Source organism: Pelodiscus sinensis, unplaced genomic scaffold (assembly GCF_049634645.1).
Source record: "Pelodiscus sinensis isolate JC-2024 unplaced genomic scaffold, ASM4963464v1 ctg36, whole genome shotgun sequence".
Lineage (NCBI taxonomy): Eukaryota > Metazoa > Chordata > Testudines > Trionychidae > Pelodiscus > Pelodiscus sinensis.
In genome coordinates, this window is record NW_027465931.1 from 2,432,310 (window position 1) to 2,502,882 (window position 70,573).

At 51.2% G+C, this 70,573-nt stretch overlaps 2 protein-coding genes across 2 annotated transcripts; both read left to right on the forward strand.

Annotated features, from left to right (window-relative positions):
- Window positions 1-12,186: 12,186 nt before the first annotated feature.
- Window positions 12,187-34,574, forward strand: LOC142825148 (LIM/homeobox protein Lhx5-like). Its single transcript, XM_075916873.1, has 5 exons — window positions 12,187-12,359; window positions 14,946-15,169; window positions 19,093-19,370; window positions 22,398-22,563; window positions 34,207-34,574. Exons 1-5 carry the CDS (start codon window positions 12,187-12,189, stop codon window positions 34,572-34,574), a joined length of 1,209 nt encoding a protein of 402 aa, XP_075772988.1.
- Window positions 34,575-55,655: 21,081 nt separating this feature from the next.
- Window positions 55,656-57,870, forward strand: LOC142825130 (uncharacterized protein F54H12.2-like). The gene is made up of 2 exons (XM_075916855.1): window positions 55,656-55,997; window positions 56,857-57,870. The coding sequence occupies exons 1-2, from the start codon at window positions 55,656-55,658 to the stop codon at window positions 57,868-57,870; spliced, it is 1,356 nt and encodes a 451-aa protein (XP_075772970.1).
- Window positions 57,871-70,573: the final 12,703 nt, after the last annotated feature.

Sequence of the window (70,573 nt, forward strand, 5' to 3'; positions counted from 1 at the left end):
GAATATTCAGCCCTTGCTACAAAAAGTTACAAATTTTCTGAAACAAATATCTTAGTTATACTGTAAAGCTATTGTCAATGATGCTCAAAACATTTGAGTTCTATATATTTGTGCCCATCACTGTAATTTACAAATAGGTTTTTTAATCTAACTTTTTAATACAATAACATTTGGACTCATGATTCCTTCCTTTTTCATAATCTCTTATCTAAGAGGATGGTTTAAACATTTGTCTGGGAGTAGATAATTCTTTAATCCAGCAGGGGAAAAAACCCCAAATGGTTGAAAGTAAAAGCTAGCCAAATGTAAGCTAGAAATAAGGTACAATGTTTTTAAAACATTGTAAAACATTTAAAACATTCGCCCAATAATGACGGTGGTGCATCTCCTCCTTGGGTCTCAGAAAGGAGCCCTGATTTGAAAGGGGGCGAAGGTTTCTTGTGTCCAGTAGAAACCCTTGGAAGTAGATACTGCTGCGGGTAGTGGATCTAGCCACTTCCTGGAGAGCTTGTTTATGATAATTAATCACAGCTGGTGAGAATAATAGCATACCGATAACCCCATTTCTACCTTCCACCAAGAAATAGAACCGGTGCCTGCAACTGACAATTTACAGTAGAAAAGCAGCGAGTTCGCTCATTGTAATTAATTGAAACAACCAATGGTCTGGTAGCACTTTATAGACTAACAAAACATGTAGATGGGATCCTGAGCTTTCGTGGGTACAACCCACTTCTTCAGATGAATGGAGTCATCTTCAAACTCCGGTCATCTGAAGAAGTGGGCTGTGCCCACGAAAGCTCATGATACCATCGACATGTTTTGTTAGTCTATAAAGTGCTACCAGACCATTGGTTGTTTTTTAAATTTATCCTGTACAGACTAACTCGGCTACCCCCTGAAGCTTATGTAATTAATTAGTTAATGTGTGTACAGCGCGCCGAAGATAATTATATGATCCTATTTTGGAATTGCTTTTCACTGTTATTGCAAATATAGCACTTTGAGAGGAGAGAGAGAGACAGCGGGGAAGATCTGTGCGGGCTCCTGTTTGATTCTGCAGAAGGAAGGGAGAAGTTTGCAAGGACGAATTGCCATTTCCAGGCACCAGGAAGTGTTGCGCGGGGCCAGCTTTCAGCACCCTGGCCAGCTCTCTGGCTCTCAGGCGCTTTGGTGCCCCGCGAATTCGCCATTGTCTTCTAGCTCCAGGATTGCAGGGAGTACAAAGCGGTGTGGGGAGACCCCACTGAGCGCGCTGCTCTCTGGGGACGATGTAGGACTCTCCACCCCTTCGCCAGCCTCTGTTGGGTGGAGTGGGGGGGAGAGAAAAGACCTATAGAAATCGGATTATCTGTTTCTTTAAGGCGCACACTCTGTGGGCCGCTGGGCATAAGACGCACAGGTATTCTACAATATGCCTCTTCCCCTGGTTAGCCTCCATGGAAGGAATAATTAAATCGGTTTCGTATTGGTATTTCAAGACAAACAAGAGATTTAAATTATGGACCAGAAGGACCTTTCTATATATTATTTTCTGTGTCTGTTTTTTTTTCTTCTTCTTGCCTGTTCCTTCACCGCCCGGAACATCTAAATAAGCTAACCAAAAAAAAAAAAATCCAAACATTATTACATATCATTTTAAATTTTATTTTCTTTTTTAAAAAATCTAAAATATATTCTAAAAGCCTAAATTAAATATTGTTAACAGCATTTCAAAATTAAAGCCATTCGCTGGGGGGGGGGTTACCTCTTTATTTAACATCCCACAGAGGAGGTTCAAACGTTTTTTCGTTGTAAAGTGAATTACATTTTTAGGGAAAAAAAGTAGAAGTTCATTCCCTCCCCCCCCACCCCCCGCCATGCAAATCGGATTGACAAGTGAGGTGTAGAGATCAATAAGGCAAGAAAAATTTACCTCTTATTTATTTAAAATGAAACCCAGCACTACTGTCTGCTCCTGAATCCTATCCAAAGAAGAAAAGTGGGACATTTCGCATAGGAGGTCAAAGATTATTTGAAAACAACAGCGATCCAAGCAATAAAGTTTAGGGACTAGAGAGATGTTCGCATTTTCTTCATGGACACCCATCTAATTGACGTACTGGAGAGAACCCTTCGAGCCATATAATTTCGCCCCTGTAGAAATTAACAACAGACGCGGCCTCGGGAGTGCGCATGTTACTGTCACAACTCGCACGCACCCCAGTCTTTGTCCCCCACCGCAGATTCCAGACCGCAACCCCAGCAGCGGGCCGTAGCGGAGAGCAAAGTCTCTTTTCCTTCAGTGGACATTTGTACAGGGCCGCGTTGGAAACGGGCGCGTGTACGGTCCGCTGAAGGAATCGGGACCAGACAACCAGGACGTTCTGTCGTACGCATCTTTCCAGCGAAGAAAAAGCCTCCCGCGCTTTCATTGTCCTTACACATTGAATAACTGGATCGGAATGTTGCCCTCTCCAGCCCCGGGGGTAGAGGCGGGAGGTAGGGAATTAAGTAAAGTTTCACAAGAGACCGCCCATAGACTCAGTTCACTTCCAAAGACATTGGAAATTACTTTGTAAAAGCCGACTACCCGGGCCTCTGCCTTTCCTTCTCTTCCCCCTGCAGGTCCAGCGCCCTTTGCTAGCTGCCAGGTATGGGGCATCCCCTCCTTGTTTTGAGCGGTAGATGCTGCGAGCTTTCTCATGCAGATTTCCCTGTTAACACCTTCCAAACAAAGGCAAATGAGGGCATTGCATAGCTATATCAACACGCAATCATTAGCGGCAGAGGGGGGGAGAGAGAGAATTTCTCTAGCAAAGTACGAGTCATTCAAAAGGGTAATTAAACTAACAAGGGGGTATAATAGAAAAGGGTTGCAACCAAAATGTGAATCAACAACACTACACAAACCCTCCCCCGTGTTAACAAAGACAGAATAATTATGCCTCGGGATATTTTGCTCCTGCTGCTGAAGTTTTCAAGGGCTAACACTTCTGTTTTTCTTCTCAGCCAGACTTTTTATACTAAGATTACCATCTTTTATTTCACTCTAATACAAATGCTTAAAAAATCCGGAATGGTAAGTGTTCATCCGCCTTTATTGGGTTTCTTTCAAGAACGCTCACACGCGAACGCACGTGCACACACATACGAAAGGAAAAACAGAAAAACTCAAGCCCAAATCTTCCTTCAAGATCAGATTCAATCATCGAAACAAGATCAAATCAGTGGTCGGCTATATTTCAAATAAAAAGAAACCCATGCTTGGCCACCATGTAACAGGGAGCAGTATTGCTCTCCTCTGGGCTAGGCGCACTTGACAAGAGGAGGGGAAGTAAAAGAATTTGGGCATCGGGAGCTGAACTAGAAGCGAATATTTAATCGAGCTGCTTTGGAAATGAACCTGGAAACTCCTCCCAGGAAGTGCTGGATGAGGGGAAAGTGCAGTTTAGTGCCACGTAAAAAACCTAAGATTGAAAAGAAACTGTTCAGCATGCTGTCCCTTCAAGAAAGCGAGCCGTGCACTGGCTGGAGAATGGGGATCCCAGACAGTTTCTCAGTCCACGGCCTCCTTTGGATTTTCTTCTTGCCTCTCCTTTCCGCTCCAACCTCAGAAGCACTGAAGTTAATGGAAAGATTCCCCTTTGACTAGGCTTCGGATCAGGCCATTTTCACTGCCAGGCTTGGGAAAGGCTCTGTCCCCAAGCCTGCAACCCGCAACCTGGGGGAGCAAGGCGGCAGGGCGCGCTAAGTAAATGTGCCGTTTCCAACGCACGGCGATGGGAGAGAATTATACAAGGGAGCTCTCTCTCTCTCCTTGGGGCTGGAGGGGCAAGGAAGCGCGGGGTGAAACGAAGCCATTGTTCCACGAGCCCTGCCTATTCCTATCCAGGAATGCCAACCCAGGCAGCCTCCCTCCGCGTTTGTACACATCCCAGGGGTGTCCTGTTAGGAGAAGCGGGCGCGTTCCGGCCCTCTTGCTGTCTGACTGCAGCAATCAGAGACCGACTCCGGGTATAAAGAACTCCAGCTCCGTGTACGCGCGCACCCCTTCCCCCCTGCTACCTTGCACAAGCACGGGGAACACGCGTGGGCACATAGCTGCATAATGACCCGAGTCTCAGCATTGCGTGTAATAGACATTTGTCCTCTCGGGGAAAGGCCCCTGGGCAACGGCCGTGCGTTTCTGTCAGTCAGACAGTGTGGCTTGCCTTTGGGGGTGGACAGCGAGAGAACTAGGCGGGAAAGGTCTGGCTCTCGGAGTACAGGCATTGCTCCTGGGCGCGCAAGTGAGTAGCTGAAAATCACCTTGCAGCGTCTTATGTATTCCTGCCCACCCAGCTTCTCCCCAGCCGCCCGCTTAAATCCGGAGCCAGCTACACGAAGCAAGCCGGGGAGCAGAGGTGTCTCTGTGAGATTCTCCTATTTATTCTAAATGGAACCTCGCATTAACATGCGCCCGATTTTTACACCAGCGATAAAACACCAGAACGCAACGGAGCGCTGAGGTTCCGGGCCTCGCCCTTCTCCCTTTCTTCTCTAACCGCCTTGATTTAATTGGTTTTGTTTAAGTCTTTCTCTCCCCCTCGCTAGTAATTCCACCCCGCGCCTTTCAGACTCCGGCTTGGGGCTTAGCTGGTTACCTTAATTTTCCAAATCGTCCCCCGAAACAAACTCCTCGGGGGAGACCGCTGCCACTCGGAGAGAGAGGAAGCTAAAGGGAAGGAAAAATGAACTCCCATCCTTTTTGTCTCGGTAGCACATTCATTCCGTAGGTGAAAGAAGTGCCCACTTAATGAGACAATTAATTATCAGGATTTTACGTACTTGATTCTCCCTCCCCTCCCCTCCTTTTCTTGGCACTAGCTAAATTTTAAAAAATACTGAACAATGCCAAGAAAGAAAAGCGGATTGGAATTCATAGGTAGGAGAATAAAGTCTCCCTAACACAGCAGAGATGCCCAGCTCCAAATGGCTAATAGGCTTCGAGATTCTTATCAAATATTAGCCCTGGATGTGTTTGCATTTAGCCTGTAGAGAGAAGCCATTGGAAACTCGCACAGAAACACATGCCAGAGGCTTGACAGAGATCTTACGGAAGTGTGTGTGCGCGTACACACACACAGATGTTTAATTGTAAATCTCTGTTACAATATTTTGCTGTAAATTACTAACCTTAACGCGAGCTTTAGAACTACACATTTCAAAAGACAAAAGCATCACCTTGTGCAAAAACGTGTGTGTCGCATGCACTATAATGATAAATGATATTGTTTTGTGTTTGCACATGTGTACTTTGCAATTATTGGGGTGGGTAGTGCAGTCATTTTGTTTTGTGTATGCATGCATGTAAGGGTGAGTTATTTTCCTGTGTCTGTGTGGTGTCGTTTTGCTGTATTTGTGCATGAATGGTATGTATGTACAGTTTTTCCTTGTGTATGTGAAAACGTGTTATCTTGCTTTGTTTGTGAGTGTGGCGTAATTCATTTTTTTCTGGGTGCATTCATGTGGTTGTATATTTGTTTTGTGTAAGTTATGTGTAATGTAGTAATACTATGTTTACTTGGTCGTGTGTATGTGGAATTATTTTGTGTATGTACATACAGTATTTGTATGTTTTGTGCATGCATGTGTGAGAGATTCTGCGTGCAATGTTGATATTTTGTGTGTGTGTAGTGGAGGAAGGTATGCAGTGCTATTACTTTGGGGGGTGCATGGAGATGAGCGCGTTCTGTTATTTTGGTATTGTGCAGTGGTGTGTGTGTGCGTGCGCGTGTGTAGATGGGGGAGGGATGCAATGAAGTTCCAAATTCCCCAGCTGCCTTCCCTTTAACCTTGGTATTAATTTAGGACAGATCTCTTTAAATGCTCCTTTAGTGCATTCAGATGCTGCTGGGGGTTTATCTTTTTTTGTACCGGGGGTTATATTTACACCCCAAACAAAATAATTACACTTTTGTTGGAGAGAGAGAACTGGTGATTAGACTCTGGCTCTTTGCTGCAAAACCCTTTCTCAGTGGTACACCAGTACAATTTTTCACGGCTGGCTGAAATCAAACGCAGGAGGTAATGAATCCTGTGAGCAATTTAAATTTACAATTTGTAACGCAGCCACTCAGAAAGCGCCTATAGCCCAACCAGGAGATTCTTGCTGGGTTTGTTTAATGTTAAAAACTGCACCGTCCCTTTACCAGGGGAAAGGAGGAGGTTTTAATGATGAAAATCATGCAAAAATGTGTTGCATCTCTAGTGACGAAAGTAGGGAGGGGGAGTGCAAAATATCACCAGCGAACTCAAATGGACCTCACATCACCTTCTTCCACGCTATTATTCCAATGCCTGAGCCAACGCCACTTTTGCAAGAAGGGGCAACTTAAATTTCAACGCAAAAACGGGGGAATCCATCCTTCATTCTTTTAAAAGAATATTTTATATCTTCCAGTTGTGCCAGGGGAGCTGTCTTCAGTATAACACTTCCCTGTACACAATCAACCCATATTTGTTTAAAGTAACACGGTTAAGATAGGCTATTGATGATGATGAAATACAACCAAAATGCTATGAAATATCAACCCATTCGTCTGTGGAGCATCCTAACAGATAGATCATTAATTACAAAACACAAGGGGGAATATGCAAACTGCATATTATAAATTCTACAGGGCTTAACTGATTGGAAACAGATTATTATCTTGTTTGTCTTTTGTCTGTTTTACTTATCCCTCTGCCGTCTGTTGTGGTGTAATGTTGATACACTTTACTCTTGAAGGGGGATTTTTATATAGTAAATTCCATCAACATCTTGTATAAGTGACACTGCTTCTCCATGCATTACCCTGTTAAGACACAATAGGTTTATTAGTTACTTATAGGAGGATATTATGGTGCCTGAACAACCATCTGTCACCACTGTTACCACAGGGTAATGTGCCTAATAGTTCTTGCTGGTGTTTTGGTTTGGTTTTAATATAATATAACTTGGGGGATTTAAGAGAAAGCAACCCCCTTCTCCCCGAGCTAATGGGGAAAAAGGGTTTGCTGAGGGAAGCAGTTGCGGTAGGGGGGCTGATGGAAAGCCACAGAACCAAATGATGTTGTTATCTGCTAGTTGCAGACGCTGATTGCCCAGTCTAGAGCATTAGACCATTACCAGTCAAACTAAATACCAGGTGACATACAGGCAATGGGCCCGGGACCTGTCGAGGATATGTTTGCTGGGGGAGGGGAAGAGAGAGAGAGAGAGAGAGAGAGAGAGAGAGTGCTATGTGAGGGTGTCACACTAGCACTAGGCCCGTATTTCTGTTTGATTCTTTCTCTGTATTGGTGAATAACCACTTACACAGGCAAAGATCCAAAGGGAATCAACTTAGAGCTAAAATGCTGCGCAGCTAAGGATGTGCGCGTGTTTGTGCACGGAAGGTGCAATAACACAGAACGTGTAGCACAGTGGTTCTCAACCAGTGGTACGGGTACCCTTAGGGGTACTCGAGAGAAGTGTGTGTGGGGGGGTACGTCAACGCAACTGAAATTTGGAGAAAACTGAATTTTTGTTTTAAGTTTTACAGCACTTTATTATTTTTGTACTTTTTACACCCAAAAATTTCATCACCCGCCCATCTGCGATTAAGTTGTTTAAAAAAATGTGTTGAAACGGTAGAAAAACATTGTGTGTGTCTGAAAACTGTAGGTACTGGGGGTACTTATTTTTTTAAAGGGGCACTTTATAAAAAAAAAGGTTGAGAAACACTGGTGTAGCATATGAAACGCAAGTATACCTCCACAGAGGTCTGTGCCCACTCCTCGGTGTGTTTCACCGGAGGAAAGGAAAGGCACACTTTAACATGAGAGAGAATTCTGAGATGAGCATCCTGACAAACAGAGGCTGAAATGCACCTCAGATACGCGGGGAGGTGGTTACCTATGCGCTTTATACGGCTCTATCCGATCCCTATGCACCTTAAGACCCCGTGGTATTTATGGAGCTAGCGAGCTTCTCCTTTTATACATTAGCAATTTAGACACGGGTCGGTTGTTCTTCCACACACCGCCTCCCTGGTCCAGCCCTGTAGCAGTTTCGGTACCAGCGGTTCCCCTTTCGCAGCAAAGCCTGGTAAGGGACGTGCCAGGCACACACAACGTCCGCTCTGCTCCAGGGGACATTTTCAGCCCTGCCCATTTGTGAATGAGAAACAGAAATCAAACAGCTCCCGCCAATTTGTGTTTTCCTGTCCCTGGATTTGTCCCTAGAAGTTAAAATTCACTGTGTCAGGTGGGCGGAGAGGGTCACCTGGCGCGTACCAAAAACCACCATTATGGTTCTTCCCTGATTCTGTTCCCGTGAGGGGCTGGTGCGGGAAGGGGCCCGATCGGAGCAAAATTCGCGTGAATTATTTCTTGCTAAACGAACGCACTCGTAGACCTGAGCGTATCGTGTACCTCGCGCAGTGTCCACCGCTTAGCTTTAGCTGCCAGTGCTGCTGGCAGTTGTGTGCACACGGTGGCAAAATAAATGATTGCCATACATATCTGGCTAGAGAGCTGAGAAGCTTTCCAGGAGCTGGCTGATGTGGGAAAAGCAGCGGCTGTGTTTTGTTTGATCACAACTGGAGCGGGACTGAGGGACGCGCAGAGATACGCATTCGAATATTCGACGTGTGAAGCTAAATATTAACTGTGATGTTCGCGATCAGTGTGTATGCACGTGTGTATAAATAGGCAACAGCATTGTTTATAGACTATATATGTCTGTAAATTAATAAATGTCTTATGTGTACATAGAAAATGAAGCAAACAGGCCCAGGCATATATATTATATGCAATACATACAGTCCACACATGTGTGTATGTATATATGTGTGTGTGTTACAATATTTTGTGCCACACATTTGACTTGTGTCTCTGGAAGGAACTATTCTATTGGAGAGCCAGCCTTCCCTTTCTTCCTGCTGTTCCAAGATATACTATGATCTAGATTCTAACCATTGTAAAACTATTTTTTCCAATTTTTCTCCCCTCCTCCCTCAAGACAATATCATCCCTTTCATGAATTTCAGTCTCTGCTGTTCGCTTTAGTGCAATGGTCAGTGTGTTTAGGTATTGAACGGAGATTATTAATGGAGATTGACTTTTATTTACCTTACCAGGGGTGCCTCGCTGCTACAACGGGGAATTTTCCTATTGAGATAATAACTAGTGCAAAAGATTCATGAAGTCCCAAGGAGGTGTCAACAACATTTTTGATCTTCCGACTTTTAAAAAATGCATAAAAAAAACCTACAAGGAATCCCTGTGCGCACCGCTCGCTCTCAGGCTGCTGACTTGAGAGAAGGTTGGAAAGATTCTAGTGGGTTTTAGTTTACTTTTCCTTTTTGTGACAGCGGGAGGCTCTGGCCAGACTCCAAGGCAGTTACTTTCCCCTCGAAGAGAGCTGTGTAGTAAGTGTGAAAGGGAATTTGTGTCGCTCAGACCAGTGGTGCAACTGGCCGAATAGCTTCTCTCCGCACTGCTACTTGGGCTCCCGATGGGAATCGCTTGCTGGCAGTGTTAGGCGCTTGGCAAGATCGTGTTTTATTTATAGCAGGCTTGCTCAAAGCCGCTTTTAAGAGCTGCCCCTCACCCTCGGCTTGGCCCACCACGGCTCCCGGGAAAATGCTGCTCTACACATTGGGGTCTAAGTGTTCTCTTCATTGCCGGAGGTAATGAAACGACTGACTAAACGTTTGTGTACTTTCCAATAACAATCGCTTCCCGAAACACTTACCCGGCCCTCCTCCCCTTCTCGGGTGCTGAGAACAGGGATGGAGGACGGCGCAAAATAACCTTATAACTTAAGCTATTGTGTCAGCATTGACATTGTCCCTCACATGACAAAAGGAGGAGGAAGACGGGGGAATCTGCCCCCCCCCAAAAAAAGCGACCTAATCAACAACAACAAGCAAATCCCGCAAATAAACCGCCCCCAGTGTTTAGCACGGCCAGCTGCAGACAGCCTCTCCCACTAAAGCATTGTGGATGGATCCTTTGAAATATCTGTCTCCAAAGCTCGGATTCACATGTTTTAAATGCGCAAAGATTAGATTTATTAGGTTCAACAAGTACATAAATGCACAAATGCTAATTGAAATGTATCTAAAGCTATATATATTTACCTACTTCTGTATCTATCTATCTATCTTTCTATCTACCCACCCACCTCTTGAGTTGATAGATTCATAGATTCCAAGACTGGAAGGGATAATTGTGTTCATGTAGTCTGACCTCCTGCATAACAGCCTAGAGAACTTTCCGAAAAATAATTCCTAGGGGGATCTTTTAGAAAAAAATCTAGCTTGATGTTCTTCACTATTGTTATGCATTTGTATCTATTTAACTGTATTCTTGTCTATCCATCTAATCTATCATCTATTGCCACACCCATCTGTCTATTACTGTTTATTCTTATCTACTAGATATCGATTGATGTACCTTCTCATATGTCTTCCGCATACATTCCCTTCTACCTAACCATCTACATACATTCCTCACTATTGTTATACATTCTTATCTATTTAATTATCTATCTGCCTACCGAGTTAACCTATAGCTACACCTTCTAATCTAACTGTTGCTAGCTGGATCATCTATAAATAACATTGTATCATCTAATCTGTTATCTATTGCTATACTTTCTAATTTGTCTAATTGCTAGATAGATCTATTAACATTTTATCGTCTATCGCTGTACTTTCTCATCTATCTGTCTATCTATCTAATCTAATGTAATCTCCCAGAGAAGCCGTTTCAGGCCACAACTTTTATTTCAACTCAAACGTATTTTCAGCTCTAGAACATTTGTTTACAAAGGTTAATTCATTCGAGTCATCACCTTGCGCACAAAGTGACTGGGTAATTTAAAAGTCCGCAGGACCTGAAATTAAAGAGAAAAATCATGTACAATAGCACAAGAACAACACGTCTCTCTCTCTCTCTTTCCAAAGGGGTTTTGCTTTCCTGATTCTCCTCCCATCCTTCTCATATTGACTCTAGTTTTAAAGATGCATTCTGTAAACCCTCCTCCCCCCCCGTCTGTATAACAAAGGCCAGCTAGCTCGCTAGGGGATCAATTGCCTTCATATCTGAGAAGTACAAAACAGATAACTTTTTATCCCAAGACATTGTCCGAACTTGCCTTCTCCTGGGGGCACTCCTCTCAGCATGCTACTGGCCTAACTACCCCCAGATCGGGGGTCCTTCAGCTTTTCTCTTTTTTCATTTGGATGCATGGAGACCGCTTGACAAAAGAGCAAGAATTTCCACCTTTTCTACTTATGCAAAGAGGCCATTCGCTGCTTTCTGTTGACAGTGAGGCAAACCAGAGCTTGTTTTGCAGGTGCAGTGACCTCCCCGAGGTCTCATTCCCTCCCGCCCCCCCCCATTGCCCCAAGAAGAGAAAGATAAAACATTACCCCCAAACTGCAAAAATAATTTAAATCTGCACCCACCCGCCCCTGCAAACAAAATAAAGGTAAATACTTACTTAGCCCCCGCACCAGGTAAAACCTACTACTCAACAATAGTGGTGCCTTGTTTTTTCCCCCCTCTGTGCCAAGCGCAAGGCTGGAGCCAATTTAGATGTGCTATAAATTAAGAGGTTGCCATGGCCACCGCCTTCTCATTGGCCCTCGGCCTCCCTATGTTCTGCGGGACGTCACCAAATCTGAATAAGGATGCGCGAATTACTAAACTGGGAGACAAAGCTGAAGATGGGAACAGCGTGAAAGTGGAGAAAAGTCCCAACCAGCCATCTGCACGGAGGAACTGGGGGCTCCCGGCTTTGTTGAGGTGGTTATTCTTGTGTTTGATTATTAAGCCTTTTCGTGGACTGGCTGCTTCCACACAGGCGCTGGCTGGGGCTACTGCAGGCCGAGATGCGCCTACACTGAAAGGTGCCGAGAAAGTCATCCCTCCAGGATATCTTTGCTTCGCTTCCCCCGACTGAACCTGCTGGAAGAGGTGGGGAGCAGGAGAAAGAGAAGCATCTGCCTCGGTGGCGGCAGTCTGGAAAGTCCACACAACACTTTTTGCCTGCCCCCAGGACTCCCAGGAGAAGAAGGAAGGAAGCTGAAAGTGTTCTCCGTTTTTCCACCCTTGCAATCGCTTTCGGCCGCCGGGTGGGGGGCTGCACCCTGTGTCATTCGGGTTGTCTCGCCTTCCTCGGCCGAGGTCATGATGGTGCATTGTGCAGGCTGCGAGAGGCCCATTTTGGACAGGTTTCTGCTGAACGTGTTGGACAGGGCCTGGCACATTAAGTGTGTCCAGTGCTGCGAATGCAAGTGCAACCTGACGGAGAAATGCTTCTCAAGGGAAGGCAAGCTTTACTGCAAAAACGACTTTTTCTGGTAAGTTCCCTAAGAAGGAGGCGAACCCCTTCCCCAGCTGCTTGGCTAGCACAGCGATACCCTACTTCTGTGCTTGTCCTAGCGTCCTAGTAGCTTTCCGTAATTGGCGCATTTCTGTAGTCCTCTCCATCTCTCGCTGTCAGATATTCCATTCACACTCCCAAAAGGAGCCCTATATGTTCCTGGGGGGGGGGGGGGGGGGAAGAGGCGGGAATCTCTTTATTAACCGCACACCAGTTCGGTTTAAAGTGACTTTTACAATCCGCAGGCATCGGTTGTACCTATTGTCAATGTCCCCCTTTTTTGCGAGATTCCTCGGCGTTTACTGCGCGAGAGTTAAGATCCTAGAACTAGGAAAACGTCAGGCGCCTTGTTCGCTGTGTAACCCGATTTCTATGTTTTTATATGTGGATTTATGCACAAAGTTGAGCCAGATCCGAGCTGATCCTATGCCAGGAGAGAAGGCAACGGTTTGTGGGTTACTTTTTAAAATGCATTCTGGGGTTGAGAGGAACACGACATCTCAGAAATAAAAGCCTAATGTTCTAAGGCCCCTGGCTTTAAAAGTAACAAGACTTGTCTTGAGGAGAGGCAGAGCCTCAGTTAGAATCAATTCGAACTAATGTGCGGTGGGAAGAGGTTGGCAGAGAGCGGAATATCGGGGGGATGCTCCCAAACTCCTTTGCCCCAATGTTCCAGCCTGGGCTGGGAATTCTAAAAAGCACCAGTAAAGTTCCTTGCTGGGCTTAGGAGCAAAGCTTTGTGATCTAATTGGCTGTGTGAGCACAGAACAGACTTGTTCCCCCTCCTCCCCTTCTTCTTTTAAACCAACAAATGAACTCATTGAAAATGTAAAATCGCCCTAAATATCGCTTGGCCTTTTGTTTCTGGCTGCAATTGAGGTAAATGTGGTCATTTGTTTAGCTAAAGGGTGAAAAGCTCGGGGGATGATTAATATAGAGTGGGGGGAGAAGGCAGCTTTCCTAGTCGTATAGGCCCTAATAAAGGTGAATTTGAATAGGTTAAGTGTCACACTCGCCTTTACACATGTAAACTACTTTTAATAGCCCCTATGCATTCAGCACCCCTCATGCTGCAACTCCTTAAATGCCTTTAATGATTTTTGATAAGGTGCAGATGAGCCAATTATGCTCCAGGATAAGACCAAAAAATGACTTATGACTTCTAATGCTTTCACTAAATCAACGTCATGGAAAGTGAAGCTCTTAGAAGTTGTGTTGAAACAAGGAAGAAAAACCCCAGTTTTATTTCTCCCTTATCCCCGCTCCGCACATTCCGCTTCCACAAGCGCCCTCAAATCTCTCTGGAGGCAGAATCAACACCTCAAAGTGGAAACTAAATTACCTGCTTTAAAGAACAGGTACGATTCTGCTGCTTGGTAGTGATCATTCCCTAGGGGAAAAAAAACCCTGTTTTTGCAATACAAAAAAAAGGGGGGGGGTCTGGAATACAGAACAAAGGGAGATCAAAACTAGACCCATTCTCAGCATCGGTTCATGGCTTGTTTTCACAGGAAAAGGGGACACAATTTTTAGGAGCCTCAAATGTTAGCTAGATCCCCTGTCCCATTTTGAATTCAATAAGCAGCCATCTGTGTTTCTCTTTTGTAACTAACCACCCCTCTAACAACAGAAGTGTCCCCAGTGGATATTTACTAACCGAAATGTGATATTGTTTAAGAGAAGAGGAATATTCATCAGAATTATGACTGTATAGGAAGATCCATTGGTTACCTCCTGTGTCCTCCCGAAATGCAGCCTGAAAAAAGGATGCAAATGTGCTGCAGATTTCTGGTGGACGCAGTGTGGTATCCAAAACCAAAGCGGATGCTTATACTGATGCCAAATAATGGCTGCTTCTTAAAGCAGCCCATCTGAAACCCACGCATTCCGACGCATACAGAGAAACCCGACCCACTCCCCACACCTTATTCTGAGCTGCAATCAATCTGCCCCCAAAACACAGCTCAGCAAATTGCCCCTTCCCCATTGGGGTTTGCCCCTGTGTGCCCCAGAGAGAAGAATTGCTCCCTGCCTCTGCGCTGGCAAGGATTGAATGAAAGCGGTGGGTCGGGAAAGCCAGCTACCTGCCAGAGCTGGGGGAGGGATTTCACTCGCCAACCAAACAAAACAGACACCCCAGAATATTTCCCATGGAGACAGACCTGTTAAAGTGGGGGTGGGGTGTCCATGTCTAGGGAGTCAAACAAGGGCACTCAGGGCTAGGAGATAATTCTCATGTAAATTGAGCCCTCTCTTCGCCTGCTCGAGGCGTGTGTTGCTGGAGACCAAATCCGCCACAAGAGGAATAGTTTTATGCACGCGTTTTGCTGGCATCCAAATCTGCTTTCCTTGGGATATCGGAACCCAGGGCAATTGCTTTAATCGCCTCATCTCCACCATCCACCCTCTCTGCCAAGATGCCTGCGGTTGGGTGTGATGCAGTTATAGGTGGCCGGTGGCAGGGGGGAGGGGGGATGACACTCAGGCCAGGCCACTAAGTGCCCGGGTAGTCCCTTCTGTGTTATCACCCTCCCTTCTCTCTCTCTCTCTCGCTACTGTTCAGGAGGTTCGGTACCAAATGCGCAGGCTGTTCCCAAGGCATCTCTCCGAGTGACCTCGTCCGCAAAGCCCGAAGCAAAGTCTTTCACCTGAACTGTTTCACCTGCATGGTTTGCAACAAGCAGCTCTCCACGGGAGAGGAACTTTATATTATAAATGAAAGCAAATTTGTTTGCAAAGAGGACTATTTGAACTCGCCCAGCTTAAAGGAAGGCAGCCTCAACTCAGGTATGGAGCATCAGCCCCAGGCCAGCAGGCTCTGACCCTGTGTGGCCTGCAGAGGCCTAGGGCTGGTGCACCTTATAAGCATACGGGGACGGTGATTTGAAAACAGTCTCTAAGGTGCTCCATGACTTTGTTGTTTTTAAAGTTTTTGCTAGACTGAGGTTAACGAAACATGTATTGTAGATGGTATCATGAGCTTTTGTGAGTACAACCCACTTCTTCAGATGAAACCTTCTTTCATCTGAAGTGGAGAAGTGGACTAAAGGCTGTGCTGGGAAGGGGAAAAGAGGAGCTGGTGGAGAGGATGCAGGGTCAGAGACAGGATTGGAAGTGGGAAAAGAACAGATTTTTCCATTTTTTAATAATCCAGGCCCCACATTCAGCAGGTGAACATAAGAACAGCCATACTGGGTCAGACCAAAGGTCCATCCAGCCCAGTGTCCTGTCTGCCGACAGTGGCCAATGCCAGGTGCCCCAGAGGGAGGGAACACAACAGGTAACCCTCATGTGATCCCTCTCCTGTCATCCATTTTCAGACCAACACAGGCTAGGGACACCATTCCTACCCATCCTGGCTAATAGCCATTGATGGACCTAACCTCCATGAATCTGTCTAGCTCTTTTTTGAACCCTGTTATAGTCCTAGCCTTCACCACATCCTCTGGCAAGGAGTTCCTCAGGTTGACTGTGCTGAGTGAAGAAAAACTTCCTTTTCTTTGTTTTAAACCTGCTGCCTATTAATTTCATTTAATAGAATCAGAGTACTAGGACTGGAAGGGACTTCGAGAGGTCATTGAGTCCAGTCCCCTGCCCTCATGGCAGGACCCAGTACTGTAGACCATGCCTGATAGACATTTATCCAATCTACCCTTAAATATCTCCAGAGATGGAGATTCCACAACCTCCCTGGGTAATTTATTCCAGTGTTTAACCACCCTGACAGTTAGGAAGTTTTTCCTAATGTCCAAACTAAACCTCCCTTGCTGCAGTTTAAGCCCCTTGCTTCTTGTTCTATCCTCAGAGGCCAAAAAGAACATTTTTTCTCCCTCCTCCTTATGACACCCTTTTAGAAACCTGAAAACTGCTATCATGTTCCCCCTCAATCTTCTCTTTTCCAAACTAAACAAGCCCAATTCTTTCAGTCTTCCTTCATAGATCATGTTCTCTAGACCTTTAATCATTCTTGTTGCTCTTCTCTGGACCCTCTCCAATTTCTCCACATCTTTCTTGAAATGTGGTGCTCAGAACTGGACACAATACTCCAACTGAGGCCTAGTCAGCGCAGAGTAGAGCGGAAGAATGACTTCTCGTGTCTTGCTCACAACACACCTGTTAATGCATCCCAGAATCATGTTTTCTTTTTTTGCAACAGCATCACACTGCTGACTCATATTCAGCTTGTGGTCCACTATAACCCCTAGATCCCTTTCTGCCGTACTCCTTCCCAGACAGTCACTTCCCATTCTGTATGTGTGAAACTGATTGTTCCTTCCTAAGTGGAGCACTTTGCATTTGTCCTTATTAAACTTCATCCTATTTACCTCAGACCATTTCTCCAGTTCGTCCAGATCATTTTGAATTATGACCCTATCCTTCAGATTAGTCGCAACCCCTCCCAGCTTGGTATCATCTGCAAACTTAATAAGTGTACTTTCTATGCCAATATCTAAATCGTTGATGAAGATATTGAACAGAGCCGGTCCCAAAACAGACCCCTGCGGAACCCCACTTGTTATACCTTTCCAGCAGGATTGTGGACCATTAATAACTACTCTCTGAGTACGGTTATCCAGCCAGTTACGCACCCACCTTATAGTAGCCCCATCTAAGTTGTATTTCCCTAGTTTATTGATAAGAAGATCATGCAAGACCTTCTCAAATGCCTTAGTAAAGTCTAGGTATCTGACATCCACCGCTTCTCCATTATCCGCAAGACTCGTTATCCTATCAAAGAAAGCTATCAGATTGGTTTGACATGATTTGTTCTTTACAAATCCATGCTGGCTGTTCCCTATCACCTTGCCACCTTCCAAGTGTTTACAGATGATTTCCTTAATTACTTGCTCCATTATCTTCCCTGGCACAGAAGTAAAACTGACTGGTCTGTAGTTTCCTGGGTTGTTCTTATTTCCCTTTGGTGATCCCTAGTTCTTATATTGTGGGAACAAGTAAATAACTTTTCCTTATTCACTTTCTCCACACAGTCATGATTTTATAGACCTCAATCATATCCCCCCTTAGTCTCCTCTTTGCTAAGCTGAAAAGTCCAAGTTTTTTTTTCTCTCTCTTCATATGGGACCCGTTCCAAACCCCTAATCATTTTTGTTGACCTTTTCTGAACCTTTTCCAGTGCCAAGATATCTTTTTTGAGATAAGGTGACTACATCTGTTCATAGTATTCAAGATGTGGTGTACTGTGGTTTTATATAGAGGCATTATGGTATTTTCTGTTTTATTCTCTATCCCGTTTTTAATGATTCCTAACATTCTATTTGCTTTTCTGACTGCCGCTGCGCATTGAGTGGATGTTTTCAGAGAACTATCCACAATGACTCCAAGATCTCTCTCTTGAGTAGTTGTAGCCAAATTAGTCCCCATCATAGTGTATGTATAGTTGGGATTATTTTTCCAATGCACATTACTTTACATTTATCAGGTGCTGGGGGAAAGTGAACGTTGCCATGTATAGGCCCAGCTGTAAACATGTGACCAGACTGGGAAGGGGGAGGTGGGAGGGGGACAGATGTTTCTCCGGTTCCTGGTTGATTTGGGCTAACACCACCACCTTCCCCTGAGATCTCTGAGATCTAATTACTCCCCTGCCCAACAAGGCCTGGATATTTCTCCCAGATTTCTTATGTGCGAAGAGAATCCAGACAAGGCCCCAAGCTTCCAAGTCAGGGGAACGATCCCTTCTCACCCCTGGGGCTAACAGCATGAGTAAAGGCTGCAGCCTCTGAGACCTTTCACCTTCTTCCTCCACAGATCATCTTCGTGCCTTTCATCACACACAAACACTCAGAATTCCTTCCTCCCTCCCCCCCATCCCTGTGGCATCAGAGCCCTTCATAAACCCTAATGGAGACAATACCCCAGACCCCAATATTTGTCTGTTTGTGCTATGTCTGCACGTGGCATGTACAAGCAGCGGACCCGATCCTTGCCTCTTTAGGCAGAGGTAAAATTCCCATTGAACTTCCTTGGCCGCTGTCTCTGCATCAGAATGGCAGGGTTGGGCTCTTTCAGCACCCGCAAATAGATCTTGCCAGGAGGCTCCCTTGGGTTGCTGCTCTGGGCCAAGTGAGCGGAGGTTACCCCGTGAGTTTCACATTAGGGGCCTGCTGCGGGGAGAAAAGGGGTCAGGCAGCCGACGGATTTCCGATCCCAAGGCCAGGGATTCGCTGGATCTGGGGGCGGGGTGAGGCAGGGCCAAGGCGGTCCCTAGCTTTGTGGCGGTCAGTGGTTCCGGTTCCCACCTTTGTGTCTGATAGGAAAACTCTCAAGCTGACCCAAATGAAAGCGCTTCCTTCCCCAGAGTGGGAGCCTGGGACAGCTCCCTCTCTGCCAGTGCGGTGCAAAACTGCCATCCGGAGCCAGTCACCCTGGTGTAAATCCCATGCGACTCCACCAAAGCCAGAGGTTTTACACCGGAGTCGCACCCTCTTCCTGCTCCAGCGACACAAAAGGCCAGAGGTGTTTTGCGCCCCTGCTGCCACACAGACCGATAAGCCCATTTTGCTGCTAATTCTGACCCCCTCATTAACTCTTCGTTGTGTTCTTTGGGAGTGATTGATTCGTGTTCCCCTAGCGCAGAAAGCTGGGGGCGGGGGCAGATCTGGCCTCCAGAAAGCAGCGCGTGGGACAGTGGGGTGGGGATCCCAGCTCAGCTCAGAGCCATCCCTCTCCTGTCTGCCTCTCCCTTGCAGTGTCCTCCTGTACAGACAGAAGTTTGTCCCCGGATCTCCAGGATCCCATGCAGGATGATACAAAGGAAACGGACAACTCCACCTCCTCGGACAAAGAGACCACCAACAACGAAAACGAGGAACAGAACTCGGGCACCAAGAGAAGAGGACCTCGGACTACAATTAAAGCCAAGCAGCTGGAGACTCTCAAGGCTGCTTTTGCTGCTACCCCCAAACCTACCAGGCATATCCGGGAACAGCTGGCACAGGAGACAGGGCTCAACATGCGAGTGATCCAGGTACAGGAAAGCTCAGTGGCAATGGGTGCCATAGCAGAGAACAGAAGAAAGGATCAGGGACTAGTGACCTCCCACAATATCACCATCTGCTTAAGCAGGCGGGGAGAGCACTAGTCACCCCTGCTTCCCTCTCTTCTCCATTTTGGATCCATTGGGTTGCAACTCCCAGCCGCCTAATTCTGCTACATGGCAGCCTGTCGCTATGGAGATGACTGTGACGTCCCAAACTCAGCAGTATGACGTCAGGGGAACCGTGGGCTGTGAGAAGCTAGGGAGGGAGAGGAGAGAAAATTCTGCCATTTAGAGAAATCTGGCAGCAGCTAAAAGTGCCGGAGGAAATTGGCATAAAATCCAAGGAGAGACCAAGTAGGTCGTTGCTAGGAAGATTTCCCCTTTGTAAGAATGAGAATTACCCCCTTTGTAAGTCTTTACAAAGGAAATGCGCGTGTTTAGCTCCATTTTACAGATGGGGAAACCGAGGCTGAAAGCCGTGAAGCGAATTGCTCAAGTTCACCCATATGGCTCGTGGTAGAGCTGAGTCTCCAACCTGGACTCCTCAGTCCTCGCCACTGCTCAGTCCATTGGTCCCTTCTGTCCTTCTTTATGTTGTGATGTGGAGACTGCAAGGTTCCTCTCTCCTAAGCAAGAGGACTATTTCCTATTGTCAGAATTATTTTAGCAGTGATCCTAATTGGCCTCCGTTGCTAATAAAGAGGAGGAGGAGGCTCAGGGTGTTTGTGCTGAAAGCTCTCTAGTGATAGAATTGTTTTCTTCATCTGGAGAGTCCTCAGGCGATAGCTAGCACTCAGTCTCAAGTACTGATGTGCCTGCCTAGTGCCTCATCCAAAGCCCACTGAACTTGATGGAAAAGCTCCAGCCCTTTGGCTCTGGCCCTCACACAAGCGGGAATTGATGTGAAGAAGCGCTGACCAGCCCAGCCCTGGAGTGGTGACCCTCAACTTTCTTCAGGGCCCTTTGATTCTCCCCCTCCCCCCCCCCCACGCAGTTTGCGCGGTGCTGTGAGTTACCCAAAGTGGAAAGATCCCATTGATTTCAGCTAGCTTTGTATCAGATTCCAGTTCCCTAAAGAACTTGTCTCAGCTCCTATTGAGGTCAATGAAAAGGCTCCGGTTGACTTCAGTAGGAGCTGAATCCAATGGCAACAGAGCCCACGCTAACCAAGAACAAAAACATCACCAAGACACCTCCACTAGACACCTGGCCTATGTGCTGTATATGATGCTGGCTGCCAAACCCACCACAATGGCTTATTACATCTCCAACCTGCACCTGATGAGCAAGAAGTTCTTAAAAACATGGCATCAGCCTAATGCAGTACCCTCATCTTTCCTTCAGTTTCCTGCTTTCTTGTTCTAAGCCAGTGTTTCTTAAACTTTTTAAGACTGAGGAACACCAAACAATAATTTTTTTTATGAGGAACACCAGAGATTTTTTGTTGAGCAAAAAAAAGAAAAGGTCGCCTGCCCCTTTAAGGGTGTAAGGGTGGCCATTTTGGTTCTCCACGGCACACCTCCAACTGCCTCACGACACACCGGTGTGCCACGGAACACAGTTTAAGAAACACTGTTCTAAGCCTTCTCAGTGCTCTTCTGCAATCTCTTTATCCTGTACTTGCCTGGTGGGACTTTCAGACTGAGCCAGTGAGTGGAAGAAAGTTTAGAGTGTGGCCTCAAAAATGTTTTTTCATGAATCATAAATTTAAAGTTAAAAAAAAAAAACTTTTAAAGCAAAGGGCGTCAAGAGAAGAAATTAACCTCAGTTCTTTAAACCGGTGAAACTGAGAGTTGCTTCTATCTTGACATTTTGCAACGAGACATATGCACGCTGTTGGTTAAGAGAATCTGCACTTGCATGTTAACGAGGAAATTGGGGAGGGGGATAGAAATAATTCCCAATCCAGAAAAATAGATTGGGATGAAACAGAGAAGTATGTTCAGGTCTTTTGTTACTACTGACGTCATATATTCAAACATGTTTTTGCTGTGCTAGGCGAGTGTGTGAAAAAAATTGTTCTAGACCAAACAAAAGGGAGGAATGAAATGTTCTGTAGTTCATCTATGTAATCTGCAAGATGGGAGAACACCCAAGATTTCCTTTCTTTTTCACACCCCCCCGTAGCATCAGACGCTATACATATTCACATATCTGTGTTATTTATTGCTATGTATTTCTATCTGTCTCTATGAATTCTGTATTGCTCTAGGTTTCTGTCAATGGATGGATGGCTAGATTAGGAAAACAGGCACTCCCACAATAGTTTGTAGTTTGAAAAGTCTCTCTAGTTCCCTTTATGAACATGTCTTCTAGGATTTAGAGGAGGGGGGAGTAGGAAACATACTTTGTTATAAAGCTCTCCAAGGGTGAGCAAAAACCCTTCACCCCTGGATGGTTCTGGGAGTTCATTCCCATCTTTCCTTTTCTTTTTAATTCAAAGCCAGCCAATTTGCTTCATTGGCTAAACTGCAGAGTTTAATCCCCCAGTTGAAAGTTTCTCCTCATTTTTCTTCAGAAACTCTTCGCCAGCCTCTTGTAAAGTGTCCAGTCAGAAGCTGGTCCAAAGAACAGAAAAGTGGATCTTCGGGGAGCTTGCCAACCGGGAGTTGGCAGGGGGAGGATGTGCTATGTTGCGGCCTTCATCTGGAAAATCCTGATGGAAAAATGTGGAACATCTTGGTGCGATCAGTGAAGGGAAACAGTCTCTTAGCTGGCACCCTATTAACAACACCAGCTTCCTGATCTGCCTGTTCACCACAGTAGCTCTGTACCCCTTTGTTACGGAGATCGATCAATATAATAGTAGATTAATCTAGAAACCGAGACCAGTGGCAAACACGTATTGCAAGAGGCAGGCCAAAGGCAGGCAAATCAAAACAAATGAATCAACTTGGTTATTGTTGTCTTGCAAAGTGCCCATGTGGCTTGATGGGGCCTTGGGAGACAGCTGGTGGGAGCTGTGGGTTGGTGTGGATGTTGTCACCACGTTCTTGTTGTTTAATTTGCCTGCAGGTTTGGTTCCAAAATAGAAGGTCCAAGGAGAGGAGAATGAAACAGCTGAGCGCGCTGGGGGCCAGGAGGCATGCCTTCTTCAGGAGTCCTCGGCGCATGCGCCCTCTGGGAGGCAGGCTGGATGAATCTGAAATGTTGGGTTCTACCCCTTACACTTATTATGGAGGTAATGAGCATTTTATGGATCACTTCCTGGATGACCCTCTAACACGCTTTGTATTCAAACATTGTAAAAAACACAACAAATACAGATCCCAGAGCAAACAAATTAAGACTAGAGGAATCAGCCTTTCTTTCTTTTTCTTTCTCACTCATTTGTTCATTTTTATTTGAACATTGTTCATTCTTTCATTCATTCTTCCATTTTTCTTTTTTGTTCTTCTTTTTTCTGGATTTTTTCTTTTGCTTTCCCTTTGTTCATTTGTTCTTTCTTTCTCATTTCCTTGCTTTATTCTTTCTTTGACCATGTCAAATATCTAAAAGGGTGTCACAAGGAGGAAGGAGAAAATTTGTTCCTCTTGGTTTCTGAGGACAGGACAAGGAGTAATGGGCTTAAAGTGCAGCAGGGGAGGTTTAGATTGGACATTAGGAAAAAATTCCTAACTGTCAGGGTGGTCAAATATTGGAATAAATTGCCAAGGGAGGTGGTGGAATCTCCCTCTCTGGAGATATTTAAGAACAGGTTAGATAGACATCTGTCAGGGATGGTGTAGACGGAGCTTGGTCCTGCCTTGAGGGCGGGGGGCTGGACTCGATGACCTCTCGAGGTCCCTTCCAGTCCTATCATTCTATGATTCTATGTTTAGAAATTAAGCCGCGAAAGTTTTAACTCTTGCATTTTGTAGTATTTCATTGTGTCTTTTCAAAAGAGCAAGCTCGCGGCTTGCCTTCTGTGTGAGCTGGCGTCTGCCTGCAAGGAAGGGTCTCAACGACCTTTCACGCCATTTCTTCCCCCCAAAGGATTCAGTTCATTGTTACTGTTTTTCCTAGCTGGGCTGGGGAGAGGGGAGGAATTTTGGGGTCAGGTAAAATTGCAGGTCTCTGAGCCCTGACAAAGTAGTACAGCACAGCTTGCTTTGGCCCACTTCCGCAGCTTCGCAGCCAAGGCAAGTCAGGGGCTGGTATTTCTCTAGGGGTATGTCTACACTAGCTCGTTAATTTGAGCTAGGTAGGAAAATCAGGCAACCGGAGTTGCAAATGTAGCCCGGGATTTAAATATCCCGGGCTTTATTTGCATGTTCCCGTTCGGCCACCATTTTTAAATCCCCCTTAGTTTGAACTAACTGCCCGCAGCTACACGCAGCAGTTTAAAGTTAATCTGAACTAAATCCTTAGTTCGGATTAACTGTTACTCCTTGTGGAATGAGGTCTGCTGAGGGCTGGCTCGGCGGAAGGCCGAATCTCTGCCTCCTACAGTGACCCGCTTCAGGGTTAGATCGCACCCCTGCGCTTCTTGCCAGCCGCCGATGCAATCCGAGAGAACGGAAAGGTTCTGACTCCCGCTACAATTTTACCTGACTCTGGATTGCACGAGGAGCCATTCACAGCAAGTGGGGCACCGTGGGGAATCTCCACTGGGACATACTGTAGGGCACGGCCCCACAAGCTTTGCTCCTGGGAGTGAATTTGCTACTCGGTTGCATGGTCCTGTCTAGGTTACCTTACTCCTGTTCACAGCCATGGGCCAGATTCTGAACTTAGTTACGCCCTGGTGTGAATCCAGACTCACACCAGACTCTGGTGTAACCAACACCAGATTCTGGCTCAATAGGACTTGTCGCCTGGGTATAAGTTTATTCCCAGGAATCAACTCCCCGGATTTAGGCCCATAGTTGGGCCTGTGAACCCGCAGCACAGACAAGAGGAGAAACCCACCGGGGCTGCCTCCTGGCCAGCGGCTAGAAGGAGAGAGCTCGTTGCAGCTCTTTTTGTGACGGTTTGGTTTTGGAGGCAGCAGGGGAGTCCCTTGTCTTCCTGTCCCTCCCCTAGCAATGAAGTGCGTGGCTGCCCCGACAGAGACTGGGGATGTTGTTTAAGAAGAAGTGTCGTTTTTACACAAAGCATGTGACACGCCGAGAGCTGCCCTGGCTCTGCGGCTGCTGCCCAGCACCCAAGCCAGGGATGTTGGTATTTCATTGCAGTGGCTGCTGCGACTCGCGCAGGGAGCTGGGGGCAGGGCAGCCGCAACCCGTAGGTTATAATGGATTCTTGCTGGACGGCAGGTGTTGGAATGCGACATAGAATCATAGAATCCTAGGGCTGTAAGAGACCTTAGAAGTCCATCAAGTCCAGCCCCCTGCCCAAGGCAGGACCAATTCCAATTAAATCAACCCGGCCAGGGCTTTGTCAAGCCGAGACTTAAACACCTCTAGGGATGGAGACTCCACTACTTCCCTAGGTAACCCATTCCAGTGCTTCACCACCCTCCTAGGGAAATAGTTTTTCCTAATATCCAACCTGGACCTCTCCCACCACAACTTGAGACCATTGCTCCTTGTTCTGCCATCTGTCACTACTGAGAACAGCCTCTCTCCATCCTCTTTGGAACCTCCCTTCAGGAAGTTGAAGGCTGCTATCAAATGCCCCCTCACTCTTCGCTTCTGCAGACTAAACAGACCCAAGTCCCTCAGCCTCTCCTCATAAGTCATATGCTCCAGCCCCCTAATCATTTTGGTCACCCTCCGCTGGACCCTCTCCAATGTGTCCACATCCTTTCTATAGTGGGGGGCCCTGAACTGGACACAATACTCCAGATGTGGCCTCATGAGAGCCAAATAAAGGGGAATAATGAAATCTCTGGATCTGCTGGCAATGCTCCTCTTAATGCAACCTAATATGCCATTAGCCTTCTTGGCTACAAGGACACACTGTTGACTCATATCCAGCTTCTCATCCACTGTAACCCCCAGGTCCTTTTCTGCAGAACTGCTACTTAGCCATTCGGTCCCCAGCCTGTAACAATACTTGGGATTCTTCTGTCCCAAGTGCAGGACTCTACACTTTTGTTGAACAAAACAGATCCTGGGGCACTCCACTAGACACCGACCTCCAACCTGACATCGAGCCATTGATCACTACCCGCTGGGCCTGACAGTCTAGCCAGCTTTCTATTCATCTTACAGTCCATTTATCCAATCCATACTCCGTGTGGGGGTTCCAGTCCTACCCCCTCTTTCTTGTGCTACCGTGCCCCTTTTCCAAGTGCGTAATTGTCACCAGTCCACACTTCTATTCAGCCGAGATATGTGGGGTGGGGGGTCTGGGCCCACCCTCACTCCCAGACCCCAGCCCAGGGCCCTAAGGACAGTGCCGCAGGGCTCTGTCCCACCGGGGGGGGGGTCTGCCCCCGAAACCCGCTGGTGCGCCGGCTCCTTGCCCTGCGCTGGGCTACTTCCACCCCACCTGCGCCTCCCTATGCTTCCCGTGCTCTTTCGCCTCCTCGCTCTTTCCCCCTCCTCCCCACGTTTCCCCTGGTTCTCCCCTCTTATACCCTCCCGCCCCCGTCGACTCCACCCCCTCCCATGACGTCATTTCCGGCTCCCATTTTCTGACGCACTACGTCTGACGTTGCCTCGCAACGTCTCCTGTTCTGCCGCTCACCAGACGCGCGGCCGCGCTACACAGCCAGCATGCGCGTAGTTCGCGTCGGGCGGCCCCCAGCAGCGAGAGGGCAACCACCGGGTCAGTGCGGGGTGGGCCCGTTTCGGGGGGGGTAGGCGGGCCCCACCCCGTCACACACCTCCCCCCTTACGTCCTGTCCTTGTCCCCTCTGGCTCCCGTGCTCTGCCATCATATTTCTTGAAAAGAAATCTGCATTGCTGTTGGATTTTCCCGCTCGGTGGCTTATCTCGAATCGATAAGGCTGTAACGCCAGATACCAGCGCATAATCCGTGCATTGGAATCCTTCATGGCCTGGAGCCACCGCAGCGGGGCATGGTCAGTCACTACCGTGAACGGGTTACCTAGGAGATAATAGCGCAATAAGTTAACGGCCCATTTTACCGCCAAGGCTTCCTTTTCTATGGTGGAATAATTCTGCTCCCTGGGCAGGAGTTTGCGGCTGATATACACAATGGGGTGTTCCTCCCCACCTTCCCCTTGTGAGAGCACTGCCCCGAGGCCCACCTCCGAGGCGTCCGTTTGCAGAATAAAAGGCCTCGAGAAGTCGGGCTGAGCCAACACCGGGGCCTGGGTGAGGTGACGCTTCAGCTCCCTAAAGGCTTTCTCACATCGGGGGTCCCATCTTACCCGCTTGGGTGCCGCGTCGCGTGTCAGGTCTGTCAATGGGGCGGCCACCGTAGCGAAGTCCGGCACGAACCGGCGGTAGTAGCCAGCCAGCCCTAAAAATTGCCGCACCTGCCGCTTGGTATTCGGTGCCGGATAGTCTCGCAGGGCCTCGACCTTCGCCACCTGGGGGCGGATCTTACCCTTGCCCACCGTATACCCCAAATAGGAGACCTCCTGCTGCCCAAAATGGCACTTCGCCGGGTTTGCTGTTAGCCCCGCCTCCTGTAATGAGGTCAGAACTGCCCTTACCCGCTTTACATGCTCAGGCCAGGTCTGGCTATAGATCACTATGTCGTCTATATAAGCGGCCGCATAGTTTTCATGAGGTCGTAACACCCGGTCCATCAGACGTTGAAAAGTGGCTGCGGCGCCTTGAAGCCCGAACGGCATCTTTACAAACTGGTAAAGACCGAAGGGTGTTGAAAAGGCCGTCTTCTCCCGTGATTCCGGCGACAGTGGTATCTGCCAATACCCTTTAGCTAGATCGAGGGTAGACAAATACCTGGCTGTCCCGAGCCGCTCCAACAACTCGTCCACGCGGGGCATGGGATACGCATCAAATTGCGATACCGCGTTGACCTTGCGGAAATCGATACAGAACCGGACGGACCCATCCGACTTGGGAACCAGCACTATGGGGCTCCTCCAGGCGCTATGGGATTCTTCCACTACGCCCCACTGCAACATCTTCTCTACCTCCTCCCGCACTGTCGGCCACAGCTTCCTTGGCAGGGGCCGCACCGGGTGGCGGATTGTACAGCCGGCTTCGGTCAGGATGTGATGACACGCTGCTTTCGTGTATCCGGGTACATCCGTCAGCACCTGTGGGAACTCATTCAAAAGACTACGGATCTCCTCCTGCTGAGCCTCTGTCAACTCCCCTCCTACCTGAAACTTCGCCACCCTCTCACCCTCGAGCCCCACTAAGCCCTCCTGCACCCGCCATTCCTTTAGGAGGTTCACGTGATAAATATTGGTTGTTTTCCTCCTACCGGGCATTCGTACTTCATAGTTCACTTCCCCGACCCTGCAAACGATTTCGAAGGGCCCCTGACACCGGGCCAGTAGTTTAGATGACTGCTCGGGCAACAGCAGGAGCACCCTATCCCCTGGCTGAAAAACTCGTAGCCTCGCCCTGCGGTTGTAATACTGGGCCTGTCGCTCCTGTGCGTCAAGGAGGTTCTGTTTGGCAAACTCCCCCACCCGCTGTAACCTCTCTCTCAACTTGAGGATATAGGGCACCGACCCGGTTGTCTGTGTCACCTGATCCTCCCAGGCCTCCCGAACCACGTCCAAAATCCCCCTGGGTTGGCGCCCATATAAAAGTTCGAACGGGGAGAACCCAGTAGAGGCCTGTGGCACTTCTCTGACAGCAAACATCAGGGCCGGGAGGGCTCGGTCCCACCCGCTGGGATCCTCCTGGGCAAACTTCTTGAGCATACCTTTGAGGGTGCGATTGAATCTTTCCGCTAATCCATCCGTCTGGGGATGGTACACTGACGTCCTCAGCGCCCTGACTCGGAACAGTCGGCATAGCTCCTTCATAAGGTTGGACGTAAAATTCGTCCCTTGGTCGGTCAGGATTTCTTCTGGCAACCCCACGCGTGCAAATATCTTCACCAGTTCCTCCGCCACCGTCGAGGCAGTGATGTTCCGCAGTGGCACGGCTTCTGGGTAGCGGGTTGCATAGTCTATCACTACTAAGATGTATGAACACCGGTTCTTTGTGGGTTCCAAAGGCCCCACTAGGTCCATTGCTATCCTTCGAAAGGGGACCTCTACTACGGGGAGAGGCACCAAGGGTGCTTGCGGGACCCGCCCGGGCCTGACCTTCTGACATTCCGGGCAAGATTCACAGAAGTCCCGTGTGGCTCGGTAGATACCGGGCCAGTAGAACCTCTGCAGGAGGCGGCTAATCGTCTTTTCATATCCCAGGTGCCCGGCCCAAGGATTACTATGGGCCAACCTTAGTAGCTGCCGATGGTGCTGTGCCGGCACTAATAGCTGGGTGATAACCTCCCCCGGTTCCTTCTCCTCTGTGACTCTATACAGCCGGTCGCCCTGGATCTCAAATCGGGGAAACATTTGCGCTATCCGCTGTTTCTCTGCCTCCCCTGCATTTCTAGCGGCTTGGTCCCAGGCCTGCTGCAGTAAGGGATCCTCCCTCTGTTCTCTCATAAAGTCTGGTGAACCCACCTCTCCATCCCCAGCGACCCCGGCGGACGTCTCGGGGTCGGCGGCTAATACCACCTTACCTCCTTCCCGCCCCAGCCATTCCCGTAGGGCCTGCTCAAATCCCTTCCAGTCGCGCCCCAGCAGGACGGGGTATATTAACCCTGGAACGAGGGCTACGTAGATCCATCCGGCCTGGGCCCCATCTTTGAGGTGCACCCAGGCTGTGGGGTATGCCTCCACGCGCCCGTGTACACACTGTACGTGGACCGGGGGTCCCCGCGGGCCCCCTTCTTCCACCAGGTCTGCCCTCACTAAGGTCTGCCCACACCCGGAATCTACCAGGGCCGTGACTTGCCGGCCCTCCACCTCAACCTCCCGTAAAATCTTCCCCTGACCTCCTACCTCCCCCGTAGCCGCTTGACTCATTACCTTCCCGTATGAGCAGTCCATAAAGGGGCAGTCTCTTTTGAAGTGCCCCTCTTGTCCACACTGATAGCATGCTCCGGCTGGTCCTCGGGCCGGGGTGGGGTTGTCTGTGCGTCCCTCTCGGGGTGGCAGTCGAGGAGCGGGTTCGATTGCCACTGGCCGATTCCACACGGGGGCTAGTCATCTTCCGTGGTTCCTAATGGGACTGGGGGGGGGTCCGCCTCCCGCTCTCTCTCCGAGCCGGGGGGTCACCGGTACGGCGCCTCTCCCGCCCCTACCATGGGGGTCCTTCCGTCCCCTACTGCCCCCCTCACTCCCCTCGGCGGCCATATAATCTTCTACTAGGGTCACCGCCTCTCCTAACGAGGTGGGGTGATGCCGGCGAACCCAATGCTGACTTTCTCCTGGTAAAATGTTTACAAATTGCTCCAACACCACCTTCTCAGCCACCTGGGGACCCGTATGCTGTTCCGGTTCCAGCCAACGCCACCCGGCCTCCCTTAGCCTCTGAGCGACCGCTCGGGGCCGAGCCCCGTGGGGGTACTTCTCCTGCCTGAACCGCTGCCAGTAGGACTCGGGGTTCACTCCCAGCTGGTCCAATATCGCTTCTTTGACCTTAAAGTAATGTAGGGCATCCCTGGGATCTAGACTCCGGTAGGCCAACTGGGCCGGGCCTGTCAGATACGGAGCTAGGATCGTTGCCCAGTGTTGTTCTGGCCACCTGGCGGCTGTGGCCACCCTCTCAAAAGTCACTAGGAAGGCCTCTGGGTCATCGAGGGGCCCCATCTTGGCTAAGCGGACCGGTAGCTGTGCAAGGGCACCCCCTTCCGCCATATCACCCCCCGGCCCTAGGGGTTGCCCTCTTCCCAACCCTCCCCATTGTCTTACCCAGTGTTCCTAGTTAGCTTTATACTGCTCCGCAACCTCCGTGAGGAGCTGCCTCTGTTGGTCCTGGTGCTGGGCCGCGAGTTGCTGGAGGAGGGCTGTCTGCTGCTGATGTTGCTGCCTCTGGTTCTCGGTTAACCACTTGAACATCTCCGCTGCCTCCATATTCCGCTCGACCGAGGGGGCTGATGCCACCCCTCTGTCCTCTCGTTCCCCCGCGTCCTCTGTCAGTCTTTTCCTTTTCCTCTCTTCCAGGTTGGGGTGTGGCTGGATACTCCTCCCGACGCGGCGACCCGCCCCTCCAAATCTCACATAACAAAACAATGAACCCACACACAAAAAAAGAGAACGCCCCTGCCCTCCCCCTTTTTTTTTTGTAGCCGCCCCCCGCGGGGCTTCCCGTACCCACATTCTCCACCACGTGTGGGGGTTCCAGTCCTACCCCCTCTTTCTTGTGCTACCGTGCCCCTTTTCCAAGTGCGTAATTGTCACCAGTCCACACTTCTATTCAGCCGAGATATGTGGGGTGGGGGGTCTGGGCCCACCCTCACTCCCAGACCCCAGCCCAGGGCCCTAAGGACAGTGCCGCAGGGCTCTGTCCCACCGGGGGGGGGTCTGCCCCCGAAACCCGCCGGTGCGCCGGCTCCTTGCCCTGCGCTGGGCTACTTCCACCCCACCTGCGCCTCCCTATGCTTCCCGTGCTCTTTCGCCTCCTCGCTCTTTCCCCCTCCTCCCCACGTTTCCCCTGGTTCTCCCCTCTTATACCCTCCCGCCCCCTCCCATGACGTCATTTCCAGCTCCCATTTTCTGACGCACTACGTCTGATGTTGCCTCGCAACGTCTCCTGTTCTGCCGCTCACCAGACGCGCGGCCGCGCTACACAGCCAGCATGCGCGTAGTTCGCGTCGGGCGGCCCCCAGCAGCGAGAGGGCAACCACCGGGTCAGTGCGGGGTGGGCCCGTTTCGGGGGGGGTAGGCGGGCCCCACCCCGTCACACTCCCTTAACTTGCTGGCAAGTATATTGTGGGAGACCTTATCAAAAGCTTTGCTGAAGTCAAGGTATATCACAACCACTGACTTTCCCATATCCACAGAGCCAGTTACCTCATCATAGAAGCTAATCAGATTGGTCAGGCACGACTTGCCCTTTCTGAATCCATGCTGACTATTCCTGATCACCTTCCCCTCTTCCAAGTGCCTCAAAATGGATTCCTTAAGGATCCCTTCCATGATTTTTCTGGGGACTGAGGTGAGGCTGACTGGTCTGTAGTTCCCTGGTTTGTCCTTCTTCCCTTTTCTGAAGATGGGCACTACATTTGCCTTTTTCCAATCATCCGGGATCTCTCCCGATCTCCACAAGTTTTCAAAGATAATGGCCAAAGGCTCCACAATGACACTTGCCAACTCCCTCAGTACCCTCGGCTGCATTAAATCCGGACCCATGGATTTGTGTATGTTTAGCTTTTCTAAATAGTTCCTGACCTGTTCTTTCCCCACCAAGGGCTGTCCACCTCCTTCCCATACTGCGTTGCCTAGTGCATTAGTCTGGGAGCTGACCTTGTCCGCGAAGACAGAGGCAAAGAAATCATTGAGTACTTCAGCTTTCCCCACATCATCTGTCCCTAGGTTACCTCCCTCATCCAGTAAGGGCCCCACACCCTCTCTGATCACCCTCTTATTGCTAACATGCCTGTAGAAACCTTTCTTGTTACAGTAAAACTCCGATGGTCCAGCTGCTGCTAAAACTGACCAGTGGCTGAATCGGGGAAGCCGGGGGCAGAGCAGCTGGGGCGCTGCCGGGTTGGTCCTGTAGCGCTGCCCCTTGGGGCTGCGGGACTAACCCAGCAGCACCCCAGCTGTCCCCGATTCAGCCGCTGCTGAAACTGACCAGCGGCTGACTCCAGGAAGCCCGAGGCAAAGCTGCTCTGCCCCAGCTTCCTGGGGTCAGCCACTGATCAGTTTCAGCAGCAGCTGACTTGGGTACACCTGGGACAGAACAGCTGGGGTCCTGCCGGGTTGGTCTCGCAGCACCAAGGGTTGGTGCTACCAGACCAACCCGGCAGCGCCCCAGCTGCTCTGCCCCAGGCATCCCCAAGAGCAGCTGGGGTGCTGCTGGGTTGGTCTTGTCGCGCCAGGGGTTGGTGCTACCAGACCAACCCCGCAGCACTCCAGCTGCTCTGCTGCAGGCGTCCCCAATTCAGCCGCTGCTGAAACTGACCAGCAGCGGCTGAATCAGGGACGTCTGGGGCAGAGCCGGACTATCGGAAGGGGGGGCTATGAGGGGTCTGGGGTGGCATCGTAGGCCCCCCTTCTGATAGTCCAGCAAATCTGATAATCCGGCACCCCCTGGGTCCTAAAGGTGCCGGATTATCGGAAGTTTACTGTGCCTTTCACATCCCTTGCTAGCTGCAATTCCAATTGTGCTTTTGCCTTCCTGAGAACTCCCCTGCATTCTCGAGCAATAGATTTATACTCCTCCCTAGACATAATCCCAAAGTTCTTTCGTTTCCTCTTCCCCTTCCTCTTCCTTTCCACTTCTAGGTTCCTTTCCCTTTCCTTCCAGCCCACCGGCTCTTTTCCCTGCATCCCCCCCCCCCCCCCCCCCGCTCCCTGCTCATGGGCCCGGAGATCCGGGTCACTGGTCCTCCTCGCAGACACTGAGGAGAGATGGCCAAGGCAGCGGGTAGGAGGGGAAGGTGAGGGGCGGTTGCCATGACTTTGCCATCCTTCCTGTGGCATCTATTTGAAGGGTTTCCCCACCCCCCCAGCCCCGCACACACCCTCCCTCCCTTGCCCTGAATGTGAGCTCAGCTTGTTGAGATCCCCTCTAATCCCCCTGTTAGAGATTCCGTCCGGTCCTTGGCCAAGTTTGCACCCCTGCCGCAAGTAAGAAAGAGACATTGTGATGAAGCTGTCTGCCTGAACAGAAGCCCTGCGCCCATTCAATCCCGCCGCTCCCCCGCTTGTGTTCCCAGGAACAAAGCTCCAGCTGCACCCTTTTGTACCTTTTTCAGACGGCATTTGTTCCAATTACCTCCAAGCTCCTGGAGCATATGGAAGGTCACTATCACAGAGGCCGGGCCCCCGTGTGTTTGCTATTTGTTTTCTCCCCATTGTCAGCTCGTTCCCCCTCCCGCATGTGGCCCCTCAAAATTCGGCCCCTTCACGACAGGCGCAGGGAGGCGGGGGCCAATCACTCCTTAGCTGGCTGGGTGTCGCCAGACTGCTTGGTTGCTGCGTGAGCCGGCCAGCCTGGGGCTTAGCAAAATGACCCCTCACTTGCAAACCTACCATTGCTGAAGGGGGAAAATCCTTGATTTCTTTCCTTCCATGCCAGCTCCATAAGACATTTTTCATACATCTGTCCCCCCCCAAAATCCTCCTGGAAAGAGAAAGTGTGTGCTCCCTCAGGCTGCGCGTGCGGATTTTTATAGGGACCTTGTTTAGTTCTTTTTTAAATGTTTGGTCAATTAAAATTATGTTGACTGTTGGGGTTTTTTCCTGAGTTTGGAAGGAAAGCGAGAGGGTCCAGCCTCTCCCTGACTCTGCTTGCCCATTGGGCAATTGATGTGTCTAATTGTGGAGTAACGTGTCTGATCCCCTCCTGGTTTTATTGGGGTCATTCGGGCAGCTTCATTTTGACACTAGGGGGAAGGGGGCAGTAAAAGAAGCAGCCAGAAAATAAATGTGGGCCACCAGCTCTATCTGAGAGTCACTGTTACGGGACCCTCTTCCGTGGTGGAGCAAAAGCCACAGGCCAAGATCCCTGAGCAGGCACAATGCTGAGCGCGCAGTGCTGTGCACGCACTGCCTCCCTAGGGGGTGCGTTAGACAGCAGGGGCGCGCGACAGCAGGTGCGACTGTGGGTACAGAGGCGTCCACCTGTACCTCGGGGGTTGTGTGGTCTTGCGTGTAGGAGGCCGGCCTGGCCAGGGGCTGCTAGCCCCAGGCTCTCCGGCTCAGGGCAGTCCCCGTGCACCCTGCGCTGCTGGTGTCCGGCCTCTGCCTCACCTTCCTCTCTCTCCCCCACTCCAGATTACCAAGGAGACTACTACGGGCCAGGCGGGAACTACGATTTTTTCCCCCACAGGCCTCCCTCGCAAGCCCAGTCCCCCGCAGACTCCAGCTACCTTCCAACCTCAGGGCCCGGCTCCACGCCCTTGGGGCCCCTGGAGCCCCTGCTCCCTGGACACCATGCCTCTGAAAACCAAAGGTACACAGATATGATCTCGCACCCCGACACCCCAAGCCCCGAGCCAGGGCTGCCCGGCTCGCTACACCCCATCCCCAGCGAGGTCTTCAGCGGCGGCCCCAGCCCGCCTTTCTCCTTGTCCAGCAATAGCAGCTACAGCGGGCCCCTCTCGCATCCAAACCAGGAGCTGAACGAGGCAGCGGTGTGGTAGGGCTGACCCAGCCAGCGGAGGTGCAAGCCCTGGGGATACCTGGCTACCTCTGCCCCGGGCAGATCCGGCTTCCTCCCAGCACCGGCTAAGACACCAGGAACCACGACCGGCTTCCTGACACTGATGCCAAAATTCTCCAGAGTTTCTACCAGCACCCCCACCCCTAGACCGCTGGGGCTCCCAGCCTCAGTGTCTTTCTCCCTAGCCACGTGTAAGCAGGCATGACTGCCCTGGGCGGGTGCTGAAGAACCTCTGCAACAGCAGTTCTCAAAGTGTGGTCCATGGACCACTAGTGGTCTGTGACAATCTTGCAGGTGGGCCGCAGGCTTGGGGCTCCCCCCACATAGTGGGGAGGCTGTGCTGGTGCTGCAGCCCCACAGACCTCCCTACAAGGTTGGAGCACCAGCGCCGGCTTCCCAATGCGGGGGTGGGGAGCGGGGAGCCTTGTGGGCCGGATCCAGCTTGCAGAGGAAGGAAGTGGCTCTGCGCACTGCCACTCCCCCTCCCCCTGGCTGGGGAAATGGCAGTGCAGGAAACCGCTTGCCTGGAGGCTTTCCTTGCTGCTCCCATTGGCTGGAATCATGTCAAATGGAAGCAGCAGGGGGCAGTGCCTGGGAGTGGTGGGAGGCATGGAGCTATGTAAGCACCCCCATCCACCTCATGCCCAGACCTTGCACCCCCATTCCCCTGATGCACCCCCCTCACACTGAGACCACACATCCTCACTCTACTCCTGCACCATCACTCCTGCTTAGACCTCACACCCCCACCTGCACCCCACCTCCTGCCCAGACCCCCCACACTCAGCCCACTCCTGCACCCTGCCTTCTGGCCAGACCCCCCCACTCCAAGCCTGCTCCTACACCCAACCTCCCACCCAGACCTCCCGGTTTCAGCCCACTCCTGCACCCCACCTCCTGGCCAGACCCTGCACCTTCACCCCCTCCTGCACCCATCATGTAGTTGGCTGGTGGTCCAGAGAAAGGTCTGCATTGAGTGGGGTGGGCCAGGGTCCAAAAAGTTTGAGAACCCTTGCTCTACAGGTATCTGAAGCAGCATCTCTTGGACCAAAGCTGAACTAGACTGGATCACAGATCTGCCTAGAATGATTGAACTTCATATTTTTTTTGTGGGGGGGAGGGGGATTTTCTTTCTTTTTTCTTTGCTCCATCCAGGATTGCATTTTTTAAATCTTAATCAGGGAAGGGGGGAAAGCCCTCATAATTAACTTTTTTTAAGTAGAAGGTTTGTTTTGTGATGGTGGAGGTGGGAAAGGGAATTGGTGTGTCTTTCAAAAGAAAACCTCCACTGGTGAAAGGGCGCCCCCTAGTGGTAAATTCTGGCTCAGCTTTTCAGGGCTCCAGGACTTGTTTGGAGAGACTTTATTGGGGTTTGTTTTGTTTTTGTCACTGGGCAGAAATACAACTAAAACTACCAATGTAAAAGTGATTCAAGTCTGATTGTCTGACAAACACCAAGTCAAACCCAAAAGTTTGTTGGAGGGAGACTACACGGTTTGAAGGATGTATTCTAGTTTTTGCTTCTAGTTTCTTTATTTTGTATAAAGAAGAAACAAATAAAAAGTATGCTTTTGTGTTCACAAGTTATTTATTGTACTTTAGTCAACTAATGCTCCACCATTTTTATATTTTTAGGAGGGGGTGGGAGAGGAGTGACAGGAAAGAGCCTTGCCAATAAAAGAATTAAAAAACAAGAATAATTTTTAAAAAGAAAAGAAATTGTTTGTCAAAAGCATTGTGGATTTCCTTTCCCCCACTGCCTCTTGCAGCTGACTAGCTGGTCTTGTTGGATGTGAATAAAAAACTGTTAGTTAACTAACCCTCATTCACCCGGTCCCCTTTTCTTAAGAAAAGGAAAAGAGCAACTGTGGTTTAAAAAATGCTGCCATGATAGCTTTATCTTCTTTTAATAAGGCCTTCTTTATATTGTTGGGGAAACTAGACGGTGCAACTAAAATATAGTGCTGAGATCATTAATCTTCATAATATATTTTAGTTGCACTGCCTAGGGTCAGAGATATTAATTATTAATTAGTGTTATTATATTCCACATCGAGCATTCTGGAAGAACTGTATATAATGTGAGGGGGTTCACCCTGCAATCCTGACTCCTGAGTAGCCCTTACTCATGGGATCACCCACTTTCTGGAGGCCCATTAAAAGCCTTGGGAGTCAGGGTATGTCTACGCTACAAAGTTAATTCGAACTAACGGACGTTAGTTCGAATTAACTTTGATAGGTGCTACACAGGCAAACCGCTAGTTCGAACTTAATTTGAACTAGCGGAGCGCTTAGTTCGAACTAGGTAAACCTCATTGTACGAGGACTAAGCCTAGTTCGAACTTACTAGTTTGAATTAAGGGGTGTGTAGCCCCTTAATTCGAACTAGTGGGAGGCTAGCCCTCCCCAGCTTTCCCTGGTGGCCACTCTGGCCAACACCAGGGAAACTCTATTGCCCCCCTCCCGGCCCCGGACCCAGCCAGCACCCAGCCAGCAGACCCTGCACCTGGCACGGCTCGAGCCAGCCACCCGCTGCCACCCAGCCCTCCCCCTCTTCCCGGGACCAGGCTGGAGGCTCCCAGGAGCTTGCCCGGGACCGCAAGAGGCGGGCACCCGCCTGGGCTAGTGCGGACATCGTGGACCTTGTCCACGACCTCCGCACTAGGCACAGGAAAGTGGCCGTCTAGGGCAGGAGAGCTGCCAGCCTGGCCACCCAGGAGCAGGTGTGCATGAAAATCAAGGGGGTCCACTGAGACCTCCGACCCTGAGCCCTGAGCTTATAATGGCTGTCCTGGGTCAGACCAAAGGTCCATCTAGCCCAGTAGCCTGTCTGCCGACAGCGGCCAACCCTAGGGACCCTGGAGGGGATGGACCAAAGACAGTGACCAAGCCATTTGTCTCGTGCCATCCCTCTCCAGCCTTCCACAAACTTTGGGCAGGGACACCACTCCTTCCCCCCGGCTAATACCACTCCATGGACCCAACCTCCATGACTTTATCTCACTTCTCTTTAAACTCTGTTCTAGTTCTAGCCTTCACAGCCTCCTGCAGCAAGGAGTTCCACAGGTTGACTCTTTGCTTTGTGAAGAACAACTTTCTGTTACTAGTTTGAAGCCTGCTACCCATTCCTTTCCTTTGGTGTCCTCTAGTCCTTATATTATGGGAACTAATGAAGAACTTTTCTTGATGCACCCTCTCCACCCCACTCATGCTTTTATAGACCTCTATCCTATCCCCCCTCAGTCTCCTCTTTTCTAAGCTGAAAAGTCCCAGTCTCTTTAGCCTCTCTTCATATGGGACCTGTTCCCAACCCCTGATCATTTTAGTTGCCCTCCCCTCTCCCACCCTCTCTCTTCCCCTCTCCCACCTCCTTTTCCCAGTCTCCCCGAGTTTTGTTCAATAAAGAGAGATTCTATTTTTGACCACACGTTTTCTTTATTTTGTACATCAGGAAGGGGGGCTAGGGAAGGGTAAGTGGAAGGAGGTGAGGGAGGAATGGGGTACGAGCCCCCGATGGGGAGGACTGGGCTGGCTCTGCAGGCTTCTGGGGGTGGAAGCTCTCCTGCAGCCCCGCAATTGCCCCCTCTCCCCAGATGGCAGCCTGTGGCAAGTGCAGCCGGTCTGATGGCCGAGTGGTGTGATGTGCCCAGTGTGGGCACTCCGGGCACTCCAAGCCAGGACTGGTTTTCAAGCGGGGCACCCCTGAGAACTGTCTGTCCGGGGTGGGGGTCGGGTCCCTTTACGCACAGCCCTCGGCTAGCCTGAGACAGCATCTCCACGCTCTAAGTCCTCCTCTGATGCCCTGCCGGCACTGCTTCCGGCCATCCTTAAGCCCGGTTCAGGGTCCACTTAATGTGGACATGCTAGTTCGAATTAGCAAAACGCTAATTCCAACTAGTTTTTAGTTCTAGACGCGTTAGTTCGAATTAGCTTAGTTCGAATTAACTAATTCGAACTAAGTTAGTTTGAATTAGCGCTGTAGTGTAGACGTACCCTCAGTGAGTATGGCCAGCTGCAGGCTGGAATGCCAAATCAACTTCCCTCAAAGAATTTGCCATGAGTCCTTCAAACTGCCGCAGTTGTAAGACTGATCCAAAGCTCATCCAAGGGAAAGAAAGACATTCATGGACTTTAGATCATGCCCTGTGAGATTCAAGGGAGGAGCTGTTTTCAGTTTGTTCTTGCCTCCTGAGGTTCATATTAGCTTGAGGTCAATGCGTACACAACACAGGCAAAGAGTGATAATAGATGTTTTGATTAGCTTTTCATCTTCTCTGCAGAACTCCACCCCCCACCCCCAAACAAATCTCCAACCCTATACAGAAACTGGAGCTCTATAGGAATGATTTACCAAGGCTATGTCTATACTGTAGCTATTTCGGGATACCAGAAGTATCCCAAAATCGCTATCTTTAAAGCAGCTCATTATTTCAAAATAGATTTTGAAATAATGGGCATGCTATTCTGGCATCCCTGTAACCCTCGTTCCACGAGGATTAAGGGACGTTTCAGAATAGCGCACTTTATTTCAAAATGCAAATTGTGTAGTTTATTTTGAGGTAAGGGTGCAGTGTAGACGCACCCTAAGGCCACATCTACACTGCTCATTTATTTTGGAACAAGCTATTCTGGAAGAAATAATCCAAAATATCTTATTTTGAAATAATGCGTCTACACACCAAAAATCTCATCAAAATAGCGCGTAGCTATGTTGAAATAGAGCGTCCACACTGCCTGGACGCTAACTCACATTTAAGGCCGCTCGGAAGCACTTCAGGCAGGGCATCAAGTCAGCAGTTACTTCCCGTGCCCATCTTTAAAAAAGTCAAGAAGGACAATCCAAGGAACTACAGACCAGTCAGCCTCACCTCAGTCCCTGGATAAATCATGGAGGGGATCCTCAAGGAATCTATTTTGAAGCACTTAGAAGAGGGGGAAAGTGATCAGGAATAGTCAACATGGATTCACGAAGGGCAAGTCATGCCTGACCAATCTGATTAGCTTCTATGTTGAGATAACTGGCTCTGTAGACATGGGAAAGTCAGTGGATGCTACTGGCAAAGTGGCAGGGGCCCTTCAAGATTATTCAGAGGGTAGGGCTGGTGAACTATGAGGTGCGCTTAGTGGGCAAATGACGCGGCACAGCTGAGGGCGCCCGCTCAGGGCGAATTGCTCAAATCTGGGGCTCCTTACAGCCCCCAGACTGGTGACCTCTCCAAACAGGCCACAAACCAGTCCCACAGAGCGCTTCAGCAACCTGCCTGAAGCCTCCCGAGCAAAACCCCTCCGACACCCCAGCAATATCCGTGCCTCAGATGGCCCCGGGCCTCATACACAGGTGGGGGGTCCTAGCACCCAATCCCACCTACCCCGAACAAGTTCTGTCCGGTTCCAAGAAACCAGCCACAGATCCCTGGTCAATTTACCCTTTGGATCTTACCCACAAATCACGCTAGGCCAATCCTTTAGAATCTATATCTAAAGGTTTATTATTACAAGAAAGAAAAGCATGAGAGTAAGGTTATTAAAGTACAGTACGTTACATGCACCGAATCTCCCAGTCCTCGATGCAGGCTCTAGCAGAGATGTTACAGCTGCTGGTTTAAAAGTTCTTGTTGCACATCCTATCATCAGGATGGGTTCACAGGTCTTCCGGGCTCTTCGATCCCTGCATTGCTGCCTCTGGGATGAAGTGCTGAGCTGAGAACAAAATGGCATCGACCACATGGCCTCTTTATACCCCCTTCCTGGCCTCTTCTGGTCTCAGCCGGTCACCTGGTCCTCAGCCTCTCTCTGCTGGCAGCTCTAGGGTCTCCGCCCTCCTGCTTTAGGTGTGTCCTTGGGCCATCAAGTGCCATTGTTCCACAGGGCTTCGCTACTCAGCCTGTCCATAGCCATGCTTAACCACATTCCGAGAAATATTCAGCTTCCACACAGATTACAGATTCCTATCTACACACAGAGACATTATACACTCACATAAATAGCGTACACAGGATCAGCAAACAACAAGCTCCCATTCAATACCCCACATGGCTCCCTTTTATACCAATTTCTGGGGCCAACACCCCCACCTAGGGGTGCAGCAGCGATCTGGCTGCTTCCCTCCAATTCGGTAATGTGACAGGCTAGCCTCCCACTAGTTCGAATTAAGTGGCTACACAGCCCTTAATTTGAACTACTTAATTCGAACTAGGCTTAGTCCTCGTCGAATGAGGTTTACCTAGTTCGAACTAAGTGCTCCGCTAGTTCAATTTAAATTCGAACTAGCGGTTTGTATGTGTAGCGCCTATCAAAGTTAATTCGAACTAACGTTTGTTAGTTCAAATTAACTTTGTAGTGTAGACATACCCTAAGGTACTCTAGACACGACTATTGTCTGTCTTCTGGCCTTTCATTTAAAGAACATCATTCGAGGGCTGGAAAGAGAAGGGATAGTGAGAGAGAACTGTGCCACAGTGCTCACCTTGGTATCCTGTTTGGTGAGGAAATCCACAAATCCAAAGCCAGTGTGTGACCCTGTCCCAGCCATTTTCTTTGGCAAACGGACAGTCTTTGGCTCTTCAAAGGTGCTATGAATAAGAGACGGGGCAAATACTTTGATTAAAAACCCACCTCATTTATGAGCCATGGCAGTGGCATCACCCCTTTCCCGTATGTCTTGCAGATGTTGCAGTTACAGAATGATCACTAAGCAAATGCTGTACCATAACTAACCCATTTCCCTCTAGGCCACATTTAGTGACAGATCTTGGCTGCTAATGGTGCTCCATTTGGATACTTCCCAAAAGAGCAGAAGACATCTTTGCAATACAGGCTAGACCTCCCTGGTCCAGCACCCTCTGGACCTGACCTGTCCCAAATGAGGGAATTTGCTGGATGAGGGGAGGTCCCCTGCCACTGGCCTCCCAGGACACTGCCCATTCCCTGCCTCTGAGCTCCCTTTTTTCCCTTTTCTTTTTAATGTCCAGTTATACATACGTACATGCACAAATTGCAGACCATAAATATTTAATGTGGACTGGGTCTGAATAGATGTGTTATTTATTTGAAATTCTACACATACACAAAGGGGTTGGAGAAGCTAGAATTCCAAAGAGCGATTGGGACTAAACACAGTAAAGGCTGTAAATGCTCTTGTGAAATGATATAAGCTAAATCCAGAGAGTTAACCTGCTGCACTGGCAGCATGACCAGGCATTCATCTATTCAATTTCCTCAGGCAGTGTGTTGTGTAAATGTAGCATTATGAATCCTCAAAATGAATCTGCACGCCTGCTCCTCGTAGCTTTCTCCCACCCTCTGTGAGATGGCGCTAAGGAAACAAACAAACAAACAGAATAAATCAGATGATGAGCTTTCGTGGGCCAGACCCACTTCCTCAGATCAAATAGTCTGGCCCACGAAAGCTCATCATCTAATAAACCATCTTGTTAGTCTTTAAAGTGCTACATTGTCCTGCATTTTGCTTCAGCTACCCCAGACTAACACGGCTACATCTCTATCACTAGAATAAATCAGAAGAGACACAACAGCCTTAGGGTATGTCTACACTACCAAGTTAATTCAAACTAACAGACGTTAGTTCGAATTAACTTTGATAGGTGCTACACTAGCGCTCCGTTAGTTCGAACTTAATTCAAACTAGTGGCGCGCTTAGTTCGAACTAGGTAAACCTCATTTTACGAGGACTAACGCCTAGTTCAAATTAGCTAGTTCGAATTAAGGGCTGTGTAGCCCCTTAATTCGAACTAGTGGGAGGCTAGCCCTCCCCAGCTTGCCCTGGTGGCCACTCTGGGCACAACCAGGAAAACTCCTCTCCTCTCCCCCAGCCCCAGGCCCTTAAAGGGGTAGACTCTGGCCAGACGGCACTGGAGTCAGGCAGCCCTGCCAGCAGTCTCTGGCCCGAACCAGTGGCCCCACGATGAGCCAGGGAGCCAGTGCCAGCCAGCTGTCCCCCGCCCGGTCCACCAGCACCCAGGGGCCATCCAGGGGCCGTAGACGGCGCGCGGCCTCCTGGACTAGTGCGGAGGTCATGGACCTCATTGAGGTTTGGGGGCAGGCCCCCAACGTCCATGATCTCCGCACTAGGAGGAGGAACGCGGCCGTCTACGGGCGCATAGCAGCCGCCATGGCCCGAAAGGGACACAGGCGCTCCCGGGAGCAGGTGAGCCTGAAAGTAAAACAGCTGCGGCAGGGGTACGCCAGGGCCACCAGGGGTGGCGCCACAGCAGGGGCTGCCACCTGCCCCTACTTCCCCGCCCTCCACCAACTCTTGGGGGGCGGGGCGGTCCGTGCCAGCCCGGGGGACAGCGAGCCGGGACCAGAGGGCCCTGACCTGGGCGCACCGGAGGGGCCACCGCCAGCTGTTCCAGCAGGGTCGTCCAGGGAGACCGTACCGGGTAAGTAGTTTGAATTAAGTAGTTCGGAGGGGGGGGGGAGGCGGGAGGGAGACCAGAGACCGCGCGCGTGGGCCATGCCTTCCACGGATCACGCAGACACCTGTGCACGTGCGAGCACATGCCATGCCACCCTTGGGCAGGTGGCTCCAGCTGCGTGACACCCAGGGGCCATGGCCCAATAGGCACATGATTGTGTGTAGAGACCTGACATGCTCCCGACCCCGGGGCAGGACCCAGCAGGATGATTTCCCTTCACATGTCCCCTCTACACGGAGGCAGGGGACATCTCCCCCTCCCCCCCGCCGCCCCGGCCACACTATACATGGCACAGGGGCATGGGTGTGGTCTTAGGGCAGCTCCCAGTCCCGGGGAGAGCCAGACATCCTGACCATGGCCTCTGTACAAGCACAGCGGCTCTGACGGTGCAGGACATGGTCACCCTCACATTGCGGGGTGGGGGAGAGGGCTGGGCATCATCCTCTGCATCCCCAGGGAGAACTGACCACTTCTCTTCTTTCTCTACAGCTGCACCAGCTGCTCGTGCAGGGCGCACCACCCCGCCCGGGACATGCTCCCGCACCCGCGGCCTGCTCTGGACCGCCAGCACGGAGCAGGAGTACCGGGACCAGCACCTGGGGTCCTTGCGAGCCCTGCACCGCACAGTGGAGGCCTGGATGCGGGCAGACCTCCAGCTCCACCAGGAGCAGCTGGCTGAGCTCCGAGGGCTGGGCACAAACCTGCAGGTCCTGCTGCAGAGCATGGTGCCCCGTGCCAGTCCTGCACCTGCTGCCCCCCCAACTGCTGTCCCTCCTCCCACTCCTGCCCCCCCTCCCACCTCTTCCTCCTCAACCCCCACAACCTCTTCCTCAATGTCCACACCCCCCACCTCAACCTCCGCACCCTCCACCCCATCCCCCCGGGGACACCGAGGCCCCCTCCCTCGCTGTGCTGGGAGACGGTTGGCCCGGCGAGACCCCCACCCCGATCCCTGAGTTTCCCCACCCCCTCCTTTCCCTTGCTTCCTCCTTCCAGCTCCCTCCTCCCAGTTTTCCCCCTCCCCTCTCCCACCCTCTCTCTTCCCCTCTCTCACCTCCTTTTCCCAGTTTCCCCCAGTTTTGTTCAATAAAGAGAGTTTCTATTTTTGAACACGTGTCCTTTATTTTGTACATCAGGAAGGGGGGCTAGGGAGGGGTAAGTGGAAGGAGGTGAGGGAGGAATGGGGTACGAGCCCCCGATGGGGAGGACTGGGGTGGCTCTGTGGGCTCCTCGGGGTGGAAGCTCTCCTGCAGCCCCCCAATTGACCCCCCCCCATATGGTAGCCTGGGGCAAGTGCAGCCGGTCTGATGGCCAAGTGCTGTGATGTTCCGCGTGTGGGCACTCAGGGCACTCCAAGCCAGGACTGCTTTGCAAGCGGGGAACCCTGAGAACGGTCTGTCCGGGGTGGGGGTCGGGTCCCTTTAAGCACAGCCCTTGGCTAGCCTGAGACAGCAGCTCCACGCTCTTAAGTCCTCATCTGATGCCCTGCCGGCACTGCTTCCGGCCAGCCTTAACCTCGGTTCAGGGTCCACTCAGTGTGGACATGCTAGTTTGAATTAGCAAAACGCTAATTCAAAATAGTTTTTAAGTCTAGATGCGTTAGTTCGAATTAGTGCTGTAGTGTAGACGTACCCGCAGACAGCAGGAGTGCTCAAGTCTAAAAGTAGCAAGAAACATTAAATTGTTTCACTACTGAAAACAATCTCATAAGGCGGCTGGTGGGGGGGTGGGCGGCACAGAAATTGAGATGTTCTTCTTTGGGGATGTCCCCGCAGGTGCTCCACTATGGGTGCTGGGCTTGCCCCAGCGCCGCAGATGGAAGCTTGTGATGAGCAGTGTTTGGCCGGACCACGCATGTGCCGTGGGCTCGCGGCTTTCGCGCTCTTTTCTGTCTCACGCGGTCCAGCCCCCCGCCAGTTCCTCGAGACCGCCTCAGGCTGCAGACACTTGGAACCGCGCTCTTCACCAAATTAGACTATATTCTAGTTTTTTCCCCTTGTACATATACCTTCTCTTTCTCCTTTATTTCCCTCATTTCTTCAAAAAAAAAACCCCATAGAATAACAAAACTTGAACGGGAATAAGAATAAAAGCTGCTTGTTCTTATCTCCAGCTTCTCAGCTGTTTTCCCTGCCGCTCCTTTGTACATAGTTTAAAAAAAAACCCCACAAACAGAGAGAAAGAAAGAAACAACAGGAGATAAAGACAACATAATAGAGACATTATCACCACATTATCTCTATCTAGAGATAAGACTCAGCTAGGAGGACCTCAGGGGAACCGGCAAATATCAGCTGCCGGCTTCAAGAAATGCAGCTCTTGCCGGGAGGCAATGCCAGCCTCCGATGGTCATTCTGGGTATGTCTACACTACAAAGTTAGTTCGAACTAACGGATGTTAGTTCGAACTAACTTTAATAGCCGCTACACTAGCGCTCCGCTAGTTCGAATTTGAATCGAACTAGCGGAGCGCTTAGTTCGAACTAGGAAAACCTCATTTTACGAGGATTAAGCCTAGTTCGAACTGCTAGTTCGAATTAGCAAAATGCTAATTCAAACTAGTTTTTAGTTCTAGATGCGTTAGTTCGAATTAGCTTAGTTCGAATTAACTAATTCGAACTAAGTTAGTTCGAACTAACTCTGTAGTGTAGACATACCCTCTGAGTGTATCCGGTGTATGGGGGAATCCCATGTCCCCCAAAAATGCACCCACTGCACCAAGCTTACCTCCAGGGCCAGGAAGGACAGAGAGAGACATCTTTGGATGCTTCTCTTTGATAGAGCCCTGCAGCCCCAGGAAACAGATCCGGACCAACAGCCTTACAAGCACAGGGCTTCTTCCCCGATTACGGGGCGTAGTTAATGCCTCGATACCTTTCATCACCATGCAATTTTGACAGGTGCCCCGCCCCATGGCGTCACCAAGCCCCGCCCCGTGACGTCACCTGGCCCCACCCCGTGACGTCACCTGGCCCCGCCCCTACCAATCCCGCCCTCTTCCTGACTCCTCCCATGACATCCCCTACACCTGCCCCATGACATCACCTCCCCCCCCCCCCCCCACCATAACATTACATTACCTATCCCCGCCCCTTTACACGGCACGGGCTCCAAGATGGCAGGGGCAAAATGAGGACCGCAAAAAAAAAAAAAAGATGTGGCAAGCGACCAAGGAGCTTGCGAACAGGTGAGTGCTAACAGGGAGTTTAGAGAGGGAGTTCTCCAGGTGAAGGAGAAGCAAATACAGTACTCTTGAGGGAAGTGTGTGTTGTGTTTGGGGCTTTCTTGCTGTGTGCTGAGCTTGTGTTTCTGAGTGAGGGTTGGTGTGTGTTCTTTTTTGTTTTTTATTTATTTATTTAATTTCCCCCGTGTTTGAGAGTGAGGCTTTTTTTTTCCCCCACCTCCCCTCTGCCCTCCCCCTCCCCTTGATGGAGTTTGTGCTGTGATTGGCTGTGATTGGCAGGTGGAAACTGTTGGCTTCTAATTAAAGTTTGAGTTCTAGAAGCCTCTGCTGATTGGCTGAGCCTTGGTACGGGGAGGGGCTTTATAAGGCAGTGGGCAAGCGACCAAGGAGCTTGCGAACAGGTGAGTGCTAACAGGGAGTTTAGAGAGGGAAGGGGATGAGGTTCTCTTGCCTTTATTTTTAAATCCCTTTTCCAGGACAGCAGCGATGGTTGGTGATGGGTCTGCTGTTGTTACCTGCACAGCGTGTGCCATGTTTGTCTTCCTCCCGGAAGAAAGAACGGATTTCATCTGCACTAAGTGCAAGCTGGTCGCCATTTTGGAAGAAAAAATTAGAGGACTGGAGGCCCAAGTGTCGACCCTACGCTCGATCAGAGAGGATGAAGACTTCCTCGATAGAAGGCAGCATTTAATCCTGCAAGCACAGCAGGCAGAAGAGCAAGAGAGGGCAGTACGGGACCAGGAAGAGAACTGGCAGCATGTAACTTCTAGAAGGGGGAAAAGGCCAGCACGGGAATCCCCCAATGCTATAGAGGTAAGTAATCGCTTTCAGGCTCTCTCCACAGGCTCTGCAGTGCTGAATGCTTTGGAAGGGACCTCACAAGGAAGAAACTGGAAGGGAACACCATCTACTGGAAGGCATGGGATGCGTAGTCCTAGGGATGGGGGTTCCACGGCCACCACCCCCAAAAGGAAACGACGGGTGGTGGTGGTCGGGGACTCCCTCCTAAGAGGGACTGAGCCATCCATCTGCCGTCTGGACCTGGAATCTCGAGAGGTGTGCTGCTTACCGGGAGCTCGCATTCGGGATGTCACTGAGAGGCTTAGCAAGCTGATCACACCTTCGGATCGCTACCCCTTCCTGCTTCTCCACGTGGGAACTAATGATACGGCCAAGAATGACCTTGAGCGGGTTACTGCGGATTATGTAGCACTGGGAAGAAGGATCCAAGAATTCGGAGCACAAGTGGTATTCTCGTCCATCCTCCCTGTTGAAGGGAAAGGACTGGGCAGGGATCGTCGAATTGAGGACGTAAATGCGTGGTTGCACAGATGGTGTCGCAGAGAGGGCTTTGGTTTCTTCAACCATGGGACTCTGTTCCGGGCACAAGGATTGTTAGGAAGAGATGGGATCCACCTAACAAAGAGAGGAAAGAGCATCTTCGCGGGCAGGCTTGCGAACCTAGTGAGGAGGGCTTTAAACTAGGTTCGTCGGGGGACGGTGACCAAAACCCTGAGGGGAGTGGGAAAGTCGGATACCGGGAAGAAATGCAGAGAGGAAGGGGCAAGAAAGGAGGACCCCTGATTCGAATGGAGAAGATAGGGCGATCAACTGGTTACCTGAAGTGTTTGTACACTAATGTGAGAAGCCTGGGCAACAAACAGGGAGAACTGGAGGCCCTGACCCAGACCAAGAAATATGATTTAATTGGGATAACAGAGACTTGGTGGGATGACTCGCATGACTGGAGCGCTGTCATGGAAGGGTATAGATTGTTCAGGAAGAATAGGCAGGGGAGAAAAGGAGGAGGAGTTGCACTATATGTAAGAGAGCACTATGATTGCTCTGAACTCCAGTATAAAGAGGGAGAAAAACCTGTTGAGAGTCTATGGGTTAAGTTTAAAGGAGCAAACAACAGCCTTGATGTTGTGGTTGGTGTTTGCTACAGGCCACCGAATCAGGTGGATGAGGTAGATGAGGCTTTCTTCGGACAACTGAGCGAAGCTTCCAGATCGCAGGCCCTGGTTCTCATGGGGGACTTTAATCACCCTGACATCTGCTGGGAAACCAATACGGCAGTACACAGGCAATCCAGGAAGTTTTTGGAGAATGTTGGGGATAACTTCTTGACACAGGTGCTGAAGGATCCGACCAGGGGCCGTGCGCAGCTTGACCTTCTGCTCACAAACAGGGAGGAACTAATACGGGAAGTGGAGGTGGGTGACAACCTGGGAAGCAGTGATCATGAGATGGTAGATTTCAGGATCCTGACCAAAGGAAGTAAAGAGAGTAGTAAAATACACACCTTGGACTTCAAAAAAGCAGATTTTGACTCCCTCCGAGATCTGAGGGGCAGAATCCCCTGGGACGCTAACATGAAGGGGAAAGGAGTCCAGGACAGCTGGCAGTATTTTAAAGAAGCCTTATTGAAGGCACAGAAAGAAACCATCCCAACGCGTAGCAAGAGAGGCAAACATGGTAGGAGACCGGATTGGCTTACAGGGGAAATCCTTGGTGAACTTAAGCACAAAAAGGAAGCTTACAAAGAGTGGAAACTTGGACAAATGACCAGGGAGGGGTTTAAATGTCTAGCTCGAGAATGCCGGGGGGTTAGCAGGAAGGCGAAAGCGCAAATGGAATTGCGACTGGCTAAGTGTAACAGGTGAGTTCAGTCTCTCTCCCTGTTTTCTCGGGTCCTTCGGTTATTCCCTAGGTTATAGCGCCCCGAGGCGGGGTAGGGGGGTCCGGGCCCGCCCTCTCTCCTGGACCCCAACCCAGGGCCCTAAGGACAGGTACGCGGAGACCTGTCCCGCTGGTGGGGCGCCTGCCCGAAACGCACCAGCTCGCCGGGTTCCGCCCGCCCTGGGCTCCTTCCTATCCCCTATCCAATACCCCCGTGGCCTCCACGGGTCCGTGCTACCTCCACCCACCCTTCCCGTGCTGTACCTATTCCTCTCCACCCTCCTCCGCTCGTTCCTGCTTCCTCTCCCTTTCCCTCTCGCTCTCCGCTCCTCTCCGCTCCGCTCTGCCCCCCCCTCTCCCCGGCTCCACGGGGCTTTTCAGGTACCACCTCTGGATGCGGGGGTTGGTATCCTTCATGGCCAGGAGCCACCGGAGAGGGGCGTGGTCAGTCACCACCGTGAACGTGTTGTCTAGGAGATAATAGCGTAACATATCAATGGCCCACTTAACCGCTAAGGCTTCCTTTTCTATTGTCGAGTACCTCTGTTCCCGTGGGAGCAGCTTGCGGCTCACATACACAATTGGATGCTCCTCCTCTCCTTCCCCCTGGGACAACACGGCGCCGAGCCCGTGCTCAGAGGCGTCTGTTTGTAAAACAAAGGGGCGAGAAAAATCGGGCTGTGCCAGCATGGGGGCCTGGGTCAGCCGCTGTTTTAGTGTTTCAAAGGCCTTGGCACACTCGGGGTCCCATCGTACCTTTTTGGGGGCCGCGTTTCTGGTTAAGTCCGTCAGTGGGGCCGCCAAGTTTGCAAAGTCTGGCACAAAACGCCTGTAATAACTGGCGAGCCCCAGAAACTGCCGGACCTGGCGCTTCGTGGTCGGGGCTGGATAATCCCGTAAGGCCTCAATTTTCCCGATTTGGGGCTGTATTCGTCCTCCCCCCACCGTATACCCTAAGTATGAAACTTCCCGTTGGCCAAAATGGCACTTCGCGGGGTTAGCGGTGAGTCCGGCCTCTCGTAACGAGGATAACGCTGCTTCTATCTGCTGCAGGTGCTCGGCCCACGTTGTGCTAAAAATAATTGTCATCTATATATGCTGCTGCATACGTCTCATGGGGTCGGAGTACTCGGTCCATCAGTCTCTGGAATGTGGCGGCGGCCCCATGTAGACCGAAGGGCATCCGTTTAAACTGGTATAAGCCAAATGGTGTGGAGAATGCTGTCTTCTCGCGGGCCTCTTCCCTCAGTGGGATCTGCCAGTATCCCTTCGACAGGTCAATGGTAGACAAGTATTGGGCGGCCCCCAGCCTTTCCAGTAATTCGTCTATCCTCGGCATCGGGTAAGCATCGAACACGGACACCGCGTTGACCTTCCTGGAATCGATGCAGAACCGGACGGTGCCATCGCTCTTGGGGACCAGCACGATGGGGCTCCTCCATGCGCTGTGGGATTCTTCTATCACTTCCCATCGCAGCATTTTGTCCAACTCGTCGTACACCGTCCCCCCTAGCTTCCGGGGTAGCGGCCTGACTGGATCTCTTACAGGGCGGCCGGGTTCGGTCACGATTGGGTGTTGGATCAGGTTGGTCCAACCCGGTGTCTCCGTCAGGACTCGTGAAAACCTCTGTAGGGTTTCCTGAAGTTCCCTATTCTGCCCTGGTGTGAGGTCCGGGCCTAGGTGGGGCCCGGTGACCACCCCTCCTTCCCTAGGTTCCGTGGCCCACCCTACCAGGGCCTCCCGGGATCGCCACGCTTTTAGTAAGTTAACGTGGTAAATGTTGGTTGTTTTCCTTTTCCCGGGCATCCTAATCTCATAATTCACCTCTCCGACCCTCTTGATCACCTTGAAGGGGCCCTGCCAACTGGCTAACAGTTTGGAGGACTGTTCTGGCAACAGTAGGAGGACCCTATCCCCTGGCTGAAAGGTACGTAACCGGGTGTTCTGGTTATAGTGACGGGCCTGCCTCTCCTGTGCCTCCTCTAAATTGCGCTTGGCGAATTCCCCCACCTGTCGTAACCTTTCCCTTAGCCTCAGGATGTATTGCACTGTCCCTTGTACCCGGGTCTCTTGCTCCTCCCAGGCCTCCCTCACTATGTCTAGAATCCCTCGGGGTTGCCTACCGTACAGGAGTTCAAATGGTGAGAATCCCGTAGAGGCTTGGGGCACTTCTCTTACTGCGAACAGTAGCGCTGGCAGGGCTCGGTCCCACTCTTTGGGCTCCTCCTCCACGAATTTCCTGAGCATCCCCTTGAGCGTTCGATTAAACCTTTCGACGAGACCGTCGGTCTGGGGGTGGTAAACCGATGTCCTCAAAGTCCTTACACGCAGCAGGTGGCATAGTTCCTTCATAAGTGTCGAGGTGAAGTTTGTCCCTTGGTCTGTGAGGATTTCCTTGGGTGTGCCTACTCGTGAAAAGATTTTAATCAATTCGCTCGCGAGCGTGGGGGCGGTTGCGTTCCGGAGTGGTACCGCCTCGGGGTAGCGAGTCGCATAGTCTACTACCACGAGTATATATTGGTATCGGTTCTTTGTCCGTTCTAATGGACCAACTAGGTCCATAGCTATCCTTTGGAACAGGACATCTATTACCGGCATCGGGACCAGCAGCGCCTTGGCCACCCGCCCCGGCCCCATTCTCTGGCATTCCGGACATGATTCACAAAAGTTCTTGGTTGCCCGATAGATGCCAGGCCAGTAAAACCTCTGTAACAGGCGTTGCACCGTTTTCTCGTACCCCAGGTGCCCGGCCCAGGGGTTACTGTGAGCTAGTTCCATCAGCCGTCTATGATATACCCTCGGCACGACCAGTTGCGTGACTACCTCCCCGTTCTCCCGTCCTTCATTGATTCCATAGAGGCGATCATCCTGAATCTCAAAGTGTGGATAAGCCCTTTCTACCTCTGTCCCCCCGACCGCGTTTTCCCAGGCCCGTTGTAAGAGGGGGTCCTCCCTCTGTTCACGTATAAAATCGGGGGACCATTCCCCTTCTGTCTCGGATAGGTCCTCCCCCGGTCTGTCTGACGTGTTCTGCATCTTCCGCGGCCAAGGCTGCCTTGTCCCCCTGCCACTCGCGAAGGGCCTGTCCGAACCCGCTCCAGTCTCTTCCGAGGAGCACGGGATATACCAACCCCGGGACAAGGGCTACGTAGGCCCACCCTTCCGAGTCTCTGTCTCTTAGGTGTACCCACGCCATGGGGTATGGCTCTACTCGCCCATGTACGCATTGGACGAGTACGGAGGGTCCCCGGGGTCCCCCTGGGGCGATTAGGTCAGCCTGTACCAAGGTCTGGCCGCACTCTGAGTCCACAAGGGCGGTGACTACCTGGCCCTCTACTTCCACCTCTCTCAGTATCCTCCCAGCTGGCGGTGACCCTGACCCACTCTGCCCCGTCATTACCTGAGTAAAGGAGCAGTCCATAAATGGACAGTCGCGTTTAAAATGTCTCTCTTGGCCGCATTGATAGCACGCTCCACCAGGGTTCCTCAATGGGGACGGGTTAGTCTTCCGCTCTTCCAGGGTCGCTGGACGGGGCGTAGGGTCTTCCCTCGTGGGTCTACTCCATACCGGTGCTAAGCGTCTGGTCCCGGTTCGGTTTGGACTGGGAGGGGCGACCGGGTTCCGGGCCTCCCCCTGTCGGGGTGGGGGTCGGGCCTCTCTTGCCGCTCCCCCGGGGTGTTCCCTCCGGGACACGGTCCCTTCCCCGCCTCCTTCGGCGGTCATGTAGTCCTCCATTAAGGTTACCGCGTTGGCTAGCGATGTGGGGCGATGCCGCCTCACCCATCGCTGCCCTTCCCCTGGTAAGATGTGAATGAATTGTTCCAGGACTACCTTCTCCGCTACCTGGGGTCCTGACTGCTGTTCTGGCTCTAGCCAGCGCCAACCCGCCTCTCTCAGCCGCTGAGCCACGGCTCGTGGGCGAGCCCCCGGGGTGTATTTTTCCTGCCGGAACCGCTGCCTATACGCCTCTGGTGTGACCCCTAGCTGATCCAGGATCGCTTCCTTTACTTTAAAATAATGTAGGGTGTCCCGCGGGTCTAGACTCCGGTAAGCCAGCTGAGCTGGGCCCGTGAGGTACGGAGCTAGCAGCGTGGCCCAATGCTGTTCTGGCCACCGGGCGGCTGTGGCTACGCTCTCGAAAGTTACCAAAAAGGCCTCTGGGTCATCAGTGGGTCCCATTTTGGTCAGCCTCACGGGGAGTTGGGCCAGGGCCCCGCCTTCCGCCCCTTCCCCCCCGGCCGTCAGGGTCAGTCCCCGCCCCGTATTCTCCCATTGTCTCACCCAGTGGTCCTGTTGCGCCCGGAACTGTTCTGTCACATCGCGTAGCAGTTGGGCCTGCTGTTCTCGGTGCTGGGCGGCCAATTGCTGAAGAAGGGCCGTCTGCTGTTGTTGCTGCTGGTGTTGGTTGTCCGACAGCCACTTGAATACATCGGCGGCATCCATCGCTCCGGGGTTGTGTCCGATCGGAGCTCCGCTGGGCCTCCCGCCTTGAATCACCGCCACCCTTTCACCTGTGCCGCCTTTTTTTTTTTTGGGGTGTCTGTACCGTTAGTTGGGGTTCAAAAAGCGTACCCACATTCTCCACCACGTGTAACAGGTGAGTCCAGTCTCTCTCCCTGTTTTCTCGGGTCCTTCGGTTATTCCCTAGGTTATAGCGCCCCGAGGCGGGGTAGGGGGGTCCGGGCCCGCCCTCTCTCCCGGACCCCAACCCAGGGCCCTAAGGACAGGTACGCGGAGACCTGTCCCGCTGGTGGGGCGCCTGCCTGAAACGCATCAGCTTGCCGGGTTTCGCCCGCCCTGGGCTCCTTCCTATCCCCTATCCAATACCCCCGTGGCCTCCACGGGTCCGTGCTACCTCCACCCACCCTTCCCGTGCTGTACCTATCCCTCTCCACCCTCCTCCGCTCGTTCCTGCTTCCTCTCCCTTTCCCTCTCGCTCTCCGCTCCGCTCTGCCCCCCCCCTCCCCGACTCCACGGGGCTTTTCAAAAAACCCGCGCTGGCGTCTGGCCATGATGACGTCAGGCGCCGCGCCAACTGGCCCCTCCCCCTTCGCCCGTCCACGCTCTTCTGCCAGCCATACCCCCTGCACGCCGCTCGTCAGCTGGGCCGCGGTGGCGGAGCAGGCACGGCAGCTCATCCCCACTCTCCGGGTGGTTCCCAGGAGAGTCAGGGCGACCGCGGGTTCGGTGCGGGGCGGGCCGGCGTCGGTGGGGAGGAGGCGGCTCGCCCCGTCACACTAAGGATGTGAAGGATAACAAGAAAGGTTTCTACAGGCATGTTAACAAGAAGAAGGTGATCAGAGAGGGTGTGCGGCCCCTACTGGATGAAGGAGGTAACCTAGTGACAGATGATGTGGGGAAAGCTGAAGTACTCAATGCTTTCTTTGCCTCTGTATTCACGGACAAGGTCGACTCCTGGACTTCTGCGCCAAGTGACGCAAGATGGGATGAAGATGGACAGCCCGTGGTGGGTAAAGAACAGGTTAGGAACTATTTAGAAAAGCTAAACGTACATAAATCCATGGGTCCGGACTTAGTGCATCCGAGGGTACTGAGGGAGTTGGCAAATGTCATTGTGGAGCCTTTGGCTATTATCTTTGAAAAGTCGTGGAGATCGGGAGAAATCCCGGATGACTGGAAAAAGGCAAATGTAGTGCCCATCTTCAAAAAAGGGAAGAAGGACGATCCAGGGAACTATAGGCCGGTCAGTCTTACCTCGGTTCCTGGAAAAATCATGGAAGGGATCCTTAAGGAATCTATATTGAGGCACTTGGATGAGAGGAAAGTGATTAGGAATAGTCAGCATGGATTCACAAAGGGCAAGTCGTGCCTGACCAATCTGATTAGCTTCTATGATGAGGTAACTGGCTCGGTGGACATGGGGAAGTCAGTGGATGTGATATACCTTGACTTTAGCAAGGCTTTTGATACGGTCTCCCACAATATTCTTGCCAGCAAGTTAAGGGATTGTGGATTGGATAAATGGACGGTAAGATGGATAGAAAGCTGGCTAGAAGGCCGGGCCCAGCGGGTAGTGATCAATGGCTCGATGTCAGGATGGCGGTCGGTTTCTAGCGGAGTGCCCCAAGGTTCGGTTCTAGGACCGGTTTTGTTCAATATCTTTATTAATGACAGTGACAGAGATGTAGCCGTGTTAGTCTGGGGTAGCTGAAACAAAATGCAGGACAATGTAGCACTTTAAAGACTAACAAGATGGTTTATTAGATGATGAGCTTTCGTGGGCCAGACCCACTTCCTCAGATCAAATAGTGGAAGAAAGTAGTCACAACCATATATACCAAAGGATACAATTAAAAAAAATGAACAAATATGAAAAGGACAAATCACATTGCAGAACAGGAGGGGGATGCGGGGGGGGGGGGGGGAGGAAGGAAGGTAAGTGTCTGTGAATTGATGATATTAGAGGTAGGGAGAGTGGGATGTTTGAAAAGGGCTACGAGCAGACCTTTACGGACGAAATATTTATCGTAACCGACGTCGTATCGCGGGGGCCGAGACCGGTGTACGCGTTAAAAGATTACAGAGAAGAAAAAGTCAGGGGCTCTTTTTATTCCGAAGAATTACAAAAAGTTAACCCTAATCAGGACCACGTGTATAGGATAGAAAAAATTTTAGCAAAAAAAGGGCAGGGTAAAAACAAGCTTTTTTTAGTAAAATGGAAAGGGTGGCCTGATAAATTTAACAGCTGGGTGAAAGCGGCTCACGTGCTAGACCTTTAATACGGTGGGGAAAAAGATGGCCGAAGGGGGCATTTACGTCACCTTACCCAGCAACGCCTCCGCCGCGGTTTTTCCTCAGAACACCAGCTCCAATTTTACAATACAGCTGGCCAAGCCTTCAAATTTGAACGGCCGCTGGGAAGTCGCATTATCTGAAATTCATTATTGTCATTCGTGGAATACCCTGTCTCACGAGACCCCGTTTACGATAGCCTCGGAAAAAGAAATTCAACGTCTTACAATGCAGCCCGGTTATTATTCCTCCATTCAGCATTTAGTAGAGGGCATCAACGAATCCATCAAGAAGCAGTCCGAGAACCAGACCGCGTGTCTCGTTTACGACCCGGTGAACAGGAGGGTTTGGTTAAAAACCGCCGGGGGCACGGCTTATTTTTCCGCCGAGGGGGAGCTGGCAGCGCTCTTGGGCGTGATACCGAGCAGGCCTTGCAAGGTGGCACCACACCCCGCCGACATTACGGGAGGGTTTAACTCTTTATGTGTATACGGACATAGTGGAACATCAGTTAGTGGGAGATCACTACATGCCACTGTTGCGTTGTGTCCCCCCCCAGGATTTTAGGCGGGATTTTCCGCAGCCTTTTTAGAAAAGCCATCCCCCTGCTGAGAAGAGGCTTTGAAATAATTAAGCCCCATATGAAAACCGCCGCCAAAAACATAACCAAGGACGTGGTGAGCCACGTGACCAGCGCCATCATGAACAAAATCAGGCCCCAGGAAGGTTTGGGGCTAGCGGTGGTGAGGCGCAAAAGAACCGCGACGCGCCTCCCGTTCACGGGGCCCCCCAGACCCTTTAAAATAAAAAAGGCGTCGGGGAAACGCCGCGCCCCCAGAACTAAAACACGTCCTAAGATGAAGAGACAGAGCCCCGGGCCCCGCGGTAAAAGGGATATATTTTAAAATGTCTTTTATTCATTGCGGGTCTGAAGAATGCACCAAGTCGGAGCTGGATCTCTTTCAAATAGCCCCCACACAAACCAGCATCGAGAACAGTTACTACGTGGAGATTCCGCCCCTGTCTGCTTTAACGGTTAACGCCCCCCTAGAATTTTTTATTTCCGGACACGGAGATCATTACTTGGATCTCAACAACACCCTGCTGCATGTGTGTTGTCGGTGGTAAAAGCAGACGGCACAGATCTCGATGATGACGAGCGGGTGGCGCTGGCAAATTACCCCATCGCCACCTTTTTAACCAGCTGGACGTCACGCTGGGTGATCGGTTGATTAGCCAGAGCAACAACTGTTACCCTTACAGAGCCATGATAGCGTTGATTTTGAACTACAGCCACGGCACTCTCAAGACGCAGTTTTCTGCAGGCGGGTTTCAGAAAGACATGTTGGGGCTCCACGAAAGCACCGCCCTGGTGGGCGTGCGAAACGAGGGCTTCCAGCGCAGGGCCAAACTAACCAGCAACAGCAGAAAGCTGGATTTGCTGGGGGTTCTACACAGCGATTTGTTTTTTCAAGAAAAGCTTTTGCTAAACGGCGTGGACTTAAAAATTAAACTTACGCGTAGCAAAGACGCGTTTTGCCTCATGAGCGGAAACGTGGCGGAGAATTATAAAGTGCATATTATTTCAGCGGCCCTGTTTGTAAAACGGGTAAAAGTGGTGCCGGGGGTTCGCTTGGGGCACGCGGAGGCGCTCATGACCGCCAATGCTAAGTACCCGGTGGACCGCGTGGGCCTAAAGGTGTTTAGCATACCGGCCGGCAGTCGTGTCAGAAACCAGGAAAAGCTCTTTTTGGATCAGCTGCCCAAGCAGCTCGTGATCGGCTTTGTAGATAACGACGCCTTTAGCGGCAGTTACGTTAAAAACCCCTTTAACTTTAAACATTATAACATTAATTTTGTGGCCTTATATGTGGACGGTGAGCAGGTGCCGGCTAAGCCGTTGCAGCCCGATTTTGAGAACGGGAACTGCGTGAGGGAGTACCTGCAGCTGGTGCAGGCATCGGGGAAGCACGGAAAAGACCTAGCGCTTATAATAGACCGCGAAGAGTTTGCCCGGAGTTACACGCTTTTCGCTTTTGACCTGAGCCTGGATCAGGAGGGCGCCGACCATCATTCCCTGATTAAAACCGGCAACCTGAGAGCGGAAATTTGGTTTGCTACGGCGCTGGACTCCACTATTAACATGATAGTGTACGGCGTGTTCGACAACGTGCTGGAAGTCAACCACAGGAGAAATGTCCTGTTCAACTATATGTAACGATGAACACGGGCCAAATAATACGCTTTTTATCGAAGGACCCTTCATTTTTAGATGTTTTTCCTAGCGATATGCTCCCGGCGGGGCATGTGGTGGAAAGGCCCGTGGGGCTGATCGTTAACACTCACCCCCATCATTTCCCCGGGGAACACTGGTTGGCCCTTTACTTACCAAGGCAGGGGGACGGAGACTTTTTTGATTCTTACGGTTTTCCCCCAAACAGCGGTTTTTTTCCTAAATCTATTATGGCTTTCCCAAACCGGAACGCTAGCCGCACAGTGTTTCAGCAGAGACAACTACAGGACCCGCTAGCCGTGACCTGCAGATATCATTGTATATATTTTTTAAAGCAGCGTGCTAGGGGCTTATCTTTTGATCAAATTTTGAAATTGTACTCTAACGATTTACCAGCAAACGAGCGCATGGTGATGCGGTTTTTAAAAGGAAAAGTGTTGCGGGGTCCCAAGCGCATTAATAAATCACTAAAATAAAACTGAATCATGGTTGAGTTTTTTATTTTACACCTTTAACCAAGCGATTTTCCACTTTTTAGCGGAGGGCTGGTGAGAAGAGGTTGCTCCCGGCTCTAGCCCCGCTTTAAGGCTATCTAAATATTCTTTATTGGTAACATGACTCACGACGGCGGTCGGGGTGTTTAGCTCCGCCAAGGCTTTCATAAAAGCCTTCCACCCCTGGGAGCTTTCTTGTTAGCGAAAGAATAAGGACCCGTTACCCCCCTCACTAAGTCGAGCATGTGAGATCCGACCACGGGCGTCCCCCGGTACACAAAGCCCCCGTCGGCGGTCCAAGAGGCGATGTCTTTATGCTGGCTGAGTTTATGTAGCAATAGTTCGGCTTTTTTTTTATAGCGAGGGTTTACCCCCTCCAGCACGTCCCGAACCACAAAGTCCTCGGGGCTTCCGACGGCTTCGGGGGGAGGTTTTTCCTCCGACGCTTCTCTCGTGGGCTCAGGGAGCAAGAGACTTATTTTAGTTTTTTCCGCTTCCCCCTGCCTGTTTAACACCAGGTATCTTTGCAAAACCCTTTCGTAAAGTTTCGTCTTCTCGTAGTCGGGGAGGCCGGTTCTTTGAAGAATGTCTTTCATTTCCGAATCCAAGCACTGAGCGGCGGTGGTTCTGATGTTTTCTTCCCCGCCTTTCAGCTGGTCCAACTGGCGTCTAGGCACCAGATACAGTTTTTCAGCATGCTCCATTCTTTGCTCCTGCCCTGGGGCCGAGGGGTGTTTTATCTGCTGGTTAGCAGGCCCGACAGTAGAGGGAGAGCAAAGCTCAGCAAGGGGCCGATAAAGCCTCCCGACTGCTTGACAAGTAGCTTTTTCTTTTTGAGGGACAGGCTTTTATCGCTCAGTTTTTTGATAGCCCACCAGTTTTTTTTAGCACGCTTATTTGGCGCGGTTTCAGGGGGACGTTGCCCTTTAAAGTGTTGAGCGCTATTTCGGAGATGGCCGCCACCAGGTCGTCAGAGGCCACGCGGAGGATAGCTTTTCTTTGCTGCGGTTTGGCTTTTATGAGAAGCCTTAACAGAGCCAGGTTTCTGTGCACACGCGTGCACATGATCGCGAGGGCCCCCGCTCTTTTGTAAAAATGGGGGCCCTTGGCACAACCGTCTATTTTTATTAGCTTTTTTAAACACGTATATGCAGGGCCAGTCGGGGGGGGGGGGGGGGGAAAGCCCGGTTCTTAACCTGTAGGCTTCAGACGTTGAAGTGTTTAAATCCACCAGCAGGTACCCGTAAGGTCTTTTGGTAGCGTCCTCAAAGGCCTCCAAAAAGAACTGCGTTTTACCGGGATACATCTGGCGGGCCAGCGTTGTGATTTGCAGCTTATCACGGGGTTTTTTAAAGAGAACCATGTACTTGGTATTTAAATTAATCGTTCTGCTTTTTTTCCCCTGACAAAAAATGTTTTGCACGATGTACATGATGCTCAGGTTTCTGTGGTGTACGTATTTTGTAAAGGCCTTTTCGATTTCACCGTTTTCAGCAGCAGACTCCATCAGGTCATCTATAATCACCATATTCGCTTTATTGCTAGGAAAGAGCCGTTCATCATTAAAAGTCTCTGGTAACCCCTCCATAAATGTCACCCGTGGAAATTTTTGCAGCAGCTCTTTATACAGCGGTTGCCAGCAGCTATAGCACCAGACAATATTTTCAGGCATGCGCGATAGCAGTTTATCCCCGTTTTCTAACAGCTGCTTTATAAAAAGGGTTTTTCCAGAGTTTGAAGGCCTGCAAAGCAGACAGGAAAAGGGGTGAACGAAGCGGAGCGAGCTTTGCATTATAATCAGTACCCGTACGGCCAGGTTTTAAAATCCTCCTCGAGAACCCTTTTGTCGTAAACGACCTTTTGGGTCTTTTTTAGAGTTCTTGTTTCTATCAGCTAGTGGTTTTTTACTCTGACTATCCCTGGCTGTCGTACCACGATCTCTTTTGGAGCGTCCCCCGCCGGGTAAGCCCTGACGAGAGCTTTTAAACTTTCAAAATTAATGTTTTTGCTGTTTCCAGCGTTGAGCTTGATACCTTTGACTTTCATGCAGGTGTGCCCGCCGGATAGCTTGTACCCGTACGTTTTAGGACCCGCGGACACAAACTCCACAATGTGCTCTCCCTCCGGGATTTCGCTGGTCAGCTCCTCTAGATAATCCCCCAAGGGCGGGTTCCACTCTCCCTCTTTGCTAACAAATATCACGGAGTCGGTGTCGTGGTAAAGACACCGCAATTGTAAGCGGTCTAAGAGGCGGTAAAGCTCTAGACGGGCGTAGGCGGTGGTGAAGCACGCGATGAACACGTTCGTGTTGCTCGAACGGGTGCAGCGCTCCTTTTCGGACTTCCACGACACCACCGCCGTGTCATCGTCGATAAACTCGCACGATGACACGGCGTAATAAGGTACAAAAACGTACTTGAAGAGCTCGTCCGGGTCCATCACGATGCTGGTGTTAGTCAAATTTGTCCATTGCCCAAATTTTCCCCACAAGGAGTTTAAAAACAGTTTTGAAATCTGTCTTTTTGCGGGGTTGACCTTAATTTTATTTAGGCACAAGCACACACCTTCTTTTTCCCGGTACTTTTTAACATACTGTATTTTTTTCATTTCATCCGTACACCAGTGAGGGAACCCCGAGGCTTCCTGTTTTTGTCTCAGGTGCATTTTAATATAGTCTGAAAACAGTGTGTCTGATGTGCTGTTAAAGTGCCAGACATCATAAATTTCAGCGATCGTGTATCACGGTGAATCACGTGCTGGGTTGCTCGAGATCGGGGGCTCCAGTCTCTGTGTTGTTCCTCTTGAAAGCGGCTTTCTTGGTCTTTTTCAGGGGTTTCTGCACCCTTTCTTCTCTTTCTAAAAGGGCCGCAGGGATATCTATCAACAAACAAACAGACTGTTTTAACACAAGCCCTTTACTAGCCGTTAAAAGATCAAACCGGGGAAGAGAAGGCCTGGGGGTGGGGGTGGGGGTGGGGGTGGTGGAGGGGCCGGTCTGTGAGAAGGGCCGTAATGTGACGGAGTAAGGAGGAACTCCCCCCCCGCACACCCCACCTCGCTTGTCCTCTTGATCAGGAATAGCAGACAGAGTGCTGGGTTGCTCCCCCACCGGTTCTAGATAAAACAGAAAAACGTCTTTTTGGCTCTTCGTTTTTACAAACTGCGACTGTAACTTTGTAAAACAAACCACCACCACCACCCCCTCCCTCCGTGGTCCCTTAGGTTTTACCAACTGCAGCTGTAACTTTGTAAAACAAACTCCGGCTTACCAAGATTTAACGCGGCCAGGGCGGCCTCGGACAGTTCCAGTAAAAAGACGTCCTCCTGTTAAAAAGCAGTTATTAGCTTTTAAGTCCTAACAACACAGGGCATAAAATATAACCAAGTTAAAAGCGGTTATTAACTTTTAGGCCCTAAGCATGAAAAACATAGTCGCCCACACGAATTAAAAAGCTCTTACCATAGTGTTGCTCTCCATAGTCAAATTCTGAGCCGTCCTAAAGCGGGCCAAAATTTCTCTCTTTTTATACCCCTATTTTTTTTTTAAAGTTGGGGCGCCTCTATGTGTAGTATTGGGTGATAAGGCTTTGTTTGTTACCAGGTCAGGGGTTACAAGGACAGCCGTTGCTCGTGTCCTTAAAAGACAGAATACAGGACTATGTAGCACTTTAAAGACTAACAAGATGGTTTATTAGGTGATGAGCTTTCGTGGGCCAGACCCACTTCCTCAGATCAAATAGTGGAAGAAAATAGTCACAACCATATATACCAAAGGATACAATTAAAAAAAATGAACACATATGAAAAGGACAAATCACATTTCAGAACAGAAGGGGGATGCGGGGGGCGGGGGAGGTAAATGTCTGTGAGCTAATGATATTAGAGGTGATAATTGGGGAAGCTATCTTTGTAGTGGGTAAGATAGCTAGAGTCTTTGTTGAGCCCCCTGCATAGAGTGTCGAATTTTAGCATGAATGACAGTTCAAAGGATTCCCTTTCAAGTGCAGATTTGAAAGGTCTTTGTAGCAGAATGCAGGTAATTAAGTCATTGAGACAATGTCCTTTCTGGTTGAAATGGCAAGAAACTGTTTTTTCTTTGTGATCCTGTCTAATGTCTGTTTTGTGGGCATTGATCCTTTGGCGAAGTGTCTGAGACGTTTGTCCAATGTACCAAAACTGTTTTCTTTCTTTTGTTCCCTGATAAGTCTCACCCCTTTTCTTTCTCTGCTGCGGCGTGCCTGTGTGTTTGTGGGGGCTGGCTGCTACAGCTTTTTCTTCCCTGTTGCAGCGTGCCTGCTGGAGGATGGGGGGAGGCTGCTAGGGCTTTTCTTTCCCCCTTTTCTTTTCTTTTTCTGTTGTGGTGTGTGTGTGTGTGTGTGTGTCTGCTAGGACTTTTCTTTTTCTGCTGCCGTTTGCCTGTCTGGGGGGTGTGTGGCTACTAGGGTTTTTCTTTCCCCCTTTTCCTTTGCTGCTGCGTTGTGTGGCTGCTAGGACTTTTCTTTTCCCCCCTTTTCTTTCTCTGTTGCGGTGTGTGTGTGTCTGCTAGTGTTTTTCTTTTTCTGTTGCAATGTGCCTGTCATGTTTGGGGGGGGGGGGAGCTGCTATGGTTTTTCTTTCCCCTTTTCTTTTTCTGCTGCGGTGTGTGTGTATTGCTTTTCTTTCCTCCTTTTATTGACCGCTCTCCACCCGGCCTCCGACCATTCCCTCTTTCGGCCCCCACGGGTCGAGGCGGCCCTCACGGGAGCTCCCTTCTCTGGCGTCTCTCTTCTTTTCAGAGGGGGCCCCCACCCGGAAAGCGACGACCCCACCATCTTGGAGCCCGTGTGGCGGAAAGGGCCCCGGCGTCATGTGAAGGGGTGGGGCTAGGTGATGTTATAGGGTGGGGTTATGGGCTAGGTATGTCGGGGGGGTGTTGGGGAAAGGGGTGGGGCTAGGTATGTCATGGGGAGGCGTAAGGAAGGGGGCGGGGTTAGGTGATGTCATGGGGTGGGAAAAGGGGAGGGGCTTGGTGATGTTATGGGGAGGCATTAGGAAGGGGGCAGGGCTGATAGGGTGGGGTTAAGGTGATGTCATGGGGAGGGGCTTGTTGATGTCACAAAAAGGGGCGAGACACCTGTCAAAATTGCATGGTGATGGAAGAAGGTATCGAGGCATTAACTACTCTTCTCCTTTATCCACAAGGCTCGTTATCCGATCAAAGAAAGCTATCAGATTGGTTTGACATGATTTGTTCTTTACAAATCCATGCTGGCTGTTACCTGTCACCCTATCATCTTCCAGGTGTTTGCAGATGACTTAGGTATACATTACCTTGCTCTTCTGGACAGACATAGAAGCACTTATCTTCTCTGAGGTCCTGGACTCAGGTCTGTGGTTTGGAGGCTTCACTGACGTTTCTTCCACTGTCCAGCTGTCTGTTTTGGACTGTGGAGAATAAATCATTGATCTACTATTAAGGTATAAAATCAGAATATGTTTCCAGTTAGGCATACCCAGTGATGTGACTGGCATGAACGTGATTTGCCACTGCATGGAAATCCCAAATTTTGCAAAGTGTGCTTGAAGATGAAAAGGGTTGATAGCCTGATAGCACATGCAGCATATGGCATTCAGTCTATAAATTTGGGGTCAGGCTCATCTATTTGTTCTGTTTGTACAGTGCCTAGCACAATGAGCCCTTGTCTATGATTAGGACAGTGCTACTACAGTATAATAAATACAGTCTTAAAGTGTGGCACTATGTCTCCCTACCAGCTGCTAGAAAAGGGCGGTATTTTTGTGGAGCATCTATATGGGTGAATGCTTGAGGACCTCCAGGTCATCAGAATTGTTAGCCATGATCAACATGGGAGCAGAGTATACCCTTTGTCACATGCTTTGTCCTCCCTCTCCCCCTCGTTCTTCCACTCTGTTCACGTCCAGGGGGCAGGGCCTGGAGTTGCTGTCATGCTGTACGTCACCACCCCGCCCCCCCTTCCCCTCCCAAGATCGAGAGAGGGAGAGAGCGAGAGATGGAGAGACTGAGGGTACGTCTAGACTACATGCCTCTGTCGCCAGAGGCATGTAGATTAGGCTACCAGGCATAGGAAAATGAAGCGGCGATTTAAATAATCGCCGCTTCATTTAAATTTACATGGCTGCCGCGCTGAGCCGATCAGCTGTTTGTCGGCTCAGCACGGTAGTCTGGACGCGCGGGTGTCGACATCAAAGGCATTTGTCGACCACCCAGGTATGCCTCCTGGGATGAGGTTTACCTGGATGGTCGACAAATGCCTTTGATGTCGACACCCGCGCGTCCAGACTACCGTGCTGAGCCGACAAACAGCTGATCGGCTCAGCGCGGCAGCCATGTAAATTTAAATGAAGCGGCGATTATTTAAATCGCCGCTTCATTTTCCTATGCCTGGTAGCCTAATCTACATGCCTCTGGCGACAGAGGCATGTAGTCTAGACGTACCCTGAGAGCGAGAGATTGAGATCGAGAGAGCGACAGATTGAGAGAGTGAGAGAGCGAGAGATTGAGTGCGAGACAGCGAGAGATTGAGAGCTCAAGAGAGTGAGAGAGCGAGAGATTAAGAGGGAGAGATTGAGTGTGAGAACGAGAGCGTGAGAGATGGAGAGAGCGAGAGAGAAAGAAAGTGAGAGATTGAGAGCGAGAGATGGAGAGAGCAAGAGACTGAGGGTATGTCTACACTACAATGTTAGTTCGAATTAACGGACGTTAGTTCGAACTAACATTCATAGCCGCTCCACTAGCGCTCCGTTAGTTCGAATTTGAATCGAACTAGCGGAGCGCTTAGTTCGAACTAGGAAAACCTCATTTTACGAGGATTAAGCCTAGTTCGAACTTACTAGTTCGAATTAAGGGGTGTGTAGCCCCTTAATTCGAACTAGTGGGAGGCTAGCCCTCCCCAGGTTTCCCTGGTGACAACTCTGGCCAACACCAGGGAAACTCTATGCCCCCCTCCCGGCCCCGGACCCCTTAAAGGGGCACGGGCTGGCTACGGTGCCCGTGCCAGGTGCAAGCCTGCCAGCACCCAGCCAGCAGACCCTGCACCTGGCACGGCACAGAGCCACCCACCCGATGTCCCCCAGCCCACCCCCTCTTCCTGGGACCAGGCTGGCGGCTCCCGGGAGCTTACCCTGGACCGCAAGAGGCGGGCACCTTCCTGGGCTAGTGCGGACATCGTGGACCTCGTCCACGATCTCCGCACTAGGCACAGGAAAGTGGCCGTCTAGGGCAGGAGAGCTGCCAGCCTGGCCACCCAGGAGCAGGTGTGCATGAAAATCAAGGGGGTCCACTGAGACCCCCGACCCTGAGCCCTGAGCTTACAATGGCCATCCTGGGTCAGACCAAAGGTCCATCTAGCCCAGTAGCCTGTCTGCCGACAGCGGCCAACCCTAGGGACCCTGGAGGGGATGGACAAAAGACAGTGACCAAGCCATTTGTCTCGTGCCATCCCTCTCCAGCCTTCCAGAAACTTTGGGCAGGGACACCACTCCTACCCCCTGGCTAAGACTACTCCATGGACCCAACCTCCATGAATTGATCTCACTTCCCTTTAAACTCTGTTCTAGTTGTAGCCTTCACAACCTGTGGAACTCCTTGCTGCAGGAGGCTAACTCTGCTTTGTGAAGAACAACTTTCTGTTACTAGTTTGAAGCCTGCTACCCATTCCTTTCCTTTGGTGTCCTCTAGTCCTTCTTTATGGGAACTAATGAAGAACTTTTCTGAATGCACCCTCTCCACCCAACCCCTGCTTTTAGAGACCTCTATCCTGTCCCCGCTCCATCTCCTCTTTTCTAAGATGAACAGTCCCAGTCTCTGTAGCCTCTCTTCATCTGGGACCTGTTCCCAACCCCTGATCATGTTAGTTGCCCTCCCCTCTCCCAGCCTTTCTCTTCCCCTCTCCCACCTCCTTTTCCCAGTCTCCCCCAGTTTTGTTCAATAAAGACAGAGTCAATGTTGGAAGAAACATTATCTTTATTTTGTACATCAATAAGAAGGGGGGGCTAGGGAAGGGTAAGTGGAAGGAGGTGAGGGAGGAATGGGGTACGAGCCCCCGATGGGGAGGACTGGGCTGGCTCTGCGGGCTTCTGGAGGTGGAAGCTCTCCTGCAGCCCCACGATTGCGCCCTCTCCCCAGATGGCAGCCTGTGGCAAGTGCAGCCGGGCTGATGGCCGAGTGGTGTGATGTGCCCAGTGTGGGTACTCCGGGCACTCCAAGCCAGGACTGCTTTGCAAGCGGGGCACCCCTGAGAACTGTCTGTCCGGGGTGGGGGTCGGGACCCTTTAAGCGCAGCCCGCGGCTAACCTGAGACAGCATCTCCGCGCTCTAAGTCCTCCTCTGATGCCCTGCCGGCACTGCTTCCGGCCATCCTTAAGCCCTGTTCAGGGGCCACTCAATGTGGACTTGCTAGTTCGAATTAGCAAAACGCTAATTCGAACTAGTTTTTAGTTCTAGACGCGTTAGTTCGAATTAGCTTAGTAGACGTACCCTGAGAGCGAGAGTGATAGATACAGAGCGAGAGATTGCGAGAGATTGAGAGCAATAGAGACAGCCTTTGCGAGAGGCACCCATCAGAGACTGGCTGGTGCCCCAAACCAAGAAACAGGCCCAGGCTTTCATTGGGATGGCGGGGTACTACCAGAGGTTTGTGCCCAACTTTAGCTCCGTCACTGCCCCTATCACGGATCTGCTTAAGAAGGGGAAGCCAGACAAGGTGGTCTGGACCAAGCCATGCCAGAGGGCTCTCAGTGCGTTGAAGGAGGCCCTGGTCAAAGCCCCAGTGCTGGTAAATCCAGACTTTTAACAAGCCCTTTATGGTGTTTACCGATGCCTCGGACACCGGGCTGGGTGCGGTGCTGATGCAAGTGGATGAGAAGGGGGAACGACACCCCATCGTGTACCTGAGCAGGAAGCTGCTGCCCTGGGAACAGAACTATGCAGCCATAGAGAAGGAATGCCTGGCTATGGTGTGGGCCCTTTGATAGCTGCAGCCATATCTGTTTGGGTGGCATTTCATGGTGTACACCGACCACTCCCCCTGACCTGGCTGCAGCAGGTGCCGGGGGTCAACACTAAGCTCCTGAGGTGGAGCCTACTCCTGCAGGACTATGACACGGAGGTGGTCCATGTTAAGGGGAGCGCCAATGTCATAGCCAATGAATTTTCCCAGAGCTGGGGCCCTGAACTTTGGCCGTTATTCTGAAATAACTTTGTGAGTGTCTACACAGCAATAACGTTATTTCGAAATACTATCAAAATAACGGGTGGCTTATTCCAAAATCTGCAAACCTCATTCTATGAGGAATAATGCGTCTTCCAAAATAGTTATTTCTAAATAGGGGTTGCGTAGACAGGGCAGCTGCAGTTATTTAAAAATAAGGGGCCTCCAGCCCTTCCCAAGGTGCACTCAGCTAAACTCTTTATCTCTCCCCCCACCCGCCCCCGCTTCCCCTGGAGCCCTTAAAGCTGCAGCCTCAGGGGAAAGGGCTTGCGGCAAGCAGGAGGCCCTGACAGCCCTGAGCCGCACAGCAGCTGCCACTGCCTCAGAATTTGCCCGAGATGAGCCAGCCTGCTGCTCCCACCCAGCCCTCCACTGCTACCAGGGAGCAGACAGACAGCTCCCAGGAGGCTGCTAGGGGCCAAAAAGAGACAGGCGTGCCTTCCTGGTCTGACGTGGAGATCCTAGACCTCACTGAGGTTTGGGGGGATGAGACCAACCTCCAGGATCTCTGCACCAGAGGCAGGAACACAGACGTCTATGGCCAGATGGCCGAGAGCCTGGCCAACAAAGGACATAGCTGCACCCAGAAGCAGGTGCGGATGAGGGTGAAAGAGCTCTGCCAGGCATATGCCAGGGCCAAGGAGGGCAGCTCCCGCTCTGGGGCAGAACCCCACACCTTCCCTTACTTCGAGGACCTGGACCACATCCTGGGGGGGTGGGGTGGGACAATCCCTTCACACACCCTGCACCCCGGGTGTGGACTCTGGGCTCGAGATGCCCATCGTTGTCCTCCCGGGGGACAGAAACAAGGAGGAGGAGCTGGATGAGGCCAGCACCAGCACCCTCCTGACCCTGGAGCCGGTACCCCTCCCTGTGGACGTGTCCCAGGTGTCATCTGAGGCCAGGGAAGGCACAGCATGGCTACGTCTACACTGGCATGATTTCTGTTAAAAGCATTTTCGGAAAAGTGCGTCTGGATTGGCAGGACACTTTTCCGCAAAAAGTGCTTTTGTGGAAAAGCGTCCATGGCCAATCTAGACGCACTTTTCTGCAAAAAAGCCCCGATCACCATTTTCGCCATCGGGGCTTTTTTGCGCAAAACAAATCTGAGCCGTCTACACTGGCCCTTTTGCGTGAGATCGTCAGTGCTTTTGTGGAAATTCAAGTGGCCAGTGTAGGCAGCTGGCAAGTTTTTCCGCAAAAGCAGATGATTTTCCGGAAAAAGTGGCCAGTGTAGACACAGCCCATGTGAGTGCCATTACACTCCCTTCACACGGGGTGGAGGGGTGGGTGGCGAGGGGTAGCTGTGTGCTCCTTGCTTGACCCTCGCGGCCTGGGGATCACGCAGCAGCCTCTGCACGTGGGAGCATGTGCCGCACCGCTCCTGGCCACACAGCCCCAGGAGGCTGACACAGGACCCTTGTGCTATTGGCCACAGGGTGTCTGGAGAGGCCTGCCATGCTCGTGACCGTGGGGTGGGACACCCTCGGTGGGACACCCTCCCTCCACAAGTCACCTCCAGAAGGAGGCTGGGGACACACACACACACTCTCAGCAGTCCCGCACACAGGAATGCCCACACTCTTGGGGCAGCATCCACTCCTAGGGACAGTGCAGTGAGGCACAGGAACGTCTGCTGCTCACACACACCTCCCCCACAGCACCCTGTCCACCTTTCCTCAGGCAGGTAGGGTTACAAGTTCTCTCCCTGTGGGACACCGTCACTGCCAGGTCCAGCGTGTGCGCAGCATGAAGGGAAGCCCAGCTGCCCTGAGGCCCCCCCCTTCCGCCCACAGGATCCCAGTCTGGCTGGCACCTTCACATGCCTGCTTGTCCCCGGGACATAGGGATGATGAGGCTCCCCCCTCCCGGGCCACTGCAGTCAAGGGTCCACTGGCCACAGTGCACGTGGCCTTGCTCCAAGCCCATCGCCTTTGACTGAGCCGAGAACTCACACTCATCTCGGAGATGAAGGCTAGGCTTCAGGCACATTGTCCCCTGGGATGACTGATCGTCTCTTCTCCACAGCTGGACCAGCTGCAAGAGGGGGGGCAGTAGATACCACCAGGGACAGCCTCCCGAACCTGAGGGACCTGCAGCCACCAGAGACCCATGGATGAGTTCCAGAGGGAGCACCTCGTTGCACTCTGATCCATGGAACAGAGCATCGACCGCAGGCTCCAGAAAGACATCCAGCTGCAGCAAGACACCTGGCCAGAGCTGCTGGAGCAGGGATGCACCTCGTTGCCAGCATGATGCCTGTTCCTGCTCTCGCTGTAGCTCCTCCTCCCGCTCCTCCCCCAACACCCCTCCCCATGGCCGCCGCAGCCCCCGCACCCATGGCAGTGGGATCACCACAGCCAGGCGCTAGTCCCAGCCCCAGCCCTGGGCCTCTCCTCACCCCTCCTCCCACTTCCAGCTCCCCCTCCAAGGTTCTCCTCCCCCTGCTCCTCCCCCCACAGATTCTTTCCCCAGTCCCTCCCCAGTTTTCTTTGGTTCTTTTTATTTGGAGTAGAGATTTTATTTTTTCCAAAACAAACTTTTTTTTATTGTCTCAGCAGGGAAGGAGGGGGGGGATTGTTGGAGGAAAGGCAGCGAGGGGCGATGCACAGACCCCTAGTGGGGAGGCCCAGGGGAGAGTGTCACTGGGGCCCCTGCGAGAAACTCTCCCTTAGGGCCTCCCCAACACACACAGCTCTCTGATGGGCTTGCCAGATGGCAGCTGCACGCGGCTGCTCAAAAGCCCTGCTGATCCGGTTAGCCTCTGCCCCCCACCCTGGCAGGAACGCCTCCTCCATCCTCTCACAAATATTGTGGAGCACACGACACTTGGTCACCATGTGTGGGATGTTGTGCTACCTGAGGTCCAGCCAGGTGAGGAGGCATCTGAACCGCGCCTTCAAATGGCTGAAGGTGCCCTTCGCCACCATGCGGGCCCTACTGAGCCTGGCGTTGAACCGTTCC

What these genes read in the sequence shown, in the direction of transcription:
- LOC142825148 (XM_075916873.1), top strand. Translation starts at nt 12,187, where the DNA reads ATGATGGTGCATTGTGCAGGCTGCGAGAGGCCCATTTTGGACAGGTTT. An exon ending in TCAACATGCGAGTGATCCAG is followed by an intron (nt 19,371 to 22,397) that starts GTACAGGAAAGC and finishes ATTTGCCTGCAG; the next exon opens with GTTTGGTTCCAAAATAGAAG. An exon ending in CCCTTACACTTATTATGGAG is followed by an intron (nt 22,564 to 34,206) that starts GTAATGAGCATT and finishes CCCCCACTCCAG; the next exon opens with ATTACCAAGGAGACTACTAC.
- LOC142825130 (XM_075916855.1), top strand. Translation starts at nt 55,656, where the DNA reads ATGGCCGAAGGGGGCATTTACGTCACCTTACCCAGCAACGCCTCCGCC. An exon ending in ACGACCCGGTGAACAGGAGG is followed by an intron (nt 55,998 to 56,856) that starts GTTTGGTTAAAA and finishes CTTTTTAACCAG; the next exon opens with CTGGACGTCACGCTGGGTGA.